The sequence below is a fragment of the Zootoca vivipara genome, chromosome 16, assembly GCF_965207765.1.
Source record: "Zootoca vivipara chromosome 16, rZooViv2.hap1.1, whole genome shotgun sequence".
Lineage (NCBI taxonomy): Eukaryota > Metazoa > Chordata > Lepidosauria > Squamata > Lacertidae > Zootoca > Zootoca vivipara.
The window spans coordinates 14,361,297-14,433,385 of record NC_142599.1 but is presented as its reverse complement, the minus strand read 5'-3'; the positions used below and the strand labels follow the sequence as shown (position 1 = coordinate 14,433,385).

At 44.4% G+C, this 72,089-nt stretch overlaps 1 protein-coding gene across 6 annotated transcripts; it reads right to left on the bottom strand.

Annotated features, from left to right (window-relative positions):
* Positions 1–14,528: 14,528 nt before the first annotated feature.
* Positions 14,529–64,850, bottom strand: DGCR2 (DiGeorge syndrome critical region gene 2). Of its 6 annotated transcripts, none has more exons than XM_035097862.3 (11): positions 64,454–64,808; positions 45,136–45,168; positions 34,495–34,617; positions 29,985–30,110; positions 28,753–28,963; positions 27,805–27,881; positions 25,567–25,743; positions 23,833–24,036; positions 16,882–17,034; positions 15,829–16,065; positions 14,529–15,051 (listed from the first exon to the last, which is right to left on the bottom strand). In XM_035097862.3, exons 1-11 carry the CDS (start codon positions 64,530–64,532, stop codon positions 14,810–14,812), a joined length of 1,662 nt encoding a protein of 553 aa, XP_034953753.1. In that variant the 5' UTR covers positions 64,533–64,808; the 3' UTR covers positions 14,529–14,809. The 6 variants fall into 6 exon arrangements, with proteins under 6 accessions (XP_034953753.1, XP_034953752.1, XP_034953755.1 ...); XM_035097861.3 differs by having other exon boundaries at positions 28,753–28,972; positions 64,454–64,674; XM_035097864.3 differs by lacking the exon at positions 45,136–45,168 and having other exon boundaries at positions 64,454–64,824.
* Between the last annotated feature and the right edge of the window lie 7,239 nt (positions 64,851–72,089).

Here is a 72,089-nt window from a genome sequence, read left to right as displayed (position 1 = left end):
TGGAAGTAAGAATGGATTTGGGACTGAGTTAAGAACTAAGAAAAAGAACAGCTAAAATGGAGTCGATCGTCTGAGAAAGGAATTTTCCAGTACCCATTGTTCCCTACACCCTGTTTATCTGCGGTTACGAGAGGTATGAAAACAAAACTTTCTCGAGCCTTCCAGGAGACTGTGCTGAACTACTTGCTGTCATGGGAAGATTTTTACAAGGAACGGCAACATCCCAACTCACCACCAGTTGAGATTGAAGTCCAAGTCCAGGACTTAGAGGTTAATTCAAATTTGGAGATTATTGACTCTGAGACTGTGGGTGATAAGAAACAATTTGAAGAGGACTTGGACTATGACAAATTTGTTTGGGATGAAGCAAAAGATGACCTCCAAAAGGGAGAAAAACAAGCAGAACAAGAAGATGAGAGACAAAGGGACTTAAAGTCTAATGGAATTGAAGATCCTGGAAGGGTTAAAATGTGGGTTTTTGTGGGATGGGAAGGACAGGGGCAGAGGGGGGCAAAGGTCTGGAGATGGATTTGGGAAAGAATGGGTGTGGGGTAAAAACTTTAGTTAAAAGGTATTGTTTTGGTCTCTGAAAGACGGTTTTCGAAATCTTGGCTTGACAATGGAAACGCTGAACCAATTGGGGGAAAAAGACTTGGGGAGAGGAAATGGAATGCAAAAAAGAAAGGGAAAAAAAGTTATGTTTCCTTAAGGGAGTATAAGAATGGTTGGGAAAGAACTTTTAAGTGATTGTAAATTATTACAGGTTAAGTGAGGTGTTTAGGCAGAAAGCTGCCCACCCTCCTCTTCTTATTCTGAGGCACTCAGTGGCAGGGGGTGCCCAGATGGGTGAGGAGGAAATGGAACCTTGGAAGTGCTGTTACCCTGCAGGTACCTCTGGTGGCAGGAGGGGACCTGTGGGGGGACAGCATGAAAAAGGAGGAGGATTGAGTTAATATTATAAGATTAAGATTTGAAACTGAGTTGGAAAATTCGCCACAAGTAATCAGTTTTTGTTGGAAAACCATGAGGAAGACCACCGAGGGAGTCGCAATTAAGATGTTAAAATAATAAGAACTGGGAAGTTTGAATTCTTCCCAATTTTTTTCTTGTTTTTTCTTTTGTTTTTTCTTTCTTTCTTTCTCTTTTAGGTTTGTTAATATGATTATGAAAGAGTTGGGGGATGCAGATCCCCATAACTCTTCCCTACCTGTTCTCTCAGTGGCAGGGGGGGATATGGGGGGAGGAGGGAGGGGGGAAGCAGAACTCAATTCATAATTGGACCCCTTTGATTCTTAAAGCACACGGGTCCTACTGGTGGCAGAAGTGGACCGGTGTGTGGAGGGAAAACGAAGGGACAGTGTTATACTGTATGTTTTGTTTTGTAAAATCAATAAAAAAAAAATTTTTTTTTAAAAAAAGAAACTAATTAAGCTTAAGTTTCAGGGCCCCTAATCCTGGAGGGCCCCCAGAAACAATTTCAGTCCATGTTGCTTTAAAAAAAATGGGTCTGGTAGACCCACAACTCAAATTGATAATTTTTATTTATTTATTTTGCTCTATGTATTTCAACATTCTCAGAGTTTGAGTCTCAGTGGCTCGTACATTGTGAAGGTTGCTGTAAACCCCGTTGAAGAAGATAGCAACAGTTACCCAGACCTCGTTGCTGGTTGCAAAGGGAGCCCCCACAACAGCTTCAGGGCCCCAAAAACGTAGATCTGCCATTGGACGGGATGCAGGCATCACAAAATCAAAACACAGAACAACAGCCTATAAAAACCAACCTTGAAATGTTATTCTTCTGATTCAGGATGCTGGACCAGAGGAGCCATTGGCCTAATCCAGATGTTGCAATGGGCTGTGGATCTGATCCAGCAATTGCTCTCTGGTGTTCTAATAATGTGATGCTCTTTGGGGGTGTAGAAAAACCCCTGGAGAGGTATTTTGGCAAACTTCCCAAAGAACCATATTCATCTGCATCAGAATGGTGAGCATCACACACACACACACACACACACAAAGCTCTGTGTTAACTGCAGAGGCAGGATGGAGCTGGCAGCTGCCTTTGAAGCCAGCGATTCATAGGACTGCTTTGCTCTGCCAGCTGGATTCCTGCAAGACAGCATGATGGTATCAGCCAGAGCAGCTCAGAGAAGCAGCAGACAGGATCCTGCTGAAGGAACTGTTTTGTCCTGGGATTTTAGATTTGTTTACAGGGCCGCTCATCATCTCAATTGATGAGTTCTTTTAAAAGAAAAAAAAGAAAGAGACTAGCAGGCTGCTTTTTAATTGTTTATTTGGAAAGATTTAACAGTGCCTCCCGATGAAACTGTTCTCAAGACGGATTGCGATCAACAGCAATACTTCAAATAGCCACCTCTACTGCTTTCAGGTAGGTAGCCGTGTGGGTCTGACGTAGTCAAAACAAAATATAAAAAAATCCTGTAATCTGTAATAAAACAGCTACTTTGAGATCAAAAAAGTAGCTGTTTTATTACAGAAAATTTTCAGAAACAGACTAGAAAGAGAAGTTGCTGAATTGCAACTCATTACCAAGCTTAAAACCATGGAGAGACCTGGTCTGAATAAGGACACTGGATTCTTATCTCATTATACATGATAAAGCTTTCTTTAGCACCTCACCCCCTTTTTCCTGCAAGACCAATTGCAGTCGTTAACAGTCATCAACAGGTTTACCACTCCTATCAGCCAATCACCCATTCCCACCACCCTTCTGAGTAATACCCCTCCCCACCCTCTGACTATACGTAAGGGTCTGGTGACTTCTGTTTCAGTGTATCTGAAGAAGTGTGCATGCACACAAAAGCTCATACCTATAACAAACTTAGTTGGTCTCTAAGGTGCTACTGGAAGGATTTTTAAAATTTTGTTTTCTCTACTGCTTTATATGCACAGTTCACCTACGGAACTCACTTCCACAGGAGGCTGCGATGCCCACCCGCTTGGATGGCTTTAAAAGAGGATGAGGAAAATTCACGGAGGATAAAGCTATCACTGGCTACTAGTCGTGATGGCTATGCTCTGCCTTCCATGGTCAGAGGCAACAATGCTTCTGAGTACCAACTGCTGGAAATTAAGGAGAGAGAGAGAGCGGTCCAGTGGTCAAATCCTGCTTGCTGGTTTCCCACAGGCATCTGGTCAGCCACCAGGAGAACAGGATACTGGACTAGGTGAGCCACTGGCCTGATGCAGCAGGCTCTTACATGAAAACCCCAAACCCACAAGACCCGGGTGCCCTAAGTGCAGAGACTGATGCAAGAGGCCAGAGAATGATTCCTTTCTGCTCTGCAGAAACTCAAGTCAGAGTAGTGCCAAGTGTACACACACACACACACACACAAGAAGTGAAAGCAAGCTCCCTGCTGCTGCTCCTTCTGTGGCCGATGGAATGGGGCCCAGCTGGTCGTCTCTGCAATGAACCCCCTCGCCGACGTTGCCAATAGATTATGAGACGAAAGGGTACAGGGGTAAAGCAATCCCCACTCAATTCCTTACGCCTCAAAATAAACCCCTCAATTCTGGGCTTCTCAGTAAAGAGAGTCTAATTCCAGCTTTCGTGGCCTGATCTCACAAACACCTCAGGGCTTTTTGAATGAACCACCTCTTGCCTACAGAACAGGGACTCCCTCAACTCAGATCCCCACTGTATCAGTCTGTCATACCACCCTGGCAAACTTGTGGCACTCTAGGTTTTCACCATACTGCCCTTCCTGTGTGACTCTAGGACACAAACTATCCCCTTTTCCTTAGGGAAGTTTTGCCCTTTTCTGAGTCTCCACCTCTGTGAGTTTTAATACACTGCTGGAATAACCAAGATACAGTACTCCTCTTTGGCACAAAAAGGTGAATTTTATTTTCTTGAGAACATAGGTTTTTCTTTTCTTAACGATGCATAAGTTTACAAGCTCAGTTACAGTTATACATTAACTCTGTTAGACTTCAACTTCAAGTTATCCTAAGCCTAACCTAAACCACCACTATCCTGGCCCCACACCCTTCTTCTTCCCTCTTCATCACCACACTCCCCCTCTTCCTCTTCCAACTGCCAAAATGGTTATTCCCTCCTTTTTTTAAACCCGCCTCAAAAAGATGCAGTCAGTTAAACTGGAGGTGGATTAACTCTTTCTAATCCAGGGTGTAATAAATCTTCCATCCTGGGGCTAATCTGTTACAGTCTCCTTGCCATGTTCTTCCAAAGGGACAAGGAAAGCAGCCACCTTAGCCTCTTGAACTGGATGGGGGGGGGGGGCCAGAGCGTGCAACACCACATCAACTCTGCAATCCCAGAGCAATTGGAGCTGAGCTTTCTTACAAGAAAGGTGGGGGAGGAAGCTCCTTGCTGCTGTTCTTTCTCTGGCTGGTGGCTGTGGCCAAGCTAATCTTCCTTTTGCTGCGATGCTCTTCCTGGAAGGCCAGTGGTAAACCTCTCAGCATCTTTTGCTGCTGTGGCTGATGGGGACCAGAGCCTGTTTCCTTTCTGCTCTGAATATCCAGGTCAGCTGATTGCATTTTTATTTAAATACTTCCATCTTGGACCTTTTTTTTCTGTTTCGTGCAAATGTGCCTTCTCTGAACCGCGTGTTAACAGAGCACTGTAACCCCCCAGCTTTTGCCAGACGGATGAAAAATCCTGAAACCCAGAACAGACTGGACAAAGATTGCAATTGGCTCTACAATCTGAGGCAGACCAGGCGATTTATGCCTCCACAAACATCCAAAATAAAAACAAATGTTTGTGATGGTGTGGAGAAAACAGCCCGGTCTGTGTGCAGAACTGCAGCATGTGAACATTTGGTATGGAGCCCATAGATCATGGCAGAGTTCTGCGTGAGAAAGCCGCAGTTCAAAACATGTTTTGAACTCGGGTCCGGTTTGCTGGCTTCCCAAAGGCATCTATCTGGTGGTGGACCATAGTGAGAACAGGATGCTGGACCAGATGGGCCATTAGCCTGATCCAGCCGGGCTCTCCTTACGTTTTTAGGCTGGCAAAGGTTGATTTACACATGCAAGGTATTTCTTATTAAACCAGTGAAACCTATGAGGGTTTTGGACTGTCCAGTTTACTGCAGCACAAATCCTGGAGACTGGTAGCCGCCAAGAGATGTCATATTTATTTAATGAAATGTATATACCACTTGGTGGTATATACCCGTTGGTGCTACAGCCAACGTTTGATTAAAGAACAATGCTGAATTATCAGTAAAAGGCTGTTAAAAATGGGTACTCAGAAATATCCAAAATATATTTTAAATTAATAAACTCAGAACCGATTCAAACACGTCAACGTTCTACATAGGTATAGCTATAGAAAAATGTTTTCAGCAGCAGCTGGAAAATAGATAGCAGAGGAACCTGTGTCAAGCAGCAGGGAGTTCCAAAGCGTAAAAGCACCATCACACTAAAATATTTATTATATTATTAATAGGAGTAATAATTAATTTATGCCCCACCCACTTTTACAGATGCAGAACAGGTATTCTGTGGCACCTGTAACAATGCCGGTTCTACATGTAACCAACTCTATGGGTTGTATTTAGCCAAGCTATACTCAAGAGTACACCCACCAAAATGAATGGCTCTAAGTCATCTCAATGGGTCTACTCTGAATAGGTTTAAAAAGAAACACAACCCTCTGTTTTCAGTCAAAATTGTTCCCTGCCCCCACATCACCAGAATACAATTTCAGGGTTATGTGATATTACTTATCCACTAAATATCTTCCGTTTTATCTAAGATATCTTTGCCCGGCTTTTAATGGATAAAGTTATTGCAACCATCTCTTATTTCATTGTGGCTTTTACTTCTGTTTTTAGCTGGCGGTGCAAAAAAAAATGTTCATCGATTTTAATGTCAATTGCTAGAGTCCGCGTCTTTTGTTAAGGTGGCCACATTGAAGGGTTTTTTTAAAAAATCTTCCTTAAAATAAAATAAAAATTGTGCTTTAGAGAAAAGCGAGGCAGGCGCTTATGTGCAACGATAAAAACCCAGAATGCAAATTATTCTGCAGCTAACTAACTAGTTCACAAGGGCTTTGAACATTGTTCAATTTAATTGCATGGCTTTTCTGCCATCTGCAAACCAGTATCATCCTAGTGTGCTTTAAGACATTGTGTCTGAATAGCTTTATGCTTTTAGTTGGGGATAGAGACAACTGTGCTTGCAGCTAGTGCCCTCTGCAGGAGAGGAAAAGGTATTGCAGGAACTCTCCATGGTAGCAAAATTGAACCAAACCACCAAATCTTTATGAAACACAGCAGAAAGAGGGAAATACCCAGGTGGTAACAATCCTGCTTCCCTCCAGACATAGTTCGTTATACGGCACAGGGGTTTTTTGGCAGTTGGGATGCAGGGGATCCAAGAATGGGTTTCTTTTTTTTTTAAATATATTTTTATTGAGGTTTTTTAACAGGCACAAAAATCCAAAAAGAAAAAAGAAAAGAAAAAAGGTATTTAAAAAAAAACAAGCACAAAAAAAAGAGAAAGAAAAAAAGGCTTCCCCGTCCCTCCCTACCCGGGTCCATTTCATATCTTATCTTTACAGCTTTCATATTATACAAAATAATATATTTCTCACAATATCTTATTTTTTAACTATTTCTTTAAATTTCCCTTAGCCTCTAGTTTCCCCCTAAAAAGAAATACCCCTTCCTACTTTCGAATTCTAATATACCCCTTCTCTTATTTATCTCACTTCCCACCCCCTCCCCACCCCTGGTAGCAGTTTCCCTTATTCCCCGACCAGCATCCTTATACTATCCAAATTCAAACCTTTTATCCATCCATTTAATCTATTTATGCACCTTTCTTACCCCACACCCTCTCTTAACCATTCCAGACCACCCTGATCTTCCTTCCTCCCATTCTGTTGTTTTAACATTTCATCCAGTCTCTCACTCTTGTCCTCATTTTCACTGTCCCCTATAGTTTCCAGTCTCTCTTCTGGCTTGCACCCCCTCTCTCTCACTGGGGGGGTACAAACCAAAATTTTCCCTCCTACGACATTTTGGCTGTCCTTGTGGGACATTTTGGCTGTCCTTTTCTGGGACAAGAATGGGTTTCAGCCCCATTTATAGGAAGCTTCAGAACAGACTTGCAACCCCATCTATGGACTATTCAGGACAACAGATGATCTCCCGGTCTCAGGAAGATTCAACTTTCCCATCACCTGCTACCCTTTTAGATACCAAGGATTGAACCTGGGATCTTTTAGGTGTGCAAAGCTCCACAGACTAGCTATTCATGGAGCCTTCTGCTTTTCCAAATGCCTTCTAAGAGTAAGCATGAATAGTTCAGTTTTTCTAACCCCCCTTTGATCAGTTAATCAGGGGCGAATCTTCACACCCTATTCATCTTGCTGCTGCTCCTGTCTGGTCCATATACCCTTTTGTCTCTGGTGATGCAAATGCTAAGAGCTCAGTTGGATCGGGCCCAAAGGTAAAAGGTAAAGCACCCCTGGACAGTTACGCCCAGTGAAAGGCGACTATGGGGCTGCGGCACTCATCTCGCTTTCAGGCCGAGGGAACCGGCATTTGTCCAGTCTGGGTCATGTGGCCAGCATGAATAAACTGCTTCTGGCGCAAGGGGAACACCATGACGGAAACCAGAGCGCACAGAAACGGCGTTTACCTTCACGCCGCAGCGGTACCTATTTATCTACTTGCAGTGGCGTGCTTTCAAACTGCTAGGTTGGCAGGAGCTGGGACAAAGCAAAGGGAGCTCACCCCGTCACAGGGATTCGAACCGCCAACCTTCTGATCGGCAAGCCCAAGAGGCTTGAGTGGTTTAGACCCCAGCGCCACCAAGGCTCACCTAGTCCAGCATCCCATCCTCACAGTGGCCAACCAGATGCTTGCAAGAAGCCTGCCAGGACACGAGTACAACGGCACGCTCCGCTCCTGCTGTTTCCGGCAACTGTTACTCAACAGCGGAAGTTGCTGCCATCCATCTTGCCTCGAGAGACAATGGAGTGTGCCTCTAGGGGTGAAGTCAAACTGCTGCACTAGCAGCACTGAAGCCACCTCCCCAGGGTGCATACCTGGGCAACGTGTCTGGCAGTCCTGAGCTGCCCAGACAAGGACCCCGCCCCCCCTTCCCTCAGCCTTTCTGATGTGATCCAAAGCAAAGCACAGCGATACATTTGGCACCAAGAGTTGCTGGGAGGAGGCGTACAAGGCACCATCCGTCTTAGGACTCCACTCTGGATGTGGGTAGGGCAGGCTTCCCCAAACTAAGGCCCGCGGGCCGGATGAGGCACCCAAGGCTCTTTTTTGCGGCCCCTGGCAACCCCCCACTGCCCGCTCTTAACGGCACGGCACGGCTGCCCACTTCCGGGTGGCTGGAGCGTTGGAAACAGCTGGTGCGCATGCGCAAGAGTCATTTCCAGTGCACTTCCGGGTCGGAAGAGGCCCGTGCGCATGCGCACAAGCTATTTCTGGCGCTCCTCCAACCCGGAGGTGCGGCGGAAATAGCGTGTGTGCGTGCGTATGGGCGCGCACTCCCCCTGTCCTCCGGCCCGCCGCGCAATCGGCGCAGCGGGCACCGGCCCAAAGCCAGGTAAGTTTGGGGACCTCTGGTGTAAGGGTTTACTGCTTAGCCTTTTCTTCTCCAACAAGGCAGCGTAGGTTGAGGATCAGTGTCGTCGTCCCCCCCCCCCAAAAAAGAGTGCCCTTTTTGTTGGGGATAATTCAGATGGAAATTCCCAGGTGTCGGAAAAGGTTATTTATGTATGCCACTACTGCGGCCTGTGTTTTGTTAGCCCAAAAATGGAAAAAGAGCGAAGTCCAGACTAAAGAAGATTGGCAATTTAAATGGATGGAATATGCAGAGCTTGCAGACTTAACATATAGAATAAGAGAACAAGAACATACGTTTAGAGAAGGCTGGAAAATGTTTATTGAATATACGGAGGAAAATTGTGTTTATTTGAAAACGTGGGCAGCATTAAGATAAATTCAACAGTGTAATTAAGTTTTGATGGATGTAATAATGGAATACTGAATGGTCCAGTTTATATAAGATACGGAGGGGTTTATGTTGAGCAAAATGAACGATGGAAAGAGAAGAAGGGAAGTCATTGATATCTTAAGCTTGTTTAAGTGAATGTTATAAACAAGCCTCATATGGCCCTCACTTGATGTAATAATCTCACTGCTGCTTTGGGAGGTTTGGGAGAGGTCAGTGGCCTGAAGGGATTGCAGGGTTCGCCATCGTGAATTTCATGATGGATGAAATGCAAGATAGATAAATAGATAGATCACTGTTATTCAACAGCATACACTCAGGGTTTGCAGCGCCTCACTAGAATCCTGGATTTGCATTCAGTCAGAGACAGGGAGAGAAGGTAGGTTTTATAACGGTGGTTTTAAAGAACAGCAGAGACGGACACACACAGAGGAGCCGTGAGGATGGGAGGCCTTAAAGGAACCAGGCAGGGGTGGGGTGTAAAGGGCTGGGGTGGGGTTGAAGCAAGCAGGAGCAGGAACCCCTGGCAAATATGATCTTTAAAAATATCCCACAACCACTATGAGAACCCAAAAAAGTTAGGGAGGTCCACTGCCTCCCTTTAGGGGAGAGAGAGGCGCACACACACACACAAACACAAACACAGAGACAGGGCCCTCTTTACAGAACACGATTTATTTGGCATTTGGATGAAATGTCTCTCACAGCATCTTGAGAAAAATAAAAGATTAGTGTCATCCCATCCCACCCTCTTTTTCTCCTAAAAAATAAAATAATAATAATAAATCAAAACATTGAAACTTTTAAAAAAAATGTCACAGGGACCGAACTATTACAGTATCAAATTTCTTTTCTACATAGTATTTTCATGGAATATCAAAATCTTTTTTTTAACGCGCACACGCACACACACACAACCACACAGCCACAGTTACATCCAATCACAAATAAACAACATGGGGTGGGGGATAGTCCTGCAGACACACAACCTTGGCTAAAGTGATTTTCTGAGCAGCTAATAAGCAGTGCCTCATTTGTCGCCTTGTACGCATGTCCCAAGCAAACAGCAAGCCTAGCATCCAGCCATCAGAAAAAGAAGCGTGACAATAAGAGAATCGAACACAGAAAGCTGCCTTGTGCTGCGTCAAATCATTGGTCCGTCTGGCTCACAAATGGTCTACACTGGGGGGAGGTGGAGAGGGGGGGAGGACCTGAGGACCTCCAGATGTTCATGGAGCCCAACTTCTGTTCATCCTGGGCAGCATGGCCAATGGGCAAGGGGAAGCGTAGCAAAATCTCAAGAGACCACAGGATTCCCACCTGCGGTCGACACTGGCTGGCAGCAGCTCTCCCGAGTCTTCCATAATGCAACCTGGGGGTGTCAGGGGTTGAGCAAAGCTTGGGTCTACTCAGAGTTAAGAGATCAGATCTCCCCCTTGGTGTTTCCCCATAATAAGAAGATGAGAGGGGCTGAAAATTAACCAGTGCAAACTGGCTCTTCATGCCTACGATGAGAAATCCCCTTAAAACTGGGGAACAGAATCAATCTCTGAACACAACTGCTGCTGCTGGTTTGCCTTCATTTCTTCACGTAAGCTGGGGTTTAATTTGGCCAAGGACACACAGTCTATTAAGCGCTCTTTCCTGCCTCTCTTCCCCATCTCCACAACAGCATGCCTCCCTGTTGAAATTGATGCTGTGAAGCAAAGTTTTCCGGGGAGGCTGCCTTCCCGGCTCGCTGTATTGGGAGCGGCATATCACAGGAACCCAACACAACCGTCCCTTTCAAACACAAGACCCACGCCTGGGGGTGGGAGGAGACATGAACTGGAAGTCAACCAAGCCTATGTCCAAACATGCAATGTTTGAAGAACGACGTCTAGCTCCCCAGAAACGATGAGAAGTTTCTTCCCTCCAGACCAAAGTAAGACTATTGTTTTGTGTACGTTGAATTGGGGGGGGGGAGAACACACCCACAAAAATACCTTCGTGCACAAACCGCACGCCCCTCACCCACCAAGAGAAAGGAAAAGAGGGTTTGCAAAGGGCAGCTCGTAAGCAGAGGGGTGTGCCATTTCAAGAGCCAAAACAAAAACAAAAAAGGCTTTGTTTTAATAAACAGAAATTCATAGCAGGGGCCTATTTGTATCAAATTAAGAGTTTGGCTTTTAAAAGGTTTGTTGTTGGTGGGTTTGTTTCTGCTCTTCATCCTGCACCACTCCCAAGCAATTGGTCAACATGGAACCTGTGGCTACAAGATTAACCGCTAAAGACATTTATGCTCTGATATCCGAGTTAAAGATCAATAGCCTCAATCAGGCATTTGTGGAAAGATATGCAGAACCTTTGCTGCTGACATCGGCTTTTTTAAAAAATGGGGCAAAACAGTATTAAAAATAGAGAAAAGAAAAGAAAAAACAATTGGGCTATGTGCAAGATGCAGAAGCCTGTAGTACTGGGGGGGGGGGGAGAGAGAAAGAGATGTACCCCAACACAAGAACTACTGATGAGCATTGCAGATTGGTTCTGCAGTTTACTACTACTGCATTAGGCCTTATAGAACTGCAGTTGGAAGGGACCCCCAAGAGTCATCTAGCCCAACCCCCTGCAATGCAGGAATAACAGCTAAAGAATCCCTGACAGACAGACAGCCATCCAACCTCTGTTTCAAAACCTCCAAAGGAGGGGAGTCCACCACCTCCCAAGGCAGTCTGCTCCACTGTCGGATCTCATCCTTAAAAAGTTCCTCCTAACGTTCTGCCGGAATCTCCTTTCCTGCCATTTGAATCCATCAGTTCGAGTCCTCCTCTCCGGAGCAGCAGAAAAACAAGCTCGCTCCATCTTCCATGTGTCAGCCCTTCAGATATCTGAAGGTGGCTCTCATATCACCCTCTCAGTCTTCTGCTAGTCTTTCTGGCAATGCCCCGAGAAGCAAAGCAGGAAGAAAATTAAAAGATCTCCACAGGCTGATAAAACAAATAAAGTCCGGCACTTGGGAAAGGGGCAGAAGCCTCCAAAGGGACACTCTAAATAGCTTTGTGTATTACCTTCCACCGACCCGCTGCAAAGCATGGGCAGTTCTTAGCAATAACAGCCTGAGGACTGGCTGCATGTGACGATCAGTTCAAATGCTTGGGTTAACCCAGCTGAGCTCTGCTAGTGAAGGACTACAGGGACTGGGCATCTTACTTCACTCTTAGGAGGAAGAGAACCGGTTCCTATCACATGCTGCTCTGCTTTGCTTATGATCGCAAGCTGCAGTACATGCAGGTATACTCAGCACCCTGAACACTCACTCTCACACACGTACAAAACTCAAGAAGCCAGTACACATACAATGTATAAAACTTATGAGTGTGCTAAAAACGCACAAAACCCGCTTTTATTTCTCATACTTCAGAAACGCTCAGCACCATCCAACTCAGAACATGTACCTGTGGCCACAGCAGTCCAGCTACACCTGGACTTGCAGCTGAGAGGCAGAAGGAGCTGCAAGTCCTATCAATAAAGGAAGACTCCCTCTTGTCCTGCACTACATCCTGGGCGGGTGGGTGGAGAAAATCCAGGAACCAGATTTTCCTCGGCTGCGAGGCAACTTCTGCAACCATTCGGAGGACATCACATTTGAAGCCGTCCCTTGCAGTGGCCATCAGGTCTGGCTCGGCCACCACACAGAGCGGCCAGCGTAGGGAGGAGGGGGGGGAACCCGTTCTGCCAACCTATCAATGCTTGTTACACAAAATCCTATCACAAGACGGGTTTCCTTGCAGTTTCACCCCCCTGGGGACAACTCCACAGACCACTGCTGTGTTCTGAAGGAGGGTAACTGTATGAGCCTATACTATGCCGCCAGAAGGACTGTGTCTGCAATGCTCCTCGAGGAAAGGAGATCCTCTTATCAATGATTATCTAACATGCTCGGACAGGACCGTGATTGCCGCGCTGCAAATTGTCTTCCATCGGCTTGTGCTGATTGTTTTCAAGGGCTCTTCGCAGCTGCCCTATACGGACTTGGGCAAATGGCTTGCCGAGTGGGTACCATCAGCTCCCGACCAGCAAGCAGCTCTCCAGGGATTCAGAGAGGGCTCGTTTTCCCCAGCCCTACACACACACACACACACACACACACACACACACACACACACACACACCATGTTCCTTTCCTGTCCCTCTAGGCTTCCTGCCTTTCATAAGGTAAGAGGAACACATCAATGAAAGATGGGAGATTACCACCTCCTCGCCTGGCCAGCCTCTCCAAAAGGAAACTAGCTAGCGACGAGAGGGGTCCTCTCGGCTCAATTCGGAAACTTCCTCGGTATTTACAAGCTCTCTGGAACGAAACACACCTTGCCTTTCAAACTGGAAACAAAACTTCTCAGGGGAACGCTCCTGTTTGGGAGTAACACCCCGAGCGTCATGACCTAAACTGTACAAAACGCATCTTCCGACTCAGGTTCGTTATTAATTCCAGCAGTGTTCACTCACGGCGGCTTTTGTCAAGCGCCAGGGACCAAGGGGGAAGGTGGCCACCTGCCTAGCGACTCTTTCAATCCCATTCCCACTTACGACAACAGTGGCTGGATGCAATATTCATTGCTGTGCTAAACCCCACCCTCACCCAAAAAACCTGCTATCGTTTTTAAATGATACTTTAAGGCTTCAACGATCAACCCCCCCAGTGGTGTAAAATTAACATCGATCCAAGTAATTCTAATGAAAACCCAGAATTAAAGAGTGGAGGGGGGGGGCGCAGAACCTGATGACAATGGACCAATTCATCGAAGTTTTATGGAGTTTCCGGCACCATTTCATTCCCCAAACCCAGAACCTTAAAAATGCACAATGCCTGTTAGGAGCCACTGTGTTTGCAGGTCACAGAGTTTAAAAGAGCCGCAGTACAAGACTTGCAGTTTCACAGAGAAGGAAGCAAGTTTTTTGCAAACCGTCCCCCCTTGCCCCTCCCCCCACATTTGGATCTCACTGTCGAGGAAACAGCCAAATATCCATCAAACCCATTTTTAAACCTCACAGTCCCTCCTCCAAGGCAGTGTTGAAAGGAACCTGACAATCAAAAGCTGCATGTCCACGTCTACCTGCCTCTCTTTTCTTTGGCTCATGTTTCTATCTGCCAGGAGGGTGATGGGTTTGCGGTTCTGCCTTCTGTTCAAAGGGACACCCAACAAGCAGCACCAAAATCCAATCTTCCGTGCTCAAGGAGGAAAGGTTTGAGTTGCGGCCGGGGAGCGTTTCAGGGCGACAAAAGAGATTCTCCAGCAGGCAGGCTCTCTGTAAACGCTTCTGAGTTTCCAAGCTCCTGTAGCCCCGTCCCCACAAAATTCAAGAAACGTCTCCATCCAATGTACAGCTCGTGGTTTCCTTTCCCGTGATTCACGAGGGAGGTGGAAAGAGGCCAAAAAGCTATCCGTGCTTTTCCTTCCTCCTTGCGAACAAAGAGCTGGGGTGTCGTCGTTCAAGAAAAATAAAAAAGAACATCCTCTGCATTCTTTCATTAGTGAGAAAGGTGCAGGTTCCATAATCCTTTTTTTAAAAAAAGAAAAGAAAAGAAAAATAAAATTTAAAGAGGGCAAGCCAACCAGGCTAGAAAATGACAGCAACAGCCAAGACGCACGATTTCCTAGAACATAAAAGTAGTGTCCTAAATAAGAGAAAAAGAAAGAAAGAGAAACAAGGAGCAGAGCTTATTTCTGAAGTTCGGTCCATTAGTGTCCGTCTGTACATCTGGTGTGCAAACAGTTGCTCAAAAATTTATTTCTGACCGGCAGTAAGATTTTTTTTTTTCTTCAATCCCCTCCCGCCCCCCAATTTTCCTTTATACAATGGTATTCAGAGAACAGTGACTGTGGAGGCTGCCTGAAAGTGTCTCTGCCGGCGGGCTTTCACTTAAGGGCGTGTCGGGAGGTACGAGGAGGGTGCTGCTGTCAACAGAGTCTTCCAGCTCTGCTGGAGAAGGACCGACCGAAGGAGGAAGAGATTCCTCTGTCAGCGGCGGAGATGCGTCGCTGTTTCCGAGGGACAGCTGGTTGCTCTGGCCTGTCTGGGAATGGATTCCACCTGGAAAATGGAAAAAAGCAAGGAGGATTCAACAAGTCAGAGGTGCCACTCTTGAGTACGCTTCCGAGCACAATTTGAAGTCTCAGAGCTGACCTTTGAACCTCCAAACGGGCTCAGCCCTATATACCTGAATCTCCACACCCAACACTCGGCCCGAACACAGAGGTCCAGCTCCGAGGGCTTTCTGGCAGTTCCCTCCCTGTGAGAAGTGACGTTACAGGGAAGCAGGCAAAGGGCCTTCTCTGTAGTGGCACCCGCCCTGTGGAATGCCCTCCCATCAGATGTCAAGGAGGTAAGTAATTATATCATCTTTAAAAGACATCTGAAGTCAGCCATGAATAGGGAAGTTTTCAATGTTTTGGGTTTTATTACGTTTCTGTATATGCTAGAAGCTGCCCAGAGTGGCTGAGAGATGGGAGTGATACAAATATTACTACATTATTATTATTATTATTATTATTATTATTATTATTATTATTAGCATAATCATCATCAGTTACTTGGACATGGCCACCACCAATTCTTTGGAGCAGAATTCCATTGGCCATGCTACCTGAAGCTGATGGGAATTGCAGTCCACATCCTTTGGAGAGTGCCATGTCCCTGGACTAAGCTGACCAACAGTGGTCCTCTAGGATTTCAGGAAATGCTGTCTCCCAACCCTAACCTGGAGATGCCATGAACTGAACCTGGCACCTTCCATGTGCAAAATGTGCTCTACTGGTATAGCATCCTGCAGGGCAACAATACTCGAAGGACAACATCCCAGTGATGTACCTGGGGGAGAACAAAGAATGCTGTCTGGGTTAATGGAAGCTTCGTACGGCGGAGGTGGGTCATCGGGATGCTGAATATCTGGGTATTTGTACGCCGTGTAGGGAGGAGGAGGGTCGTGGAAATGAAACGCCCCACCTTCCCCATCATCGGAAAGGTGGAGCGGCGTGAGTCCAGTCCCAAAGCCATCGGGGCCGTAATCGAAACCGGGCATCCTGCGACCCAAGTTGAAGTGGTGCACTATTGGGGGAGAGGGGAGTTAGGAGAAAAACACACACACACACAAAAAAAAAACCCAACCCGAAACGCCTTATTATTCCACCACTACCTCTCGTCAAGTAGGTCGTTCGTTCTGCAAAGGGTAAGCCTAATTTGAAACCCAAAAGCTCTGTGAACTGAAAGTGGAGACGCTAGTATATGTACTTTTCTTTGCTTGCTTGTTTTGAACACAAGGAAATTGTTAATAAAAACTAATTAATGCAAAAGGCTCGGTCCTGTTAAGGATGAACAAAGCATCGCAGGGAGTTACCAATGAGGAACTGACATGAGCCATTCAGAGACTCTGGGCCATATACATTGCTAGCCCTGACTAACTAGCCTAACTCTGAGTAAGGCTGCAAATTCTGCAATATCTAGAAGGCCAGAAAGTTTCCACACCTACACTGGGTCAAAGAGAAACATGTTTTTAAAAAACAGCAGCTGACAGTTGCACATAGGTGATTTATTATTGTTGTTAATTCAATTTCTTACCCACCCTTCACCGTAATGTCCAAGAATGAGTGAAAATATGGTCACAAGAGTAGGCTGCGTCTAGCGTGCCTTCTCTAACTTTCTTCTTTTATCTTCCGGTTTCTTATGGCAATAGTGGGAACCTCTGATATTGCTGGACTACTTACTAACACTGCAACAACACCCTAACCCTAACCGACCAGGGTTAAAAAGGTGCATATTCAGCATAGGACGGCAATGACTTAATGAAGGTGCCAGACGCACCCTTGTTGCAAAGGAGAACTCCGCAATTGGGTCTTCCAGATCAAGCAGAGCCAAAGGACTTACGGTTTGCTCCAATCAGAGACTCGATGCGCTCCCTGCGCCGCTGCCGTAGCCGATGGACCATGAAGAGGAGCAGGGACAAGATGAGGAAGGAGGAGATGCAGCTCACAATGAGGCGCATGCCACTCGCCATGGAGTCGAACAAGCTGTTGCCATCTGCATGGAGGAATCAAAAGTAGAGATCCGGTTACATTACGGCAAAAAATCAGTGGTGTGCGGTTCATTTCCAAACAAATTCTTTTTCTGGCCATTCAGCAGGAGGGACCAACCAAAAAAGAACTTCCTGGAAAACTGTGGAAGAGGAAGGGGAGATAAGAGCAAGAACGTGTCTAGATGTTCAGCCTCTGAGCCAAACTTGGCCTGCCGGGCCTCACCCATTGGTCCATGTGGCCGTTTTTCTGAAACCTCACCCACCTGAGGTCGCATGTGCCATCTGATGTTGGGCAGGCAAGAGAGGGGGACGCAGAAATCAGAACTGAGCTCCCCGCACAACTTTCTGCTGGACATCCTCTATCCCAGGCATCCCCAAACTTCGGCCCTCCAGATGTTTTGGACTACAATTCCCATCATCCCTGACCACTGGGTTCTGTTAGCTAGGGATCATGGGAGTTGTAGGCCAAAACATGTGGAGGGCCGCAGTTTGGGGATGCCTGCTCTATCCCAAAAGGCAACCTTGACATGTTGACAGGACAACCCCACCTGTCAATCGCCTGATGACACAATGGCGGGTGATTGACAGGTGGGTGGGGTGGGACCTGTAAAAGTTGGCCTGCTGGGATGGGGGAACATGAAAATCTGGCCCGCTGAGTCAAACAATTTCTTCACACAATTCTTGGTAGCCTGGGCCTGCAGGCTGCTTCTAATGAAGACTCCTCAAAATGGTGTTAATCCTCTTCCAAAAACATCTTTCAGCACCCCCAGTATGCTTTTAAAGCACCTCTCAGATTTAGGGTGCAGACGCAGAACTGAGTCCTCTCCGTGCATCTGGACAGGAGTCCTGAGATGCATGCTGGCTTTCCTAATGGAAGCTATGATCTGGGGGAATCAAACCTCTTGACTTGAGAGCCAGTGGGGTGTAGTGGTTAAAGAGTGTCGGGCTAAGACCTGGGAGACCAGAGGGTTGCTGTATGGGGATTAAATGAAGAGCGAGAGGACCACGTACACATCATGGTTGGTGGGACATAAATGCTATGCAATAAGTAAGCCAAGAATAGATGTAAGCTTTAACGACTGTGATTCCTCAAAATTAATAATCCACGTGAGAAAACACTTCCCAATAATTGCATCAGCTGAGAAGCCCTCTCTTCTGAGAAATGCACTGTCAGCTAAAAACGACTTTCTTTTTCATATTGCTCCTACTGCAAAACAAAATTAGCTAGTCTCTAATCTGTTTTCCAATACAAGCAAATCCACTTACCGGTAGATACAAAGCATTTGGAAAGCAAAAATGCAAGAAGTGTTAAAATCCTAAGTTTGCAACAAGACAAGGGGGAACAATTGTGAAACCACCAGCTGCCCATAAATTGGATTGGCATACGACCTGTTATTCTAGCATTACTGCTTCTTGTCATGAAGCGTACTGTAACCTGATTCAAGAGCCTCTCTTCTGAAGTTAACCAAGAAACAGGAAGAGTATGTCGTGCCTCATAACAAGGGGTGGTGGAAAAATAATTGAAAAGCTTAATATAAATGTATTTTGTTTCCAAATCCAACCAATTTACTAAAAGCAAAGTCATTTTCTGAGTTTAGATCCTTATTAAAGCCCAAACAGCACCACATATGTGCAGCTGTTTTAGACTGGCCTTCACAATGTGAATTTCTCTTTTGAAAGAAGAAGAAGAAGAAGAAGAAGAAGAAGAAGAAGAAGAAGAAGAAGAAGAAGAAGAAGAAGAAGAAGAAGAAGAAGAAGAAGAAGAAGAAGAAGAAGAAGAAGAAGAAGAAGAAGAAGAAGAAGAAGGGGAAGGGGAAGAAGAAGGGGAAGAAGAAGGGGAAGAAGAAGGGGAAGAAGAAGGGGAAGAAGAAGGGGGGAGGAGGAGGAGGAGGAGTTTGGATTTGATATCCCGCTTTATCACTACCCGAAGGAGTCTCAAAGCAGCTAACATTCTCCTTTCCCTTCCTCCCCCACAACAAACACTCTGTGAGGTGAGTGGGGCTGAGAGACTTCAGAGAAGTGTTACTAGCCCAAGGTCACCCAGCAGCTGCATGTGGAGGAGCGGAGACGCGAACCCGGTTCCCCAGATTACGAGTCTACCGCTCTTAGCCACTACACCACACTGGCTCCCAGCACCTGATGTTTTATATATGCTTTTAATTATGTTTTATAGATGCTTGCAGACTAGTTTTATTATATTTTTCGTATTGTTGGCTGCCTCAATATACTTTATTCATGTGCGGATTAAAAATATTTAATTGAATAAACGGCAGGGGTGAGGTGCATGAACAGTCTCCAGGGAACCACATTTGCAAAAGCACTGGGGGGGGGGGGAGAGGCTTCAGCATCCTCAGTAAGAATAGAATATTGACCAATTGTTAAATCAGGACGAAGAGGGAATGAAATGGAGCACTCTGGGGAAGTGTGGCCGGCTGAAAAGAGTATAAACAGCAAACAACAGTTTCAGGTCCAGTTTCACTACTGCCGGGTTATCACCCTACTGTTCAGACAAGACAGCATCCGGGACTTTTCACAAACTGTAGCTTGTGGGCAGGGGGCTTGCCCACAAACAGAGGCAGGTGTGGGGAAACCTTTGGCCCTCCAGATGCTGTTGAACTGCTACCTCCAGCATCCCTGGCCACTGGCCATGCTTGCTGGGGCTGATGACAGCTGCAGGCCGACAGCATCCGGGACAGCCAAAGGCTCCCGCACACCTGAACTAAGCACTGAAAGAACCGGGCATCTGGCCCCCTCACAGGCACAATAATGCAACAATGCGTAATAATACTGCTCACATTTCGGGTCACCTTGCCTAAAAAGCAACCTGCCACAAGCGTTAAGCATAAGGGCAGGAACTTTAGAAATAATCGAGAACAACCTGCCACGTGCGTTCCAAGAATCCAAATACATTTCACAACAGCCAAGAGCCGATTCATTTCCCAGGCAATCCCAAACTGTAGAAGTCCAAATAGGTTCATGTCACCAGGGTTTGGGAGAGGGGCGTCTCTCCAGTTTGGTCAAAAACTATTCCCTCTTTGGCTGAGGGAGGGGGGAAATACAGAGTTTCCAATTCTTAGGCAAGGAAATTTCAACCAACCAAGTGTTTCCGTCAATTTCAAGGTAACAAGACGAAACAGCAGCAGCAGCACCATCTGCTGGCTACTTGCGGCACTGATGGGCATTTCAAGTAATGATGGCATCACATATAACAGAAAAGTGAACAGTGGGTGGTGGTTGTTTTTGCAATGCATGAGAGATACCCACACCTGGATGCCCAAGGTAAATATGTTCCCAGGACACCTCCCTGGCTTAACCCAATTCAGCAGGCTCCTTAGCACATTTGCGACTTTCCAGTGATGCAAATATCCTCCCGTTTCCTTAAAAGAAACAAGGTTGACTCAGACTGGTCCAAGACCTTGGTTATAATGCAGCAGCTCTTATACAAAGAGTAGGAAGCTAGATCCGACTGGTGAGTGAGATCCTTAGCTTTTCATATCCCTCACTGGCCAAGTTTGACAGGTAAGCAAGTTTGCCTGCCTGCCAGTCGCCTGCAAATGCCCTTTTGGCCCCATCACCTTTCTACCTGCCCACACCCAGCAGTGCAAGCGGGCATGGCTTGGCCAAAATGGCCCGGTGGGCCAAAAGAGGGGAGGCCTGCAGGCTGAAGGTTCCCCAACTTGTTCTTAAAACTACAAGGCTGAACTGCCAGGGAGGGGAGGGCATCACAATGTTTGTGGGCAGGCCAAGATTCTGAGGCAGAAGGAGTTTTCATCCACCAGAACCAGGGTCAATGGAACAAAATATCTCATTGACAGGGAATCCTGGCTGAGCCACATGGGATTCGTTATGCTGTTATAATGATCACTGTCTGGACACGATTTTAAGAAGAAGCCAAGTATAGGGTTGCCAGACTCAATAGAGGACAGTACTTCTGTGCCTTTAATTGCCCTGCTCTTTTTTGAGTCTGGAAACCTTAAAGAGAAACCAGCAGACCCTTTGTTTAATTTCCAAGCAAAGGGTCTGCTGGTTTCTCTTTAAGGTTTCCAGACTCAAAAGAGAGCAGGGCAATTAAAGGCACAGAAGTCCTGTCCTCTATTGAGTCTGGCAAGCCTAGTCAAGTATCCCCATCACTCCCACTCTAGTACCAACTCGCAAGAGGTGAGTGGCAACAGGATTGCAGCCAGAACAGAGCGACCAGGAAATAAGAGCATGTCTAGAGACCACTGAAGCACACATGTTCACTAGCCGCAGAATGTTGAGAATCATTTGGAAGACGAAAGGGGGAAGAGAGGTGGATTGGGAAACACGAGCTTCTTACAGCTGGTGATATCCCGAAGGACTGCACGGCTGGCAGCCAGGTACCTCAACCTGGAGCACTCCTTCGTAAGTGGTGAGGCTATACTGCAACGTTTTGCTGCAGAACTGGCCTCTCCTCCCTGCCCACTTTCCAATACCAGTGTTGGGCAGGTACCCTAATTCACAAATACTCACACGCAAGAAGGCAATGCTGAATGCCCCTTATGCAAAGCGACAGCTAATGATTGTATTTCTGGTCCTGGCTTCTAGTCAGACCACAGCTTTCCAGATGTAATGCAAGGGGAAACTGCGGCTTGATAAACCACAGAAGATTCAAGTTACAGTGTGCAAGGGAAGGGAGGAGGGGAGGAGGCATGAAGCTGTGAGGCTTGAAGAGCTCCCTTGTTGCATTTGAACAGAGGCAAACTGAAATTTGCAGCAGAGCTGGAAGAAACACGCATGGCTACTAACACATTAAGGGTCTTTTTCTGCCCCAACACTCATACATTTTTTTTAAAAAAAGATTCCAGGTAGGAACATAAAAAGAGCCTGCTGGAAGCCCCAATAGGAAGCATATAGGGAGGATGTGAGGGCAGAAGTCCTCTCCACACCTGCTGTTTCCAAAAGCTGGCATTCGGACCGTTTCTGTCTGTGGAGGCAGCAACTTATCTTTGTTGCAGAAATCAAACCACAGGACATCATTTGTTTCCTGCCTGATGCTTCTCTTTCTTCCAGGTACCTGGGAGAGGCTCCTGACACGAGTGCCAGAGAGTCCTCAGAACATGGTACAAAGCATGTATTTCTAAAGGAAACGTCAAAAGTACAGAGGCTAACTTCCTTCAAAGATAGTGGAATATTACAAAAAGCTCATGGCAGTATTTCAGCATGTTACTGAAACAGCTGCTCAACCCTTTAGATTCAGCTTACGTAGCAGGTGCTTTGCTTTACTGACACGGTCCAAGGGTCCACAGGTTAGAACATTTCTGCACAACTTTCCTTGGCACCCAGAGCCAATGATACATATGGTGGCAGCCAAAATAATATAAAGTATATTTGATCCCCAATCTTCCAGCCATGACCAGAGGTTCCACTGATCCCTCTCGTGTAGCTTGGCCATCTATTACCGTGTTTCTCCGGATATGCGCGGTGTGTCGGGGGAGGCAGGCGGCGGGAGCTCTTCTCCCCCCGCCGCCTCTCGCCACGCTCAGCTTACGCTCTTTTGGGTCACCTCTGCCAATGGGCCTTAGCTCCAGATGGTCTCTAGGGAGGTGACCCTGCTTTCCTTTCCTGAGGTTGCATCTGGGTTCCCTTCTTGGGCCAGGTGAGAGGTTTCTAGCACGTCAACTTTGTCTCTTCCTGGAGCTGAATTTTCAACAACAGGGGGCTGGCTGGAAGCTTTAAGGATAAACTACTATTTCAGTAACATGTTGAAATATTGCTTTCAGCTTTTCTGTAATATTCCACTATGTTTGAGGAAGTCAGTCCTGCAATTTGGTTTCCACGACACCTTCCACCGAGCAAGAAATTATTCAGGTTTTCCTAATGAACATGTATTAAGCATTAGCATCATGGGGCGGGGAGTACATTGCTTCTCAAAAAGGTAAGCTTTTCACAGAGTGATGGAGAAACATATCCAAGGACAACAATTGTGGCAGAGGAGAAGAAAGGTCAAGTTAATATGTTGGTTTGAAAAAGGAAGAACTCTTTATGTATGCGACCACGGCTGCACGGATGTTACTGACCCAGAGATGGAAAGAAGACAAACTCCCGACCAGAGAAGAATGGCAGATTAAGTTAATAGATTATGCCAAAATGGCAAAAAATGACCAGAAGAATCAGAAATCAGGAAGATCAAAATTTTAATAAGGAATGTGGGAAATTTGTAATTTATCTTAAAAACCATTGTAAACAGCTAAAATTGTTAGTAGGATTGGAATAACACTTGTAGTTTAATGGTGGACTTTGGAAATACAGTCATACCTCGGTTTAAGTACGCCTTGGTTTGAGTACTTTCAGTTTAAGTACTCCGCAGACCCGTCTGGAACGGATTAATCCACTTTCCATTACTTTCAATGGGAAAGTTCGCTTCAGGTTAAGTATGCTTCAGGTTAAGTACAGACTTCCAGAACCAATACACTCATACTTCGGGTTAAGTACGCTTCAGGTTGAGTACTCCGCGGACCCATCTGGAACGGATTAAACCACTTTCCATTACTTTCAATGGGAAAGTTCGCTTCAGGTTAAGTACGCTTCAGGTTAAGTACAGACTTCCAGAACCAACTGTGTACTTAAACCGAGGTACCACTGTAATGGAAATGTAAAAGATTTGGATTATTATAAAAGATGCAGGAGGAAAGGACTAACATCAGGACCCACAAAGGGGAGGAGGGGGAAGTCCAGAAGATTATTTGGAATCTTGTTTTTATGGTGCATGTTGGATATACGATGGTAAAACTTTAATCTGAAAAACCAAATAAATAAACTTTAAAAAAAGAAGCAGCTCTTACCAGGATCTAAACAAGTAAACTTGCAGCACTCCTTGGGGTCTTTCCGATACTGCTGGCAGCCCTGAGGCCGCTCACATAGGGCCGCCACGCACATCTCTGGCTCACCATTGTGGCACGTGCAACTCAGGCAGGGGTCATCTCCTTTTGGGGTGAAATAGTAGCCTTCATCGACAATGTTGTCTTTTATATCTACACAGGTTTGACCTGAAACAGGAGAGGCATACACACACGTTAGCTCCCACCTTCCCTCCCAGTAAGATGCACCTCGCTTTCCTCGACAGAGGGCAGAGCAGTGTGGGTCTGTGCAGAAGCTAGCCTACTGTATAAAGGATCAAGTCTGCATGCCTCCTTTGGCTAGCTTTTGTCTTGGCCCTGCCCACAACTGGCATGTCGCCTCCACCAACCCCACCGGAAGGCTGCCCAGGAAGAAATACTGGGCTGAAAAAGGTTGCCCACCCTGACAAAAATCTTTAAAGGCAAAGAAACAGGTGTGAGGCTTTTAATACCAATCAGGATAGATAAAAACCAATGGTTACACTATAGTCCAAAGGGTATTTATCAGGAAATAAGGATTTGTTTCAAGTTTTTCATGTGTGCTATAACTCAGTCTGTGCTGTTGTTTTTTTAAAAAAATTGTTTAACCACATCAGTTAACAAACATGGAAACATGTGCTATAATGTTATTGTTTTAGTTAAATAAATTGTTCACATTCTTATTATGGAAATGTTGATTTCTCTTTCCAATAAAGTACTGCAGAAAAGTTGTCTAAATATGAACAGTTAACTTATTAAACCTCACAGTAATTTCATAATTATCTGTCTATGTATTTTGAATAGTACAGTATAACCAAATCAGTGATTTTTTGATATAACTGTAAAAACTGTTGGGAAATTCCATTCCACCTTTAGTGCAGACATGGAACTGTTGCGTGACACATGTCTGTTTACATACCAGCACAGATTGCTGGGAACTTCCATTTCGAGACTCTTTCTGAGGAGACGAAGGAGAGACGACATGTTTTCTTTGCCCTGATTTATGCTTAATAAATGTGCTTGTTATTCTGCTTTCACAAGCCTCCTCACGCTGCTTCTGTTTGCGCAGCTCAGACTTTTGAAGTCTGGGTCACTGGTTTACGTCACACCAGAGATCGGGAGATTGTCCAGCATGTCAGCTGGAAGGGCATGATCCAGCTGGAGGCTAGCCAGCTGGCCTCTCGACCCCCTCTAGATAGAGCAGAGGATGGTTTCGATTACTCTGAAAATTTATTATTCCAAAAAAGAAACCTTCATCTGGTTGTAAATATTAAGATTATACCGGCAACAACAAGTCTTTCTGTAAAAAAATGATTTAAATCAAGACTTACTGACTAGTGATTTAAATTGTGATTTGAATCAATTTGATTTAAATCAAATCCACACTGATACCAAATGCTTTTCCAGGCATTTCAGCCGCAGCCTTTTGTAAAGCGGGGGAAATGCAGTTCTTGCCCCTGCCATTGCAACTACCCACAACAGCTCCTACCATGCCAAATGCCATTACAGAGCAGTGGTAAGAAATACAGCTGTCGTCCAAAGAGCAGGGTGACCTGATCCTGGTCCGTACCACAATACAGTTCGCTCTGTGGCCTGGGCCTCTCTGTCCCCTGCTGCAGTGCAAGTTAGCATCCCTGCGGCTCTTTTCCTGTTCCTGCGTGCTTATAAGAGCTTGTGTGTAACCCAGAACGGATGACTCACTTCTTTTGCAGAGGAATGAGGACTTCTCATAGCAGTTTTCAGCATACCAGCTGTGAAAACCGCGGTGCCGCAGGGTCGGGAAGTGGGAACATTGGAACTGGGCGCAAAGGATGTTTTCGTTTTCCGACACAGACGTACTGAAGGTAGGGTTGGGGGGCAAAAATACTTCTGATGAACCTGAAATGACAAAGTGCATCATAACTAGAAGTAAGTTGTTGCTGCAGAACCCTGTGGACAAATTCGGCTTTGCTGCCTCTTAGAACATTTTAAAGGAGAAAGTCATTCATGCGATGTACCAATGCTTTACTCTCTATGCTTGGGTAGCTTGCTACGTTATAGGTTTTAGAGATGTCAAAAGGCTAATTTCAGGCTATTGTAGCTATCCAATAATTCAGGGGCCTAATGTTAAAAAATGGTGTTGCAAACATAGACTTTATTCTCAGAAGTGTACAAAATCAGGCTCCTGCACAGAGAGTCCTTGCTCTTTAAATTCAAACAGCATACACCTTTTTAAAAAATTGCATTTCTTTCCAAAGAAGGCCAAAGCAGGTTAAGGGAAGTATAAATCCAGTGGATTAGCATACAAAGAGGGACATATATCTGCACCCTTGTGATCTTCCACTGGTTAGTGGAGTCAGTTTCATTCTAGCATACTTTTGCCCTGGAGGGCAGTTTGTGGTTTTCTTTTTTTTTTTTTTTTAAAGGCATTTTATGTCCTGTATCCATCGCTCCTGTATTTGTATCAAGCATTATTTTAGGATGATATTGTGTTTTCAAAACTGTCAGAAGGCACCCCGAGTAACCCTTAAATGGGAACGCAGTAACTCTTGCATAAATAAAATAAGTTGGCTGAATACTGTGCAACCTCCAAGACTTCGTTTACAAAGCTGGAGTACAGGAAAGTGAACCTTTAAAGAAGGATATACACTGATATAGAATCATAAAATTGTAGTTGGAAGGGACCCCAAGGGTCATCATCCAACCCCCACAAAATGCAGGAACCACAGCTAAAGAATCCCTGACAGGTGGTTGTCTGTTTAAAAACCTCCAATGAAGGAGAGTCCATCACCTCCCAAGGGAGTCCATTCCACTGTCAAACAGCTCTTCCCATCAGAAAAGTATTCCCAATGTTTAGTGAGAATCTCCTTTCTTGTAGTTTGAATCCATCGGTTCCGATTCCTAGATGCCAGAACTTCTGACTAGTAGCAGCTTTGATTTGTCATGTGTTAGGATGGACAGGTGAGCATTTTCTTTCATTCAAACATGCCACATAATTGTCAACTGTCGAGCAATCCCTTTTGCTTTTTGCTCCTTTTATAAATTAGCATTTAAACAACCAAACAAAAGCCAATTGCTTTCAGCAGCTCTGCCGCCAGATGGCAGTATTATTATTGCTAGCTTTGGGAGGAAAGCAGGATTGCCCAAAAACATTATGCCAGCCTTTGAGTTAAACAAGGGCATTAAATACTTGATCAGATTTCCTTATCACTGCATTGACGCTTAGACCACCAACAGTAAAATACAAAGTTGTATTAAAGGTAAAGGGACCCCTGATCATTAGGTCCAGTTGTGACCGACTATGGGGTTGTGGTGCTCATCTCACGTTATTGGCCAAGGGAGCCGGCGTACAGCTTCCAGGTCATGTGGCGAACCAGAGCAGCACACGGATACGCCGCTTACCTTCCCGCTGGAGCAGTACCTATTTATCTACTTGCACTTTGACGTGCTTTCGAACTGCTAGGTTGGCAGGAGCTGGGACCGAGCAATGGGAGCTCACCCCGTCGCGGGGTGTTGTATTAGGTCCCCAAAATCCAAAGAGACTGGCCAAAATAATATATTCTTGAGGCTATGTTTGGAGAGGAGGACTGGGTGATGCAGAAAGGCACTCTAGAACTGTGAAAACTTCTGTAAGATGTGCTTAGCAGCAAAAATCCACTTGGCACCTTCACTGACAACTTTACAAGACCATGTAAAGACTTAGCTGTTTTCACAGACCTTTTGCTAGAGGGAGAGGGTGTTGTTTTGCTACTAGTGTGCTGCCCAAACTTCCTATGGCTATTATGGGGATTGTTGTTCTGGATAGTATATTAAATGTGTTCTACCTTTGGGCAACAAGCAACTAGCAAGCCATCATTAATAACATTAACAACAGCAACAGCAACACAAACACATGCTTTAGATGGCATCAATTCTTAGCCAAGCGGCACAAGAGCTCATCTCTCATTTATTGGGTCTTACCTTTGTAAGCAACCTCCCAGTGACCTTCTAGAGAATGATTTCGGTTCGTGATGACATACTGGTATCCAACCCAGAACCTACGATCAGAAATGCGTAAGCATTGTAAACTCGAGGGAGGAAAAAAACAAATTATGCAAAAAAGGAAAATCCTAAAAGGTAAGCTGAAAAGCTCCTAAGCATGGTTAATAAGCTCTTCTCTTTCCTGAGGTTTCCTATTTAGACAAGCTGAAAGCTGACTGTCGCTAACATGAACAATCCTTGCAAAGGCTAAGGAACACCAGAGCCATGCTAATGTTGCTGTGAATCTCAGTTAAACCTTCAAATCCAGTATTTTGCAATGCTATATCTCTTCAGATAATATCCATCACATGGACTGGGAAGAGTGACTAAAACCCCGTTAGTGTTATGCATTTAAAGCAGTTATCACATCACTTATAACAGTCATGGCTTCCCCCAAAGAATCCTGGAGACTGTAGTTTGTCCAACCCCTGCCATCCCCACCCCATTAACTCCCTAGAGCTTCCCCTTCCATGAAACTACTCAGCTCATTTTCCACCTTCCCAACCCCACTCCTTCACGCAAATCCAGGACTGTGATTTGGTGCTACAAATCCTGCAATACAGACTGTGTGATGACAGCCTTATATTTTTTTGTATATAGGAAGATCAAATATATATTGCAAACACACACACACATCCTAGTTTGTTTTGTTTTAAAGAATGCAATGTATATAAAGCAACAAGAATTAAAATGGTACACCCATCCAATCCCCCACCCCCGGTCAATGAGCATCTAGATTTCTCGATACCTGCATTAAGGCATGGATTCCATACTAGTTTGCATCTTCACATAGCGTAATGTAACATGTCCTATATCCTTAACATATCCACCCATAATCGCCCATGTGTTGCCAGTGGGAATTCAGTTCTACCGTGCATGCTCACTCACCTACTCTGGTCTTTCCTCCCAAAAGCTTTATCTTGCGAGTCCCACTCCTGCTGCAAGATAAACTTGAGCTCCTGGTCAGTTGTAAAAGTGGCCAGAGATCCATTCACCCTCTGACAGGTCTGGACGGCGTCCCAGTAGTTCTCGCCACTTAAGTACACTCTGTAGCAGCTAGCCGTGCCCTCATAGTGATGCCATTCTGACGGGCACTTCCCTAGGAAACATAAAGGAGAGAAGGGAAACGATCCCCCCCAGTTAGGACCTCAACCTGATTCATCACTTCTGAAAACATTAGCATCAGCCCAGTCCTCATTGGGTGGAAAGCCCACATGTCTAGGCAGGGCAGACTTCAGACAGGGACTCGGGTGGTTAATAGTCTCTCTGAACACAATTTTTCTCATGCAACTGATGTATCTCCTGCCTTTGTACAGAACACTGGAATCGAGCCACAAAAAAATTAGAAGCTTCAAGAAAGAAACACCCACATCTCCCCATGCAGGCAAGCAAGAGACATCATGACAGTTCAAGAATACAATCCAGCCAGGGCATATGCCTGATTATCATCTTCCAGAGCAATTACTCTACTCCCAACTTTAAAATGGTAAGCATTATGTTGGTGGTTAACAAAAGAGGTTCAAAGACTCTCTCAAGGCAATCTTAAAAAAAATGTAGAACAAACACAGACAACTGGAAAACACTGGCCTGCAAGCGCTCCAATTGGAGAACAACTTTTACCAAAGGTGTCATGGGTTTTGAAGACGCTTGAACTCAGGACGAAAGGGAGAAATGTGCTAAGAGGGAGGCATGCTTGGCAAACCCTCACTATGATCAACTCTCACCCGGAAACCTATGTCCCCACTGTGGAAAGACGTGTGGATCCAGAATTGGTCTCCACAGTCACTTACAGACTCACTGTTCATGGAAGACAATCTTGCACGGCTACGAGGGATCGCCAAAGAGTATAGAGGTGTTGTGGCCTGGGGAGAATCCCCAAAGCCAGAAAGAGCTGCCTGGCTAGAGGTTCCCCATTCCTGTGTTATACTTTATTCTACATGTTCAGAGAATCTGATCACAAAAACAGCTCAGACTAAATCACCAAGGGACATTAGGGAGCTTTAATATAAGATACTTTGCACACACATGGAAGCACTTTTAAGAAGCATGTGCCTAGACCTGCAGCCGGCAGCTGGCAACTTAGGGGGAATTTCAACCCTGCTTCCAAGTCTGCAACTTACTGCTGAACCGCACTGGCTGTGCCACATTGACGGTGTGGAAGCGGGTCGTGTCCCCTCCTCTTCCGCGATTGTGCCTGGAATCCGCATTATCCTTCCCATGGTAAGTGCGCTGGTCCCCAGTGAAATCTAAAAGTGAGACATGGCCCATTCTTAGTGACACTTGTGAGAACCATTAGCTTTTTCCCCCATTCAGCTGCTGAAAGGAAAATATCATCATAAATCCTTCCCAACATTCAAACGGGCAAAGACCGCTCCAAGTGGGCACAGGCAAATAGAAGATTCTTAGGCTACAAAGAACAGACCAACATTTCCTAAAAGAAAGCAGAAAGAGTGTTAGAGCAGCTGTGGGGAACCCATGATCCTCTGTTGTCCTCCCAACAGCCTTGCCACAACACAAGATTGGCTACCTCATAATTTAGGCTACTGTAATTACTTACTAAGGGTTGGACTAGATGACTCTTTACGTCCCTTCCAGCACTACAATTCTACAGTTCTATTATTTTAACTACACTGCTCGACTCTGGCTTGCTCTTACAACAATACACTTCTCGCACGGTGCAAAGAGAAATATGCAGAAATATTGTGTTTCCATGCGCTCTGGCTTCCATCACAATGTCTGGTTGTGCCAGAAGCGGTCTAGTCATGCTGGCCACATGACCCGGAAAAGCTGTCTGTGGACAAACACCGGCTCTCACGGCCTGAAAGCAACATGAGCACCACACCCCAAAGTCGAATTTGACTGGACTTAGCCATCCAGGGGTCCATTACCTTTACCATACTCAAAACAGACCCACTGAAAGTAGCAGAGTTGACCAACCTAGGTCCATTTCAGTGGCTCTACTCAAATTTAGTAGGATGCAACCCGTTTCGTTGAGCACAAAAAGGCTTGCAGGATTAACAGTTCAAAGAATCAATTGTAGTGTTGGGAGGGACAACAAGGGTCATCTAGTCAAATCCTCTGCGATAACAGAAATCTTTTGTGGAATGTCAGGCTCCAGTCCCATGCTCTACTGACTGAGCCATCCCTAACAATTATTCAGTATGTGTCTGCCCAAAAATGTAAAGCATTAAGAAACAGGGTGGTTAAGACATGGTTGTGCAGAGTTGTTTACATTCACTGTGTGGAATTACAGCTCTGCTGTTCTCCTCTGAAAGTTCTTTGGCCAGGAGGGGAAAAGGGATCACACTTCGAAGAGTTCATGGAACAGTCAGCAAAAGCTGGAGTCACAGCTCTTTGACCTCTTGCATGGACGCAAAATCTGCAAATGTTTTGTCAGCCGTACAACACATTCACTCACTTGGTGCACTTGCCCTTTGCCCCCTACAGCAGAAAAGAAATTGATAATAGGGCTGTCAGAAAAATGTGAAATTGCGAAAGAAGGGGTCATGGAGGGGAGCTTAAGACTGCCAGGAAAGTGAAAGACAACTCATCTATCTCTGCTTAAGTTTCCACAGAGAGACAGCATTTTAAAGAACTTCACTGGAGGCCCAGTTCCGTGTCCCTGCCTTCTGAAACAAAGCGAGTGGCTGCCAGGGAGAGGAGTTTCTCACTAGGAAAGAGCCAAAGTGCCTTAAAACGTTTATTGGAAACTAGTACACAGTAACTGCACAAGATTGTATTGAGCTATAACATTTCCATTGTGGTGCTACTTTTTCCAAAACAAAAAACAAAAACAGCCATTAAACCTCTGCAAAGTATTCAGAGCCACCAAGACTGAATGTCTGGGGGGAAAGCATTTGATTTGGCACCGAATAAATAAATAAGGGAAGGAAGAAACAATTGCCATTTACTGTGTTCATAAAGTTGGACAAGAAACTTAAACAGCCACAGCAATAACACACAGGGCTCTAGGTGTTGGGACACTGATACTACTGCTGTTTGAACTGGTAAAATCTGCCGATTTCCAAAAAAGACCCAGCAGGACAGTATTTCATGTGACTAAGACTTACAGCAAAAGAAAAGGAGCTGTGAATACATGCTATGCAAATCCTCCCAGTAATTTCGAGCACACAGGCAAGTTAGTGGCAGCCAGTGACTTCATCCCCTTTTTGAGCAAAAGATCAAAGATACAAAACTGCTGAGCTACAGATGCTCCTAGTTATTTGGGTTTGATGTTAAGAAAAAGAAAATGTTTTGAGTGTCGGGGGTTTAAGTTAAGCTGGATTTTAACAGAATTTGGTTGTTAAAAATAAAATTTGTACAGTTAGCAGAAGGGGTCTCTCTTTTTTGCCAGTTTTGTGCGTGTGCGTGTGTGTGCGTGACAGTGATATAAAGCTGGCAAATAATGCCATGTGGGTTAAGCTCCCTCCACTAGAATAGAGGAAATAATGCATGGGTAAGCAAACTAAGGCCCGTGGCCCAGATCCGTCCCGAACGCCTTCTAAATCAGCATGTTTTTACGTGAGTAGAGTGTGTGCTTTTATTTAAAATGCATATCTGGATTCTTTGTGGGGGCATAGGAATTCATTCATTATTATTTTCCAAAATATAGTCCGGCCCCTCACAAAGTCTGAAGGACAGTGGACTGGCCCACTACTGAAAAAGTTTGCTGACCCCTGAAGTAATGACTCCCACCAAGACACATTTAAGACCCACCCACCCCCACCCCAATTTGTGGAAATGTAATGGGTGTAACTGTCTTGATATTTTTGATCTCTACAGTACAGACATTATGGCTTTACAGCCCCTTAGATTACATACCTGACATCTAGGGTTAGAAACTAAGATATACAGTGGTACCTCGACTTACGAACAACTTGACAACCAAATTTTTCAACTTACGAATGTCGGTGGTTTTAGATAGGGATTTTTTGACTTACGAATTTTTAGATAGGGTTGCTTCGACTTAAGAATTTTTCCGTTTCCAATGCATTCCTGTGAGAAATCGCGTTTCCAATGGCATTTTTCGACTTACGAAGGTGCCTTGGGAACAGATTAAATTCGTAAGTCGAGGCACCACTGTATAAGCTAGGCGCCAAACTCTCAGCTTCTCTACCCAATGCAAGCTGCCTTCCTACCATCACATAACAGAATCTCCCTATTCCTGGCCTGCTGTGCTCAGATTTGCTTATGTAGGCATACACATAGCAGAGTTGTTTTAAATCAAGATGCCTAGAAACAGCTGCTATGTTACGAATTAGTACTGTCAAGACAAGCAGAGTTCTCCATCTGTACTGAACACAAATGGTGAAGACAGGAAAATAGCTGGCACTGTCTGCAGATGATAAAAAAGTATCTCTCTTATGTAATCCTGCCAGGCACTTTAGTATACTGATCTCCACGCTGCATATTCTCTCTCTTCCAAGGATTCTGAATTTCCAACTTCAGTAGAAGCCAGCTTCAAAAAATAATGATGCATCTACACATGTTAAGAGACTTCACACTTGATATTAAACCTGACTCATCCAAAGGTGTTTCTGTGTGAAATCTGAAAAGCATGCCATTCAAAAATGAGTTTTGACTCCAGCTTTTTCAGAAGTGTACAGACTAACTGGATAGAAGGCCCCCATAAACGGGCACCAATGTGTTCAGGCAGACCCTGAAATACAGCCCACAAATAGCAGTAAAGGGGAAAATTAAACTACAGCCTCTGAGAAGAAATGAAGTTGCAATAGGAATTCTCACGACAAAATTTCCTAACCAGAATTTGCTTGCAAAAAATACAGTAAGTGCCATAAAGCTTTCCTGGTGGTGTGGTACATTATTATTATTATTATTATTATTATTATTATTATTATTAACCTACCCTTCACCCTAATGTTCTAGGGAAGGTTACAAGATTAAAACACAACATTAAAACAACCTTAAAACATCTTACAGTCACAAAGTGGGTCCTGAAAATACATGCCCAGAGTGTCAGAAGTAAAGAGGTGCATCTTCAGCATTCACCAAAAGCTCCATAGAGAAGATGCCGGGCACACCTCTGTGGGGAGTCACAGCTCAGAGGCCGCAACAGAGAACTGGCCTCTCCTGGGCCAGTGAACATCTTGAGGACAGAGGAACTGCCAAGAGGGTCTCTTTCTGCTGATCTCAGCAGCCAAGAGGATTGTAGTGAAGGAGGCAAGTCTTTCAGCTATTTGGGGCCTAAGTCATTTAGGGCTTTAAACACTAACAGAAGCACCTTAAATTGGCCCAGAAAAGAACTGGCAACCAGTGCCACTGTTTTACAACAAGGGTTATATGAGATCTAAACGAAACCCCAGCCTGTAATCTGGCTGCTGCATTTTGGAGCAACTGAAGTTTTCAAGTCATCTTTAAGGGCCGCCCCACATACAAGCAATCAGTGAAAGCCGGTGAATTAGGGCACTGCCCCACCAACCTGAGCCTGTCCTCAGCCACCAAGCTTCTTACTCATCCCCATCATCTTTATTCAATATCCCACTTTTCCTGACCCTGGCTCTGCTCCCCTTACTGTTGGGTCTCCCTGCCTCTCCCACCCCCAACCAGTACTAATGATCATCAACCATCACTGCATACAATTCTTTCTTCTTCTTCTTTAGGTGCACTTACTTGGGCAGTCAACTTCATCACTCTCATCCTCACAGGTGGGCCATCCATCACACTGCCAGTTCAAAGGGATGCACTGGATGGAGCCACTGCGACAAGCGAATTGCCCTGGGATGCAGCGCAGTTCTGCAAAACACAAGGAGGAGGAAGCTGAAGGTTTCAAATGAAAACAATTACTTAAAATAACAGATCTACTATGAAACTTCAGGCTAATATCCCCACAGTACAACTACAAAAAGTTTAACCCCTTACAACTGTTTTCTAGGGTGCAAATAGTGGTCAAGACTTGATATACAATGACCAGAAGGATGTTTTACCAGGTGGTGGTTGTTTTTAATATAGCTGAAAAGCAGGTATGGCTTCACTGAAATAAATTAATACTCTGGAGACCTATGGCTGATGTACACCAAGGTCTGGTTTGCATGTAACGCTAAGCCAGGGTTTAATGGCTTAGTGTTATGTGTAAACCCAGCAATTTATAAACTATGATAAAAGTTCACTCATTAACCAAGGTGTACAGCTTGTTTATAAACCTTACTGTTAACCACAAGCTTAGTAGTACATTTGAACCCAGACCTCCTCCTCCTCAACTATAGCTCACTTCAATAAAATATAAATATATATATTTTTTTTAAAAAAAAAAACTATAGCTGAACTGTAGTTGCTCAAAAACTGCAGAGCCCTGAGTGAACTCTTTACTTGCAACAAGGTCTTACTTATTTTCTGCAGGTATTCTTGGAATTACAGCCCACAAAAGCTACCTTACCAGTGTGACTGAAAGCGTCTGTTCAAATTACCCATTTTGCAAGTGTCTTCTAATCAGAAGACACACCTTTAGCAGGGCATGTGGGGTGATCACAAAGCTTGCCAGCTTTCATAGTATGGATTTTTCAGGCAAGGTGACAGGAGGCTATATATCAGGGTATAGAATAGCTGAGTTATGCAAATCAAGTGCACACTCTTTCACACTAAGACAAGTGCCTGCATAGAGCAGAGTGTTAACAAGTCAAATGTTAGCAGCAATCAAGAGGGCGGATCCTGCTTATCAGTCTGGATCAAAAGTTACGCAAGCCTAGCAGTTCATCTAGGAAAGCTGTAGCTCATTGACAGGGAAATTGTTTTGCATGCAGAAGATCTCAGGATTCAGTCCCTGGCATCTCCTGGTAGGACTCACTGTGGACAATACTGAGCTAGATGGAATGAGTTGCATAAGGCAGCTTCCTATGAACTGATCCAACAAAGTGGGTTTGTGCTGTCTCCAGCCTCATGGAAAAGATCCATTGGACAGGTTTTAAAAACTGTCTGTGCTCAGTGCACAATCTTAGGGAGCATTTGGATCTCTACAAGGTAGCATGAGCATTGCTGAATGCTGTCTCTCCCACACATACTCAACACTAGGTTCTCTGCACACCTTGCAGGGCAGATCTACCTGTCAAACCCCATTCCAGAATGCAATCTTCTGGAGTGGGGAATTCTCTAAAGCAAGAGTTGGGGGGGCCGCTGTGGTCCTCCACCCAATGTTTTGAACTACGGCTTCAATCAGCCAGTCCTCACGGCCTATGGTCAGCAAGTTGAAGTTGTAGTTTGGCAACATTCTGCAGGCCACAAGTTCCCCACCCCTAAATAAATCAAGTGAGAGAAAGGAAATGTTGGCATTGCCAAGAAAATAAAGTAATTTCTATCGTACTATGAGGCCGGGGGGGGGGGGGGGAAGGCTCCAGATTTCTGGAAAGGAAGTGGCAGTCAGCATCATTTGTGAAAGATTTCAGTTACAAATACCCTTAAAACCAATGAGCCATTCCTGGAAAAAATTATATAAACCTGCCCTTAGTATCAAATTTCCCATATATTTTAGCCATTGCTAGACGTCTCTCCTTGCCAAATATTCTGAGACAAAAGCAGGTAGAATGGCTCCATAAAAATATAGAGCAGCTATAAATTCCTGAAATTGAAAATGCTGCAAATATATATATTTAAATATCAAGGTTAATTCAAGCTTAGAGTCCTCTTATTGAATTATCAAAAAGCTCTCAGTGTCTACTATGAACCTGAACCTGTGAGGACAGCAGAGAAAGGGATGCCGTAGCAGACAGACTTTTGTGACCATTCAATTGGCAGACAGTCATTAACCTTGACAAGATCACCTTTGCAGCACAGCAGGAAAAGTCCATCTCATTACAGTTCAAATCAGTTAAGGCTTGCAGCAAGAATCTACCAGTACTTTGACTCTTTAAAACATTAAATGTTATTCTCCTCTGAAGTGAACTAGGTGTTTCCTAAATTGGCATTAATCAAAGGCAGAATTAGCCTGACACTCTGGAAATGTTCGAGCTTAAGGAGTCCTTGCTTTTAATGCATGCAATCCTATGTTTACAAGTTAAAGCAGAATTTTAAAAAAACCCTGTTTTAACACACACTAGTTATTTTTACTGTTGCATAACTGTAGTTAAAAACTGATTTACAAAAGTTGCTTTGCTTCAAGGTCGCATGCAAAAAGACAGGTCAAACTCACTGAGGAGGCAACGAGAACAGAGGGTACCCACACATAAAATAGGTAATAAGAGAAATAAATAGTTTCATGATAGCGTGAAAGGCTCTCTGTTAAGGAGCAGGAAAGCAGCTCAAGTAAGAGGGTGGGAATAAAAATAGGCCTTCCTTGCCTGACACACCGCCTACTTGGGATGAACATTGAGGTCACAAAGACAGCTAAGAACTCAGACCTGCCAGACTGCTATAGACAACAATGCAAAGTTACAACACAGCCAGAACAGCTCTGACTCATTTGCGGGTGCATGCTTGTTTTGTTTTCATATTATCATAATTATCATAGTCTAAGACGGCTAGGTGGCATCTTGTACGCCTCCTGCAGCCAAGCTGGTACCAAATGTATTGCTCTACTTTCCTTTGGACCACACCAGCGAGGCCTAGAGGGGAAGCTTGTTGTCTGGGCAGCCCAAGACCTCCAGACACACTGCCCAGGTTTGTCCCCCGGGAAGGTTGCTTCAGCAAAAGCAAAAAAGGAGGCAACAGTTATGAGTTACAGGTCTTTGCAGCCCCAGCAGGCCCTGTGATTCTCCAGTTCCCTGAGGAACACTCCACTGTCTCTCAAGACAGACAAATGCCAGCAAAAGCAAAAGAAACACAGCACAATTGGGCAAAGCTAAAAGTCATACCCATCCAGAAGTAAAGGAAAGCTGGAATGCCAAACTCAGAGTTAGGGTTCTGTATAAATACCACACTTCACAAGATGACGGAAAGATGGCTGCTATATAGATTATCACCAGAACTCAAGAACACTAAATCCATGATCAAACTCCCATCATCACCATCTTGTGGGTTAAAGGGGCGGGACCTTCTAAACCAGGCATCCCCAGACTGCGGCCCTCCAGATGTTTTGGCCTACAACTCCCATGATCCCTAGCTAACAGGACCAGTGGTCAGGGAAGATGGGAATTGTAGTCCAAAACATCTGGAGGGCCAAAGTTTGAGGATGCCTGTTCTAAACTAGGGCATCTTAGTACTTGGGTTTATAGGATCTGTGGTCACTCATCTCCATGTTTGTAACTTAGGGTGCTAACAGTACAGAAACTTGAAATTCAAACTATAAGTGTCTTGTGTCAAACAAGAATGGTGCGTGCATGTTTAAACCTTCTGTTTAACATCATGTGTGAACCAGGCTAGTGTCTAAAACCATCTCTGTTCTCCATAGCCCAGGGGTCAGCAAACGTTTTCAGCAGGGGGCTGGTCTACTGTCCCTCAGACCTTGGGGGGGGGGCAGACTATATTTTGAAAAAAAATAATGAACAAATTCCTATGCCCCACAAATAACCCAGAGATGCATTTTAAATAAAAGGACACATTCTACTCATGTATAAACACACTGATTCCCGGACCATCCACGGGCCAGATTTAGAAGGTGATTGGGCCGGATCCGGCCCCCAGGCCTTAGTTTGCCTACCCATGCCATAGCCTTAACTTCTGCTCCCTGCTACTCCTTCATTTGTCTGACAAATGTAAATGAAAGGGCTTGTCGGTTTTTTGCACAATTGTTGTACAATGGCTACCTACTAGTAGACACTTTATATATAATAACTATTGTTATTTAAGTCATCTCTCTCTCAAAGAAATACATAAATGTGGTCAGGGGCCCTGTTGACTGACAGCTCAGTGGTACAGCAAGTTGCTCTAAATACAGGAAGGCCCCAAGTTTAATCCCCAGCATCTCCAGTTAAAAGGATCTCAGGAAGGAGGAGTACCAGGAGAGATACTCTGCTTGAGACAATGAAAGTCACCATCAGAGTAGATAGATTATTAGATGAACTCATTGTGTAATTCATTAAAAGGTAAACCTCCTTATGTGCCATTCTCAAAATGATTTTACTGCATTTATTAACCACCCTGTGTGCTCTGGGAGTCATTCAAGAAGAGGGGTGGGGGAATAAAACAAAAATCCTAAAACACAAAGAACACAGCACTAAACCAGCTAAAAGGGGCCTAATAAACCTAAGCAGCAATATACAACTTTTAGTCATTTCCAAGAGTAAATTCAGAGGCTAAACTATGAGATTTTAAAGGTCTGGGAGAATTAAAATGGCTTTTTTTGCCAACAAAAGGTCACCGACAAAGGCACCAGGAGAACCTCTCTGAGAAGAGCATTCCATTAAACAGGGTGCCACTGCTAAGAAGGCGCTTTATAGCAAACTGCCATTCGTTGTTCCGCCCATAGCCTAGGTTTAAGCTGCCATTCATATCTCTGTTTCTAACACTGCTCAGTTGGTGAGGGTACTCAACACAGAGCCACCGTAGATTAGCTCATAGAACAGACAGGTACATATGGGAAGAGGCGGTCCTTCAGATATTGTGGCCCCATGTCAATGAAGAGCCTCAAAAGTCAAAAACAGCACTTCGAACTGGGCCCAGAAAGGAACAGGTAGCCGGTGAAGATAATGGGAGTTCTAGCAAAACTTCAATGGGGCATCTACATTTTGCATTCTAGATTTTGAACTAACTACCAAAATACAAAACAGATATGATGCACCAGCACATTTGAGAATGGTACACAAACTTTATTTTAAAGTGCAGTTTGTCCTGGAGAAATACTGTATATTCCTGAGTATAAGACTACTTTTTAACCCAGGAAAATCTTATCAAAAGTCGGGGGTCATCTTATACGCCGGGTCGTATTTCTTATACGGCGAGTATATCCCAAACTCTATATTTTAACTGGAAAAGTTGGGGGTCGTCTTATACGCCGGAATATACGGTACTCAGAAGCAGAGTCCGGTTTCAGCTGTCAGTTTGATGCACTTCTCCAAGGAAAGCAATTTAAGCATGGGTGTGCAGCCCTCCATAGAAGCACATGCATGGACTCTGTACGTACTCTGGAATTCACGCCCAATTGAAAAGCATAAAGTGGAATATGTCCCAAAGACTTGTTGCAGCAACACCAAATAAATGCACAAAATGCTGTGTCACTTAATCATCCCAGGACTTCAGATCAAGAAGCCAGCTCACATTTTTAGGATAAAGCAGCAGCTCTCTTTTTCAGGGCTGCTGCATCTCAGGACTGGCCATATAATCTTATTCACATATTAAATCTCTCCCTTTTAGCATGTAGAGCAAAGAACAAACATTTACATGATGTGATTGCCGGCATACCACAAACACCTCATTACATTCAGCAGCGATTGGTTTGGGGTTTCTAGCACAGAAGTCCTGATCCACAACTCAAGAGTAGACAACAACATTCATGTCCATCTCTTCACATCTGAGAAATCTCGTGAAGAATCCCAAACGTGAAAAACAGTCACCACCTTTCCACTCAAATGGTGAAAAAGAACTTTCCAAGCACAGCTTGTAATCCAGGAGCAACCAGACAAAACAGACCAAAGCTGTTACCACCGACAACAGAGACAAATGTAAGGTCCCACACTTAGGCGGGAAGAACCAGCTGCACAAATATAAGATGGGGGACACCATGTGAAAAGGATCGAGGGGTCTTAGTAGACCACAAGCTTAACATTAGTCAACAGTGTGATGCAGCATGAACTGAAGTATAGTGTCTTGATCAAGAGAGGTAACAGTCCCACTCTATTCTGCCTTGGTCAGACCACACCTGGAATACTGTGTCTAGTTCCGGGTGGCACAATTCAAGGATATTGACAAGCTGGAACGTGTGTAAAGGAGGGCAACCAAGATGATCAAGGGTCTGGAAACCATAAGGTAAACCCTTATGAGGAACAGAAGAGGTAGTTGGGCATGTTTAGCTTGGAAATGAAGAGACTGAGAATATCTAAAAGGCTGAGAATATCTAAAAGGCTGTCACATGGAAGATGGAGCAAGCTTGCTTTCTCCTGCTCTTGAGGGTAGGACCCAAACCAATGGATTCGAGTTACAAGAAAGGAGATTCATACTAAACATCAGGAAAAACTTTCTGACAGTAAGAGAGGTTCAGCAGTGGAACAGACTTCCTTGAAAGGTTGTGGACTCTCCTTCCCTGGAAGTTTTTAAGCAAAGGTTGGATGGCCATCTGTCATGTATGATCTAGTTGAGATTCCTGCACTGCAGCAGACTGGACTAGATCAGTGGTTCCCAACAGGTGGTCCGGGGACCCCCAGGGGTCCGCAAGCTATGCCAGAGGGGTCCTCAAGATCCTATTAGAATAAAGAATATATATAATATATTTCGTATGATAACAGATTTTTTGTTTTGGCCGCTTCCTGCATGAGCAGAGTCTAGCGCAGAACTAGAATTAGATAGAGGCAGTAGTTCTGCTGTATGCCGCAAGGACTACAAGAAACTTGGAGATAAGGCAATGAAAAAGATCCTTCCATTTGCAACCACATATCGGTGTGAGCAAGCATTTTCTTCCATGTGTTTCGTGAAAAACAAATATAGGAATCGGCTCGACATGCGGTCGGATTTCAGAGTGAAAGTTTCAAGTTTGGAACCTAATATTTCAGAAATAATGGACTCAAAGGACAGATTTAACTCATCTCATTAAGAACTGAAAATTAAAACTAACTGTATACTGATGGAGTACTCTGTTGTAACTGTAAAAAACGTATAAATATAAAATATAAAAAGACTCTTAATTTGGCTCCCACTTTTTAATTTTAGGATTAGGAATTAATGGGGGTCCTTGTCACAATAGCGGCTCGATGAGGGGTCCTCGAGAAAATTTTGTTGGGAACCCCTGGACTAGATGATCCCTTCCAGCTCTACAATTCTATGATTCTTTGAGACATCCCTAGATCCCAACCACTTGACCACTGTTATCTTCAGCTTTGCAGTTACCACTTTCAGTCTGTGCGTGCCTCTACTGCTTGAGATCAAAACATGCACTGCAATGCAGCCACTGCAGAACCAACGGGAGATTAAAAGGAAAGCAGAGAGCTGGCTGCTTCAAGCAAGCCCTCCAGCATTTCACAGATGAGAACTAGGATAGGCTTTTATCACTACAATCATCATGCCAGAAAGGACTCCTAGGACCCTGTCCCCTCGCCCCTATTGCTCACTCCCAGTGGTGTACCACACTTCCTTTATGTTCACACTGATAAAACTCTGGAATGAGTTCTACCAATTTTGAAGCTGGGTGAGCGCATGTTCTTATGCCAGAAAATGTAGGACATTAACAGTTAGCAGCTGCAGTATGAGAAACTGCAGCAGGCTGTAGACCAGGGGTTGTCAAATTTTTTGGACCAGTGGGCACATTTTGAATTTTGAGCAAGTGCTGCAGATTGCCGAGGGGGCATGGCGAAATACAACACAGCTGCCTCCCATGGGGAGCGGAGGCATGGCATAACACAAAATTAGACAATACAGCCATGGTGAAACTTTTCCCATAACTGTATGTTCATACTATAAAAGGAAAGGCTTAGCCAAATCAGGGGTCAGCAAACTTTTTCAGACCTTGTGGGGGGGGCGGACTATAGTTTGAATTTTTTAAAAAAACGAATTCCTATGCCCCACAAATAACCCAGAGATGCATTTTAAATAAAAGGACACATTCTACTCATGTAAAAACATGCTGATTACCAGACCATCCGCGGGCCGGATTTAGAAGGCGATTGGGCCTTAGTTTGGGAACCCCTGGCTTAGCCTATTGTATTTCCACCTGCCATGCAGCCACTAAAGGCACAAGAAGAAGAGAAGAAGAGTTTGGACTTGATATCCCGCTTTATCACTACCCGAAGGAGTCTCAAAGCGGCTAACATTTTCCTTTCCCTTCCTCCCCCACAACAAACACTCTGTGAGGTGAGTGAGGCTGAGACTTCAGAGAAGTGTGACTAACCCAAGGTCACCCAGCAGCTGCATGTGGGGGAACGGGGAAGCGAACCCGGTTCACCAGATTACGAGTCCACCGCTCTTAACCACTACACCACACTGGCTCTGTTCCCTCCCCCATGTCGACACTAGATCAAAGGCTGGGCTGTCCCATTAAAAACATATAGATTTCAAAGCAGCGTTCCAAATTAGGCAAGTCAGTGTCAGGCGCATTTTGCACCTGGCTATTGGTCCCTGTCTCCACCATCTGGAGGTGCATGCCTGGGGATCCTTGGATCTTGACTGTTTTCACACACTATCAACACATGCTATAGAATTCTACAGTGGTACCTTTGGTTACGAACTTAATTCGTTCCGGAGGTCCGTTCTTAAGCTGAAACCGTTCCTATCCTGAGGCACGCTTTCGCTAATGGGGCCTCCCGCTGCCGCAGCGCTGCCAGCATGCGACTTCCATTCACATCCTGGGGCAAAGTTTGCAACCAGGAGCAGCTACTTCCGGGTTAGTGGAGCTCGTAACATGAAGCGTTCGTAACCAGAAGCGTTCATAACCAGAGGTACCACTGTATCAGTTATATTTTATCTGCACAATCAGAATGAATTTCAGGAATAATAATAATAATTTATTATTTATACCCCGCCCATCTGGCTGGGTCTCCCCAGCCACTCTGGGCGGCTTCCAACAGAATATTAAAATACAATAGTCTATTAAACATTAAAAGCGTCCCTAAACAGGGCTGCCTTCAGATGTCTTCTAAAAGGAACCAAAAAGTTGCACTGAAAAATGCGACTTTTGAGTTGTCTGGTCCACAAATGGCAACTAGGCATTCTGTTTTGGCAACAGTAACCCTGATTTAAGGAGCCATTTGGCACCTAGCTTATTTATCTGAGTTTCTGACACTGATAGTGCTCATGCTCATGCGCTTACTTGAATGAAGGACACAGGGCAAGTTGAAGTGTAAGCATTAGCTGAACCACTTCAAATTTTCCAAGCAAATCCTTCAGCAGAGGAAAAGCTTCCAAATCCTAATAGCATGACTACTAAGCAACCATATTAAGTTAAAACTACTGGACAAGTCTGAGGGAGTTAGTATAACCATGAAAGCTTCTCACATCTTTGGGCTGGATTTCCAACGGCTACCATGTCATATTTGGCAACTGATGGGATGAGCCCGAGGCGTATGGATTCATAGCAGAGGCTTTTCAGCAGCCCTCACGTTGGCAGGTTGTTTTTTTTAATGAAAGACATCTTGACAGTAAAGCAAGCTGTGTCAAGCAAAATGTCAAGCCTGCATTGTGCAATTCAAGTGCTTGCTTAAAAGAGTTTGAGACAGATTCAAGTTCTTCCAACTTAAAAAACAAAAAACAAAACTAACCAAAGTAACAGAAATGGCAAATGAGAAGTTCTTCAAAGAGTTTACTGCACCAAATTTAATGAAATGCATCAAGGCTTTCAAGATTTCCTTTAAGAAAAAGATATGACACATGGAAATAAAATGGCTGGGGTGCAAATACCTATGAGATGCCTTCAGGGCACTCAGCAGAATGATCAGGGGAGCCCTTTCCACAAAGTCCACTCATCCCTGCACCACAAGTGTCACTCCTGAAGTTTAGAGAATCTTTTTAAGCAGGTGTGTGGAAACCTTTGGGCCTACAGATGCTGCTGGCCACAACTCCCATCATCCCTGGCCACTGGCTATGCTTGCTGAGGCTTATGGGAGTTGTAATTCAGCAACATCTACACCTGCTTTGGATCAACCGCCTCAATAACGTAAGAGTCCTGCTTGATCATCATTTATAAAGGCACCTAAAAAAAATTAAGCAGTGTGGCAGGAAGTACAACACAAAACAGTCCCTGCCCGCAGGCTTGCATTGTAATAGACACAATACAACAGCAGGAGAGGAATAGAGAGGGAAACAAGCAAATGCAGACCAAACTTCTCCTCCTAGTCTACCATCCTGCTGGCCACAGTAGCCAATCAGGCGTATCTGAGAACCCCACCAACTAGCATTCGGAGTTCTATTGCCCCTGAAGCTGGAGGTTTCATTTAGCTATCATGGTCAACAGCTGTAATCAGACCCACCTTCCAGGTATTTGCCTGTTCGTCTTTTAGAGCTACCTATTCTACTCTGCTGTTCCATCAGCTAATTACATATTGCATAAAATACTTTATCCTGAATCTACTGTACCTATTTAGTTTATTAGTGGATCCTGTGTCCTACTGCTAGAATGTAATATGCAGAACACACTGGGCATCAAAAAGAAAAGCATGGCACAAAATTATTAAATTCAAAAGCTGTAAACACCATTTGGTTACGTTATGTGACCCTGTCAATAATCCGTCCACATCGAACACTCACCTGAAAGAAGTCTTGCCAGAGCTAGTCTTGCACCTGCAGGTTGAAATGTAAAAGAAAACTTATAAAAGAATAGGAGACTTAAATGTACCAATATCAGAGAGGTCAACTGCCCCTTAAAAAATGAAATATGGATGGAGGCATGAAACTAATCTATTTCAACAAGGTACACATATCTGCTAAAGCATTGAGTCAAATGTCTTTCATGAGCACAATGCAGACCTTCCAAAGGAAAGGTCATGTTGGAAAGAGGGGGTGGGCATATTCAACTAACCACCACCACACAGCTCAGCAATGCACTCTGACAATTACCTACATTAGTACATTACAGGTACTAGCCTCATTCACACATCGCTGTAAGCCACCTTTAATAGTTTACCACGAGCAGACCAATTTCGCTCACTCGGCTCCTTCCCGCAACTGGGGAGAGATCCACAATTCCTGGCTTATTGTTATGTCTCATCAGTGTATGCTTTGCCCAGACAAACCCCGATCAGTAAGCCAAGAGCAAACCATGTTCCCAAGTCAGACAAAATGCTCAATCAGGGATTATTATTTGTTTTCCCCCACATGCTAGTGAGCAGCAGCAAATTGGGGGAGAGCAGCATATTCACACTAGGCCATTAACCATGGTTTACAGTGATGTGCAAACTGGGCTATTGTTTTAGCAACATTTCAAGTCCCACATCAGTGCCAGTGTTAGAAACTCAAGATGTATAAGCTAGGCACCAGATACCACCTTAAACCTAAGTCATGGTCACCATCACGGAATGTCTGTTCGCCAGGGGGTTGGACTAGATGACCCTTGCGGGTCCAATGCTACAGTTCCTCGATTCTATGATCGTGTGATCTCAACTATATTGTTTGACTGTAGCTTGCTCTTACAATTCACTTGTCCCAGTATGCAAGAAGGAGAAACACACATCATGGAAATGGAAATGGTATTATCTATGGACTAAGGCAGAGGTTTTTAAGCTATGGTTGCAAACCTGGTGCCCAACAGTCTCCACATGGTTGCAATTGGACCTGTGCCAGTAGCCAAACGCGCCTGGTGAATTTTGAACACTGATCAGTGCTACATGTTGGGCACCATTGGGTCTATATCTGAATGTACCCTTTTGCCCAGCATGCCTTTGAAAAGAATACTGTATTGGAGGGGTCATGTTCTCAAATAAACAAGCAAACACCTGGTCGGTTCCAGGTCAAGTGGTGGTGTAACACAGTGAGAGCATCCTGCTTCCCAGGATAACATCAGGGAAACCTCAGCAACATTTGGAGGAAACCGCTTTTCCCAACTGGAATTCAGAAGTATATTGCCTTTTATGTTCCAACATGGCCAATAGCCATTGTTCTCCAGTGCAGCTTTCCCCCAACCAATAAACTCACTAAATGTAATCTACTTTTTTCAGCCCTCACATCTGCATCACAGGGATAATATTGTTCTATCTTAAATAGCTGTTGCAAGGACCGCTGAGAAACACTTGGAACATTTGGAGTCCACAATATGCGCACACCTTAAATATGCTTACATGCTAACAAGTGGCACCGAAAAAAACAGATCCAAGTTTCTACATCCTGGCAGGTTACACTTCAAGCAGTTTAAATTAAAGGCAGACAGTCCATGTCTTATTGCACCCTTTTCATCTGCTCTTAAGTGCGCATGATGAAACTCAAAACATATTATTTGAAAAATTAAGGCTATGCTGGTAATCCTTCTGACAGTATAAAGTAGTATTTTCAAAGAAATTTAAGAGGAATGCAATGTGGCACGAATGGTGATCGAATCATGTGGAGGCAACATTGGTGACCAAACATTGTCAGCTAAGGTCCCTTCTAATAAGCGCCCTTCAGCACACTTATCTCCGGCTCTTTAGCACAGGTTTTCCAAACCTTTTGAGTTCACCGACCCCTTGATGAGCTTATAAAGTTATCATTGACCCCAACACAAATTTTTTGGAAAGGACAATGACATCAAGAAAGATCATCAATCACCAATCCATTACTAAGAATCATTAAGATACGGATAATACTTTTGTACTGTGGAAGCATCTTATTATTAAACACGGAGGTTTCACATTGGCAAGAGATGTGTACTCTGTACACGCCCCTTTATTTCTGAGGCCCATAGCCCCTCATTATATATTTTTCGCCCCTCATTTTTCATGGGTGCCCTTTCCACCCGTAATAATTTCATTCACTCCCTGTAACAGCCCAACCACTGAGGGGAGGAGGTCAATATTGACCGCTCTGGTTGAGAGACAGGAATCAGAAATATTCTGCCAGTCTTGTGCCCGGCACTATCCCCCAAAATAGTGCTGTTTAGAGGAAAGGCAAGTGAAAAGCAGCATGATGAAAGCATATAAAATCATGTGTTGTATGGAGAAAGTGAGGAAAAAGCACTTTTTCCCATAACACTGGAACGTGTGGACATGAAGCTGCATGTTGGAAGATTTAGGAGAGACAAAAGGAAGTACTTCTTCACACAGCTTATGGTTAAACAAGTTCATGGAGGATAATTCTACCTCCACTGTCAGAAGCTAGCTTTTGGATACCAGTTGCTGGTATCTGCAAGTGAGGAAAGTTGATGTTGCGCTCGGGTCCTGCTTTGCTGTTTGCCAAAAATTGGCAAACGACCTGAATCAGTTTTATAGCAGCTTCGAAAGTCAAGCATTATCAACTACAGTAGTGCCATTCAGTCGGCGCCAGAGGCACCAACAACCACCTCAACCTGTTCTGAAGTCACTCCGCTGGTGATCTTGAAATGGTGTTCTGCATACTTTGTATAAAGTACTTTTCCAATGCAATATAGCCGAAACAAAATTCCAAGTATGTTAGTACTTGGCCAATAAATTATTATTCTATTTTATTTTATTTTATTCTATTCCATAGACACCTGGCTGGCCACTGTGAGAACAGGATGCTAGACTAGATGGGCCACTGGCCTGATCCAGCAGCCTCTTTTTAGATTTTAAACAACCAACGCACCCACATCAGCTGGAAATCCTGAAATAGGGCTTATTTCGTGAGGGCAGTTTGAGGAGCGCAGCCCCGAGCAATTTGAAGAGCTGCAAATGAACTTGGGTCTGCCCCAGCTTCACCTTTATCCTTGCAAGTCTCTCGTTCCCAAACTGAGCATTTGCAATTTTGCCCTTTGTTCAGAAGAGGCCAGATGCTGTGCCAGTAAGATCAACACAATAAGCTAAAGAAATGTGTCATTTTGGCTGAACATCAGGATTGGCAAGGACATTTTTTTAAGTGGGTGAACCGAATCCCTGGTTCTAAATTCCTCGGGCCTCCCCCTCTGCTGAAGATGTGGTGCCTTTGAAAACAAAGAGACCTTTTTTCAAATGCTGAAAAGAGGGGTATATTATCCAAGCACCTCATGTTCTTCCAAAATATGAAGGAAAGCAAGAAAACCCAAATGCCTAAACAGAGCTGCAGATTACACAATGCAGAAATCTGGCTCAAATACTTCTCTTCCTTCCAAAATATTGGTGCAGTTCAGTAAATGAGCTACTTGCTTTGCATTGCAGAAGAACTATTACCTCATGATGGCAAGTAAACAAGGAAAAAGTCCTAAGCAAAGTGCTAGCACAAGAAAAAGTCAAATGAGCGCAAACTACTAATGCTACCTATGAAGGACTCAGAATTAGTTTGGCTTCAAAGCTATTGGTTTTACACCTATGTAAAATGGATCAATCAACTAAATTAAATACAGTGGGATTTCTCTGAGAAGCAGCCCTATTATTAAACATATTCTAATAATATGATTGTGCTGATGTTCAGAATACGTATATATGTGCAGTACAAATTCAGGCTCATGGAGGCTCCAGTGGTACATATGCCCTGCCTCAATATAATACATTGGATGGAAGTGGTCACACCAGACAAATTAGATATTCGGTAGTATTAACTTCCACCCATTTCTGAACTGTAACTCCAAAATCAGCTGAATGGACCATCCTGCCTTGTCACTAATGCAGACGCGTTGCTCATAAGAAAATGAAACACATACACAGATATATACTAACGCTAAGCAGGCGCTGTGCCTCTTATTGCTCAGATGACCAACCCTCTGCCATCCCTCCCCCAATACACCGTGGTACAACCTGTGCAGTCTTCTGTTTTGCTCCCCTCCCTCATCCTAACATCATGCAGATCCAGGATTGTGATGCAGTGCTATAAATCCTCCAACAGGGGCTGCATGATGACAGCCTTACATTTATATACAGTATGTATGTGTGTGTGTGTGTGTGTGTGTGTGTGTGTGTGTGTGTGTGTGTGTATGAATATATTTGGACTCTGTGATATTAAAGAGCATAATAGCCTGAAGTATAGATGGCATGTTACCCATTGGATCACATCTTTGCTTTGAATGAGCCTAGGATATTTGGTATGTTTAATGGCTTACTGGTCTACTTAAGTTTATACCTTATTTAATAAATATTCATATTGGTATTTTAAAACAGTTGTGTGTACAATGCTCTCCTACATTGCTTTATCAATGAAAGTAGTAAACACTAGCACAGGACCATTTGTAGACACAACCACTGAGCCTAATGAACTATCCTTTGCAGATATGATAAGAATTAATTTACATGCACTGATATAAACATTGCCAAAATAACATTCCACCACTGAAAGTCTCCTACTATTCAAAATAGACTAGCTCAGCCACCCCCAACTTGGTGACCTCCAGATGTTTTGGACTTCAGTTCCCATCAGTCTTGGTCAGCACAGCTAGGCAGGTAGGCAGGTGATAGAAATTACAGCCCAAAGCACCAGGAGAGTACCAGGTTGCGAGTGCCTCAGTTAGATTATGCACATTTGCCGTAACGTGAATAAAACCGCATACATTTTATTGGCTTTTTTCATTAATTAAATAAATGGGAGTTGCTGACCCTTAAAAACTGTTGATGCTCAGCGGAAATCAAGGAGCTTCAGCTTCACTTGCAGACTCAGCGCTGGGGGAATGGGGAACGGGAAAAATAATATGCATGATCTCAGCCTAGTTTTCTTGCTCTTGCAGGCTATCCAAGATTGGGGAAACCCAGATTCCAATTAAAAAAAGAAGCAGCAGCAAAATATGCACAGAGGAAGCTTAGGTCCGGCATTCATCATCCCCAGTCTCAGCTGAGGAGTGGGGAACCCCAGGTCCAGGGTGCAAATGTGGCCTCCAGACCTATGCGGCCCTCAGAACTCTCCCGAGGCCACATCCCTCGCTACCCTGCTTTGCCACTGAATGTTTTTGCCAGGCTGGAATACCTTGAACTCTTGATCATATGCCTCTTGCTTGCCTATATGGAGGATGGAGAGTGGTGCATGAATGATTATGCAGAAACCACCTACCGTGCAGACATCAATTGTACATTCTTTGCTCCACCCATTTCCCCCTCTAGCCATGCCCAGCACTGGCATGTGGCCCCAAGGTTGCCCATATGGGAACGCAGATCCCAAGCTGAAAAAGTTTCCCACCTCTGCTCTACCGGATAATACTACTTCGTAGCCAAATGTGCTTGGCACTAGGAGTGAGACCAGCTCCGTTATAGACTAAAAGATGCAAAAAGGATGCTGTGTGCCTTCTTCTATCACTACTTGAGAGAATGAGAGGAAATGATGCCAAGTTAAGACGTGCCCCCTGGGCCAATCAAGATTCGCAGTGTGGGTGGTCAGGACAAAGCTGCCCAGGCAGCCATCCAAGTCTGCTCAAGCAGGGCCCGTTTCGCACTTTGAACACAACAGCCAATACACTCAGGACCACTTCACAGGGAGCAGCTCTTTGACATCTATGACGAATCATTTAATTACATTTGCACAGAGCCTCTCACAATGCGGCTTAGGCTCGCTGCAATCCTTCACTGGCATTTGCTTAGATGTTTCTTAGGAAGCGGGTTTATACTGAATCAGACCACTTGCCTGTCTAACTCACTTGTCTTCAGCTGCTGGGCCACGGCCTGATCCAAGTTGGATTGCAACAGGAACACTACCCCCATGCAAAATACATGGGGAGAGCCATATTCGAAATTCCCCAAGCACGTTTTGCGACTGGTGTGGGTCCAATTGCGACCATATTTTAAAGAACAAATCTCCAAGCAGTTTACATTAAAACATCAAATAATACAACCCAGAATAAAACAAATTCAAGCTTCAAGGAAAATGTTTCAGATCCTTCTCTAAGTGACCTTTCGCTTTCCCAAGTCGTCAACCTAGCATCCAGATATCTCCACACAGTTGCCATTGGACCCATGCCAGTCTCAAAACATGCCTGACACCTGGCTAATTTTGAACACATTTATTTCCCATTGTTTGCTCCAAGGAATACATGGTTCAATTAATCCCTACAACGACCCTGTGAGGTAGGTTAAGAGGATGCAACTGGCCCAAGATCAAACAGTGAGCTTCATGACTAAGTGCGCATTTGAATGCTGATCTCCCAGGTCCTGGTCTGACACTCTAACCAATACACCACCCTGCCTTCCTAGAGTACTTCTGCTATGGGGCAGCTATATAAATCAAGTAGGTAAATAAATATGAAGAAAGCAGCATGTCACTTAGAGAAAGATCTGAAATATTTTCCTTGAAGCTTGAATTTGCTTTATTCTGGATTCACAAATTCTCATCTTTTGCCACATCTTTTGCTGGTTGGGTACTGCTATACTGTCACGTCATGTCAGGCAATGGGATAAAGTTTAATAAGATTTTAATGTACAAAAAATGGGGCAACAGAAGCAAAAAATGTTGCCAAAAATAGTATTAAATGTTCTTTTCCTTTCACGTCAGGATTCAGCACCAGCTACTGGATCCTAAAAATATTATGTAATTAGCTGACAAAAAATTCTTCCTGTCCCTAGTCGATGAGCTACTTTTAGTAGACGGCTATGTGGTTTCTCCAGAAAATAAAGAATTGAATCAGGAACTTTTCCAGTGCACTAAATCTCATTTGGCATGTTGAATTATTATGTGTACTTTAATTAACTATACCAACTACCCCACTTTAGAAAGAGGCAAGGCTGCATTCATAATCAGTAATGAACAACAGCAAACCTTATATCACCTGTACCTCATCGTTGTCCACCTTCATCTGGGCACAAGCGGGTGAAATTAGCAGCTTCGGTTTCTGGTTAGTGTACACCATGTTTTGTCGATGCATCCAAATGCTTCCCTGCAAACAGCGACTTGGGATCTTTGTTTCTGGGTGAACTATGGCTTGAGCAAGTCAAGGTTTACACATCTGGATGCATCACCAAACTATGGTTTGCTGCTAACCAGATCCAGGAGGAAGGAGCATGTGAGTCCAAACCTCCAAACCAGTTTAGAATAATGTCTGTATGGGTCAGATAATTAGTACATATGATTCCTAGGGGAAGTCACCTGGAATTATGATAGTTACCATTTTGAAACAGCCCAATTTGACTGATGTTGCAACCATCCATTAGGTTGTTGTATGGCTACAAGCATTCTTCAAATAAGTGAAAGCAGCCTGTTTTGGAAAGTCACTTTATTCAAATAGGCCAAATTCAAATAAGCAGTTTAAAATAATTCTTTTAAAATCAACAATACTGGATGGTAGAAGACAAGTTTAGATAATTTAAAAGGATGAGGAAGAAAGCCACTACTGTGAGTGGCAGTTCCTAGTTGAGTGTGTCTGCAAGAATCCACATATAGCGGTGCCTCGCAAGACGAAATTAATTCGTTCCGGGAGTCGCTTCATCTTGCGATAGTTTCGTCTTGCGAAGCGCGGTTTGTCGCAGCAAAAAAAAAAACACCAAAAAATTCGTCTTGCGAAGCACGGCCATAGAAAACTTCATCTTGCGAATCACCAAAAACATCGCAAAACGCTTTCGTCTTGCGAGTTTTTAGTTGCGTGAGGCATTCGTCTTGCGAGGTACCACTGTATTTGCTGCCAGCTCTCCAGAAGCAAATGCCCCGTAACCTCTGGCACCCCGCAGATTCTACCCCACGGGTCTCATCTGCTTTAAAAAATGTAGAAAATATAAGAAACAGCAGTAGAAAATCATATTGATGCTTCAACATCTAAATTTATGACACAAATGACAGGCAGCCCTTACCATCTCCCAATCCTTCTGGGCATCCCATAACCTGCAAGAGGTTGGTTGCAACCGCACATAAGAGATGGCCAATAAAACAAGTCAGTGCTTGTGGTGCCCCTGCATATCTTACACCATACAACTCCATTAAATGGGAATCAAAGTATATCCTGGTTAATGAGAAAACAAGATTCAAATCAATTTTTAATTATACCAGCAGTAGTAAGCCTCGTGGCTAATGTTGATTAGCCGAGGCATAAGATTTTAACAATGTTAAATTTCCTTCAGGTAACCTTGATTATTCCATGTTGTGGGGAGAAGCTATTAAGAAACTTTGGTTAAGAGCCTGCTAAAAATGCCCAGTGACCCTACATAACAGTCTGCTGGTCTTGCTGACTGTTGATAAGATTAATATTCTAAAAAGCTAGCCTGTGTTAAAATCCTCACTGAACAGGTTTCTGAAAAATATTAAAGCATTACAATTGCCCTGAGCTACAATAACCTGAATCAAAGTTCTACACAATCCAACTGCATTGCAGGGGGTAGAATTAGATGACCCTCAGGATTCCTTCCAACATTGAAATTCTATGATGAAAGATGACTTGCCGTGATCATTTCAGGCTTTCAATCATACTTTTGAGTGTTCTCAAGCCATATTACTCTTACAACTAGAACCTTCAACAAGGAACAGTAGGCTTCTCTCTTATAAAAACTAGGTAAAGCCAATGTCAATTAGCATAAGAAATGGAGGTCATCCTGAAAATACACCAATAAAATTCTTGTGGCACCTTTAAAGACTAGAATATACACTGTGGCATGTTTTCATAGACCAGAGATCACTGGATCAGATACAGGAAAATTGCAAAGCTCTCTTAAATAAAGAGAGACCACTGTTCTATGTACTGCTCAATACTGCCTCCTCCACACTGATTGTCAACAGCTTTCCAAAGCTTCAGGAAGAAGAAGCGAGGGATTGACCCTGCACCTTCTTGAGCTGGCAGAGACCAACAGACACGGATAAAACCATATTCTAAAGAGCAAGGCTAAAAGGCTGCAAAATACACAAGAGTCATTTGGGGCCTAGCTTATATATTTGCGTTTCTAACACTACACCAGATTGGCAAGGGCAGGACTGGTCAGTTTCTCTGCTGCTATCACACATGTAAGCAGTGATGTTTGAGTGCTTATATTTAAAACTATGTAATAAAATGATGTCATGGTGAACAATGGTTGGCCTTGATCCCACACAGGAGCAAGGTGTGCATGCAAGCTTAGACATGCAAACACTAGACAAACACACAGCTGGTAATATTGGTTTTTATAGCATCTTAGGGGAAGGGCTGTCGATTCAGTGGTGGAGCACATGCTTTTTTGTGTATAAGGTCACAGGTTCACGCCCTGGCATCTCATAAGAACCTGAGAGGAGCCTGCCGGATCAGGCCAATGGCCCATCTAGTCCAGCATTCTGTTCTCACAATGACTATAACCAGGTGGCTGTGGGAAACCTGCAAGCACAAGAGCACGCTCACCTCCTGCCATTTCCAACAACTGGCATTCAGAAGCATTACTGCCTCTGACCATGGAGGCAGAGGGCAACCAGTGTTACAGGGGTCCCCAAACTAAGGCCAGGGGGCCGGATGCGGCCCAATCACCTTCTAAATCCGGCCCGCGGATGGTCTGGGAATCAGCATGTTTTTACATAAGTAGAATGTGTCCTTTTATTTATAATGCATCTCTGGGTTATTTGTGGGGCCTGCCTGGTGTTTTTACATGAGTAGAATATGTCCTTTTATTTAAAATACATCTCTGGGTTATTTGTGGGGCATAGGAATTCGTTCATATTTTTTTCAAAATATAGTCCGCCCCCCCCCCCACAAGGTCTGAGGGACAGTGGACCACCTCCCTCCTGAAAATGTTTGCTAACCCCTGGTTAAGAAACTTGGATATATAAGCTGGGCACCAAATGACTCTTTAAACCAGGGTTACAGTCAGAACAGAATGTCTAGTTGCCATTTGGGGTTCAGACTGCTCAAAAGTCGCATTTTTTAACACAATTCTTTGGTTCCTGAAATTCGCTCCGATTGTGTAGATATAATGGATAGAAAACCACAGGATGTGTTGCAAATGTGTGAAAACTGACAAGTTCCAAGGATCCCCAGGCATGCACCTCCGTATGATAGAGACATCAGGCACCATCCTGGTGCCTGGGCAGGGTGGATTTGATTTAAATCAAACTGATTTAAATCACGATTTAAATCACTAGTCAGTAAGGCTTGATTTAAATCATAGTTGATTTAAATCATAAAGACTAATTCTTGCTGGTATAACTTTAATATGCAAGTAGATGAAGATTTTTAGAATAACAACTTTTCATATTAGTTTTTTTATCCCCAGTTTAATAGGTTAATCATTCATATTTGGACAACTTTACTGTTGTACTTAGGAAGGAGAAAAATAATCATTACCTTAATAATAACAATTTAAATAGATTTATTCAACTGAAACAATAACATTTCAGCAAATGTTATTTGCTTAAACAAACATCCATGTTTGTTAACTAATTTGGCTAAACAAAAACAAAATTCATATATTTTAAGAAACTTAGACTGTCAGCCCAGCCTACACATGAAAAACTTAAATACTGTCCACTCCAAACAATCAGAAAAATATTGTTTCTATTCTATTCACTGAACTTCTTGAAACTAAGCACTGAAGGGGTTGCTTCTGTATTCATAGGTTTGTAGAACAATAGGATTAAGGTCTTTTTCTCAACTCTGTTCATGTTATAACATTTTTGCTGTGAAGAAGAGGCATGTGATCTCTGTTGAGTCAAATTCAGTTTTGAGAACTGCAAAAGTAAACCAAGCACCTGTGATAATATCTTGTAGGCAGAGAAACTGCCCAATAATCTTACAAAAACCTCTGGAAGAGCATGACATTGTGAATGGATTAATGGAATTTATTTACCCCCAAAATTAAACATATACAACCTTATACTACAAAATTAAAAATCTAATCTTTATTTCATGATGGAATAACCTTTGGATGGTAATATGTTTTCCTCAAAAAGCATTTTATTTAAAAAAATCCGATTTAAATAAAAAAATCCGATTTTTTTATTTTATTTTTTAAAAAATCATTGATTTTTATCCACCCTGTGCCTGGGCATCTTCACTTGGTCGCAAGTAGCTGATAGCCAGGTGCAAAATGTGCATGGCAGATTTTGAGCACAGAGGGTAGCCATTGTGATTAGTAGCTGGGGGGGAGGGAGGAGAGAACTACTGTCTGAAATTCTGAACCACTAGTGCCAGTCCATGTAGGCAATGCTGAGCTAGACAATGGCTTGCCTCAATTAAAGGCAGCTTCCTACAGGGATGCAGGTGGCGCTGTGGGTTAAACCACAGAGCCTAGGGCTTGCTGATCAGAAGGTCGGCGGTTCTAATCCCTGCGAAGGGGTGAGCTCCCGTTGCTTGGTCCCAGCTCCTACCAACCTAGCAGTTCAAAAGCACGTCAAAGTGCAAGTAGATAAATAGGTACAGCTACAGCGGGAAGGTAAACGGTGTTTCTGTGTGCTGCTTTGGTTCACCAGAAGCGGCTTTGTCATGCTGGCCACATGACCTAGAAGCTGTACGCCGGCTCCCTCAGCCAATAATGCGAGATGAGCGCGCAACCCAAGAGTCGGTCACGACTGGACCTAATGGTCAGGGGTCCCTTTACCTTTCCTACAGGGATAAGGAGAAAAGGGAACCTGGATTAAGTCTGCATATCCAAAGCAAGCAAGCAGCACTGTTGACACTGCCAATTCCAAGCATGAGTGATGTGCACACAGCTCCATTTGTATAAAAGGAACTCCTACAACTAAACGGTAGCTGCTGAATGTGGGGATCCCACATTCGTAGCCATCGGGTCAAATGGAGACCCATGCACGTGAGTCTGTTCTGTACATCTGGTACCTTTGCATGACAGGGGAGAATAAGAAGGGCACCAATCCCAGGGGGAGTAAATATAAGCATATAGCAATATGGGAACGAGACTAGCACAGATTTAACGAAAGACTAAAAGGGATTACTTGACTGGCAGAAACAAAGTCACAGGATACCAGTTCAGGCCTAAGCCTCATGCTGCATAGTGATTATTACATTCAGAAAGATTTGAGAACAGTATTACGCACTACATAGTAGCCATAATGGGAACATAAAGCAAGACAGAAACCTTAATAATATAGTCCTTTAATTAAAAAAAATTCACTCTAGAAAAATTATTCTCTAGAAAATCCCAAAAGAAATCTGAATTTAAGGGGGAGGATGTGTTCTAATTACATGGTCTTCTGTAATTGCCCCTTGGTTTTCCAAATATTTTGGAATACAGCTTACTTCTAAGCACCTTTGTAGCACTTTCCTGCATCTTCGGCCTCATTACACCAAGCGAGTGAAGCACTGCTGCTTCTCTAATTATATAGTTTTAAATGTTATCTCAAAGGCACTTCCTGAAGGAAGTACTAGGAGCAAGACAAACAGTCTTGATCTATCCCTTAGGGCTGGTAAGCTCCAAGCTGCAGGTCGCTGAAATGGAGTCACGTCGCTGGGAACAGTTCAGCAAAGCTCAACTAGCTGGGCAGAAGGTCAGTATTTTAAAAATTATGGTATGTTTGTAGCAGTGAAGTCTCAACTTGCACACAGCGCATGAGCTAAGAAGGAAGAACAGAGAAAGGTGGGAGATGCCCCCCCCTGCTATTATCCTCATCATCGTCTGTTTATTAGTATGCCACTTTTCCACAATGGTGCACAAAGTGGCTCACAACATACCAAATGAACCATAATAAACGTAACAATTAAAATACATATTAAGAAAAATTAGAAACAATAATAATGTCAGCAGGTACAGAAAATAAATCCATACGGAAACAGTACAAATAAGCCAACACAATAAAACAGCTCAAAACTGAACGGGGGAGAGAATAATCTCCAATAAAGAAATAAAATGGCAGCACACAAAATTGGGAACGGGGGGGGGGGGCATTGCTATTCCCAAAGGACATTCCACAGAAGCTCACCACAATTAACTTGCACACATTGTGGTAGCCTTACCTCCCAGCTCTCACCTGGGTCTCCCTCTCTCAATCACTTCCCAATTTCTCACCTCCCTACTGTTATCAAATATATGAGCACAAAAGAGGCAGTGTGAGAGAAAGTGCCCCTGTTCACAGTGTTCGAAACTCCCACTGTTCCAGGCGCATTTTGCAACAGGGAATTTCATTAGTGCGAGCAGTTTCTGAGATCTGGAAGCAGTACTGCACCTAAGATTTCAGATTAAAACTGCATAGTGGAAGGAAAGGGCCTTTTTCTGCGTCCCCACTTCCAGCTACTCTCTGAAGACTGGAGAAGAGTCCCTCTTAAGAATATTAGGGGGGTGGGCAGGGGAAGGACTAGACCATGTGAAAAATGAAGATAATATTTTAGCTGAGGTTCATTCATTTTCAGCATGTATTCTTGTAATAAAGCAGGCCTAAACTTTCGGTTGTTGCACCCATAACCTAGGTTTAAGGTACCATTTAGCTCCTAGCTATCATAGCTCAGTTTCTAACACTGCCTGCTCACTATTTCTAAATCACCTTCTAGTGATCTCTTATTGCTTCTCACCTCTACCTCAGCAGATCTGCTTCCCCTTCCTTGGCTCACAGGTAAATTCCACATGTGTAAGTAATGCAAAGTCAAGAATCTTGGCTTAAACTATACTATACCATGCACACAGTGTTAGAAACTGGGCCGTGCACAGTATGGTTTGCTAAGTCAAGGTTCTTCTCATACCATGACCTGCAACACAGCCAAAGAGTAGCTGCTGACTTCCTTCTCCCAGCCACTGAGCAACAACAGAACAGGAAACCAAAGCTCTTACCAAGCAGCTCCTGCTCTTCCTCAAAAGCCTGTGCTTTTGAGAGGAACTTGGCTGCATCTGTGTTTAGCAAATAAAAAGCATTGGGGGGGGGGGCTGGAATGGACATTTTTTGATGGAGGGAAAGAAGAGGGTACATTCTGTACCTGGGGCTGTAAATACATATCAGGGCTCAGCTCAGGAATAGAATTCTGGATGGAATGAAAAAGGACAATTTAAGCAGGCAAGCCGGGAGAGATTTATTTTTTTAGATGCGGGGAGAAAATGTCCTCTTGAAAGGAGCTGCTAGTAAGGGGGTGGATGTGAAATAGCAGATTTTGGGAGTCATGCAAGCAAATGAGGAGTAAAACTTACTGTAATTTCAAGGTACTGAAGCTCAGGCCTATATGGAACATAGGAAGCTGAGTCAAACTGCAGGTATGTCAAGCTCAGTATTGTCTACACTGACTGGCAGCAGCACTTCAGGGGTTTTAGGCAGGGTTCCCTCCCAACACTATCTGGAGATGCCACTGTGGATTGAACTTGAGGCCTTCTGCATGCAAATTCAAGGCTTTGCCACTGGCCCTTGGCCATGCGTATGGAAACTTAAACGTTGCCATGGCATTCCCGGGAGAAACATGCTGATGTACAACCGCAACCTCATTGTTCTGGGGTTCAGGGTGAGATCCCACAAACTGCTGCCATACCTGCTCAAGAGGGCATGTTAATTATGATTACCCTACCCTTGACTCCCTTGTTAACAGTTAGTTCCTGTATGGCAGACCCTCCAAGGAGTCCTGTCCTCCTCATCTCGCTTCTCTGTGGGAAGCAGCATCCTAAAAGGTGCACATGGTTTCAAGGAAAAAAGGATGTGAGCAATCAGCTGGCGACAGATAAGAAAGTGGTGCATGGAAGACAACACCACCCACCACGAGTAATTCTGTGGTGTTAGGTAACTGAATGGGGCATCTGCACCCCGGTCCTTGTTGAGCCACCGCTAGCCAAGAGTTCTGGGCTAGAAGAATTAATGGGCTGACTCAGTGTGGTTGAATCAGCTATGCTGAAAACCAAAAACTTGCAAAGCACACACAAGGGAGGCCAGCACACCTTGTGGCAGGGAACAAAAGAAAATAAACTAGAATAATTGCAAACCTTGGTTTGGAGCACAATGAAAAGGGAGGCTTGCACTAGTGTGATTTGCTTGGAGCCTGACTTAAGCAAGGGCCACAAACGTGTGAGAAAATGGACCACAGTATAACCCAGTAGGGAAAACTCAATCATTACACTACAGTGATACCTGAATGGGCATAGACGACTCTCTTGATTCTGCAAAATGACACTGAAGTCATTCATGAACAAGTCAGCTGCAAATCAACAACTGGGTAACAATCAAGTTTTGAAGAGGCTGGACAATTTGTTTTTGAACAGCATGATGTGGCATTAATACAGGAGTCCTGCCTTCAATGTGACAGCAGAGCAACACAACCCACTTTATACAGTGGCCAGATGCAGTATTTTTGCCATGTTGTGGAACTAAAGGCTTTAAATTAGGGATAGGGAATGCACGGACCTCTAGATTTTATCATTGGACTCCAGCAGCCCTATGTAGCATAGCCAATGGACAGCATCTAAAGGACGATAGGTTCTCCTTCCCTGCTTTAAACAGAACCATACAGAGAACACATACCAACCCCTCAACTTCATAATATGGAGGACCTTAGCTTTTTTAGTTTGCCATTTTAAGTGCAGGCTATGAGCTTTCATCAGTAACAAAAAAGGTGTTACAGGTAGGTAGCCGTGTTGGTCTGACATAGTCGAAACAAACAAAAAAAAATTCCTTCCAGTAGCACCTTAGAGACCAACTAAGTTTGTCATAGGTATGAGCTTTCGTGTGCATGCACACTTCTTTATTTTAATAGGAAAAATAAAGGCACTCTTTATTTTAATAGGAAACAAAAAGCCACCAAGTTAAGATACCACTGACCAAGCAATGTAAAAAGAAATTCCTTCAGAAATTTAAAAGCCCTAGGTCTCTGTGATATGGCTATACAATAAAGCTGATGCAGTATCTACAATCAAACACCAAGAACGATTTGCAGGAACATGCTCTTGAAAGCACAAGATCCTCAGATCAGAGGAAAAGGTCTCAATCTGTACAGCTACCCAAGCTGATAACAAGTACTTTAAAGGAGGCGTGGGGAAGAGAGAACCACTTATAACAGAATCTGTTTATTAGGAAGCACCAAAGCAGCAGAGAAAATAATAAATTACAGAACACGCATGAAAGAAGTCTTTGCTTTGCTGCTGCTTCCTTTAGGTATTGTCATGCTTAAAAGGCAACAAACTTCATTAATTCAGACCGACACATTCCATTTCATTTCACTGGTTATATTTAAATAACAATTTTATCACCATTAAAATCACTCACACATACTAATTAAGGACCCAGGCCATGATCCAGCAAAGATATATGCTGCACATGGATAAACCCGAGAGCAGGCAAAAGTTGCTTTTGAGTTTTCACCTCTCCTACTGCTGAAGAGGCAAACCAACTGCCTATTTACAAACCAGCTTGCCTCTTCAGCAGCAAGAATGGTTCTCCCTCATATACGTGCAGTTTTGCTAGTTCAAAGTTCCACTTTCCACATGCAGATATAATCCCAATTGTAGGATAGAAAGGATGTAGGAGACAATTTTAAGAAACTATTGCTCCAAGCAACAAAAGCTCCACTTGTCAGCTCAGTGTATTTTACAGCCAAATTTGAAACTTAACTTAAAAACAAAAAGAGAGCAAAGAACACACTATGAAGAACTTGCGGCAACAAGCCTCTACCAAAGCAAACCACCTAAAGACTGGTGCGTGTTCTAAAGGTTTTTAATGTTGTGATTAAATCTTAAATGTTATGCTCCATAATGCTATAGTCATAGTGCACCAGCAGTTAAGCAAACAAGCCACAACTAGGCTCCAGTTCAGGTTCTCAGCAATATTCTTATTTATAAGAGCAAGTGCAGAAATCCCCAGTTAAAGTCTGCATGCAGTGAGATTATATAACATGGCAAAACCATTTTCATGAAGATTAACTTTTTAAAAAGTTCAAGTTCTGAAAAGACTATATAATCTGGAGTTCCTCCCAACCACACACATACAATGACCGCTTATGTAACTCTAGCCACATTACTTTGAAAATGCTAAATCATATCCTCTGCGGATTGTTTCCCGATAAGGATTCCTTCCAAATAAATGTAACTTAGCAAGAAGCAAAGGCCCGCCATTAATTTCATCCATACATTATAATTTTCTCCACAGCTAAGTGAAATTTTTTTTGGGGGGGGGCTTAACAGCCGCATTTTCTGAGAGCTACGTAGAATGCCAAATTGCACTACAGAAAAATGAAACAGAACAACGGAAACAGGTCCCATCAGTCAATTAAAACTCCACCACAAGACAAAGCCCTCTGTTCTCAATGCACTCACCATTATTCCTTTGCCAAGTAGCTTCTGTATACAGTGACAGGTAGACAAAGCAGGCCTTTTTCCTACCCAAGGGTGATTATCCAACATTCTCCTTTAGAGTAGACCCATTGAAATTAATGAACTTCAGCCTGCTAATTTCAATGTGTCTACTCCAAGTATGGCCAGAGTTAGATATCCTCCTCCTGACTTACCTGCAGAACTACACTTCTAGATTTTGGCTTGCATTACAAACTGCAGACAAATCTTGGGGGGAACAAGTACTGAAAGGGAAAATCTGTGGAAAGCATCCTGCTTTTCCCTCAGACCCGCAACAGGTGAAGTACTGAAAGGGGTCCTAGATACTGCCACCCCCATCAGCCAGGTCCAATGGAAGTTTCCAAAGTGGAGATCACCTTCTGTTCAGCAGGGCTTAGTAAGAAAAGGACATTGCAACTAGGACAGGATTATTTTGTACTATCATTCAGCACTACAACATGCCACTGGGAAACCATTTTTTCTTTCCCCATCTTGCACATATGCCCCAAATGCACTGATCAGGGGTTTCCTCACATCATTTCACCCATTTCCTCCCCAAGCCCCTGAAACTCCATTAATTTCCATTTCCTTCCATACAGGTGACTATTTTCTTCTTCCTCTTTTTACTTTAGGCTGTGCCATCATTTCTCTCTTCCCAACCTGCTTGTTTCTTGTTTTGATTTTAATGCCAGTGTAAACCACAGGAGTCATCAACTTCTCCCAACCCCATCATTTCTTGGTGCCATATACTAAGCTCCCTCTGAGATTTTTGGACCCCTTCCTGATCTCAGTGCATCACAATTCCTGACTAGATCTGAATTCCATATCTTACAACCGATTTCGGCTATACAAATGCGCACACACCTCATTCTAGGTGGTAACACATCTCCGGATCCTACTGCCCCTTATCCTCTCAGATCTCAAGTATTGACTGCAAAGGCCTATGAGATACACTATCACCCCAGATACATTCTTGGGGAACCACCAGGGGTTCCCTACTGTCACCACTCCAATGAGGGAGGGGGAATCCCATCCCCCTCTCCACTAACACAAGACCTGAGAACTCAGTCTGCACAGACAGATCCGCAAAGACAACCCACACCCTAAACACCCCATAACTTATAAAACCACACAGGTGCTATGCATGGAAAACACCTGGGAAGAGGTGCTCCTTTTTGAACTCCCAAACTCCAGTGCAAGAAGGTGGAAGGCCCCGAGGTTGCACACCAGAGCCACACACACCCCAACTGGAGGTGGGGCGACAGCCCCCCACCCTTAGGCAGAGCTCTCTCTCCACCTCCATCTCCCATTTAAAAAGCCAAACCCTCAAGACAACCTCCTTATCCCAGTATCCAAAATCCCCACCTCTCTTGTAGATTTATAAAATGTGCAAGTGCTGGTAGGGAAACCACCTGGGGGCTCCTTGGCAACCCCCAAACTCCTGTGCAAGGAGGCTTGAAGTCTCTTCCTAAAGTGTCTTCCCAGATCTCCCCCCCCCACCTACAAGTGGGACCCCTCCCCTTATTTATAAAATGATGAGGTGCTGGTAGGGAAGCCACCTGGGGGATCCTTAGCAACATTCAAACTCCTGAGCAAGGAGGCTTGAAATCTCCCCTTAAGGTCCCATCCCAGATCCCCCCCCACCTACAAGTGGGACCCCTCCCCTTATTTATAAAATGCAATGGTGCAGATAGGGAAGCCACCTGGGGGATCCTTAGCAACATCCAAACTCCTGCGCAAGGGGGCTTGAAGTCTCTCCCTAAGGGCTCATCCCAGAGCCCCGCCACCACCTGCAAATGGGGGGGCCCACCACCCCTTTAACCCTTGCGTGCGCGCGCGCACTTCCCCCCTCAAAGCCCCCTCCCCGAGCCCCCCCCCCCGCTTCCCCACATGTCCCTTCCCGGCCCCCGTACCTGGCCGCAACGGCTCGGTGATGCTAAGTACCAGGAGGAAGAGGAGAAGGAAGGTGCCGCTGTCTGCCTTGGGCACCATTTATCCTCCGTTCATCCTCCCCCAGCGCAGCAACGTAAACCCCCCCGCGGGAGGGGGGCGGTGAGGGGAAAGGAAAAATAAAAACAAAAGGCGCCGGAGGCGGTGGCGGCCTCCGCTTCTCCGTCACAGCCCCGGGAGCCAAGCGGGAGGCGGGGAGGGGGAGGAATTCAGCAGGCTCGCCAAGGCGCGGGGGCCGTTCAGCCCGCGTAGCTTGGCTGACTGGCTATCGCTGCACGCACAAGATGGCTGCCGCGTCTCCCCTGCTCCTCCTGAGGCACCGCCCCCTCTCCCTCCTTCGCCGCCGCGCGCCCCGCAGCCAACAGGGGGCGGGGCCTCGGAGGCGGAGCGATCTGCATAGGCGCGTGGGGTAATGAGGAGCGCGGAGTTCTCGCTGTGAAGGAGCCTCAGGAGGCTGAGGGGAGAGAGGCGAGGAGACTCCGCCCATACGCACGGACGCATGCGTAATCCAGCGAGCGCGCCTCCCTGAGTTTGCAAAGCATATGTAATGCGCCGTTGAGTTGAATGGGGATTAATCCCTTCCAGGTATGCTGGGGTGGGGTTGTTTGGACCACTTATAAACACCACCTCCAAATCCTCGAAAGAGTCCAACAATGGTATCTCCGGAAAAAATTACACATCACTTGGGAAGACAGAAATTGTATTAAAGTAATTGGGTTGGATTTGTAATAATTTGGAAATTTAATAAAAATAATTGAAGTGCAGAGTGTATGAGGACCGGGACATCCGCAGGGAAACCAAAATGCTCCTTTACAAAGATATTGTAGAGTACTGTACTACCAACCTTACTGTATGCTTGTGAAACATGGACCACTTATAATAAACGTCATATCCAACTCCTCGAAAGATTCCATCAATGGTGTCTCCGAAGAAAATTACACATCACTTGGGAAGACAGGCGAACTAATGCCAGTGTACTGGAAGAAGCAAAGATCACCAGTTTCGAAGCAATGATTCTTCAACATCAACTTCCTTGGACTGGGCATGTTGTGTGGATGCCTTATATAATGTTATATTTATTTATTTTAACTGAAAAAGAAAGAATTTTTTTTTATTTTAAAAAAGTGATGTGTATATGACTATCCCCCCCTCCTCATTTAATCCCACAACTACCCTGTGAGGTACATTAGGCTGAGAGACAGTCAAGGTCACCCAATGAGCTTCATGGCTGTGTGGGGATTTGAACTCGTCTCCTAGCTCCTAGTCTGGCAATCTAACCACTGCACTTCACTGACGTCAGGCAGGTGCCTTTCACTGCACTCTGCTTAGAGCACCTGCCGAATAACATTTTTGTGTAGACAGGCCTACCCATACACAGTATCTTGAATGTTGGCGTGTGCCTTTATAGTTTATTGTTGATTTCAATCATTCTTAAATAATTTTAACTGGCTGTTTTTGACAGTTTTTACTGATAATTTTATTGTTTTATTCTTTTGGTAAATGCTTTCAGGCTTTTTACAATCAAGCAGCATGAAATAAAAAAAGATGGTCTGGTACAGTGATTAGAGCAGGGGTGGGGCACCTGTTCCAGCCTGAGGGCCGCATTCTGTTGTAGGCAACCTCCCGGGGGGCCACATAGTTAAGCTTTGGAACTCAATCCCGCATGATGTAGCGTCTGCCACCAATTCGGAGGGCTTTATAAGAGGGTTAGACAGATTTATGGAGGAAAAGGCTATCAGCGGCTAGATCAGGGGTCCCCAATCTAAGGCCCCGGGGGGGCGGATGCAGCCCAATCGCCTTCTAAATCTGGACCGTGGATGGTCCGGGAATCAACATTTTTTACATGAGTAGAATGTGTTCTTTTATTTAAAATGCATCTCTGGGTTATTTGTGGTGCCTGCCTGGTGTTTTTACATGAGTAGAATGTGTCCTTTTATTTAAAATGCATCTCTGGGTTTTTGGGGGGGCATAGGAATTCATTCATATATTTTTTCAACATATAGTCCGGCCCCCCACAATGTCTGAGGGACAGTGGACCGGCCCCCTGCTGAAAAAGTTTGCTGACCCCAGGGCTAGATGCCACGATGGCTATGCTCTGCCTCCATAGTTGGAAGCTGTAATGCTTCTTTAATACCAGTTTCTGGAAACTCTGGGAAGAGGTAAGTGATTTTAAACTGAGTATGAGCAAGAGGCAAAGTACCAGGAGTGAGAGGTGGTGAAATTTTACAAACACGTGCTCACAACAACCAAGGGTTTCACAGAGCCCCAGGGCCCTTCCAGGTGGCGTGTTTTATTTGTTGAGCATTCACCCTGAATTGTTGGGGGGGGGCAGTTAGACAATGGTGCGTCAAAGCAAGCGTTACTCCATACTTTTCAAGGCATTTCCCCATTTCTTTATTGCAAAAAGTCTGATCTTTGGGGAAGTGGGTTTTATCTCCCAGTCAAACATCGTATTGTTATTTATTATTATGTATTGAATTTCTATTGTGCCCAGGGCAGCAAGCCTACTGCAAAACAAAGCAAAAACAATACAAAACAAATTACAATTTAAACATGGCATCAGAGCCATTCTAAAACGCGATTACATTTTCCAGTTGTTGTTTTCTGTAACTCATAGCTGGATTCCTTGCTCTTCCCACCGGGGGGGGGGGGAGAATTGTCCATTGCTTGTTTCCATATGATTGATATAAATTGAGCCAGATTTTGTACAGTTTCCCATACGTAATGCTGTGAAAACGGCTCCCGGCTCTTAAAATATATGGGTTGCGTCCAATGACAGCCCTACTCAGAGTAGACCCACTGCCATTATAGGAAATAGAACCATCACTGAGTATAATGTAGTTCGATAAAACCCTATATCTATATATGCCCTGGGGCAGCCTGGATGTACATAGGAAGCTGTCTCATAAAGACTCAAAGATCTAGCCTTGTATTGTCTTCGCCAACCAGCAGTCTCTAGGATTTCAGCTCCAGCTGCAGCGCCAGATTTAGGGCAGTGCAAAATATCAACAATCTGATTGTTCTCTTTTGAAGGAAATTACATTAAAATGATGTATAGATGGTATATTACACCAGTAAAAATGGCAAAAATGTACAAAACCGGGTTGAACATATGTTGGAAATGTAAAGAAAAAGAAGGTACTTTATATCACATGTGGTGGGAATGTAGAGAAGTAAAAAAAAAAATTGGGAGATGATAAACAATGAATTGAAAAAAATGTTTTAAAGGGCATTTGTAAAAAAAAAAAAAAACCAGAAGCTTTTCTTTTAGGGATTCTATGACAAGACCTGCCAAGGAAAACAAAGAGTTTATTTATGTATGCTACAACAGTGGCAAGAGTCTTGTTAGCACAAGGATGGAAGAATGAGGAAGTCCCAACGAAAGAACCATGGCAAGAAAAATTGCTGAGCTATGCAGAACTGGCAAAGTTAACATATAAATTATGAGAGAAGGACAACCGTGACTTTAAGGGAGAATGAGAGCTTTTCACAAACTATTTAAAAAGACAACAAAAGGATTTGGACTCCTTGGCAGGTTTTGAATAAACATCCACAGTTTATTAGTAGAACATAGGAAGATAGAGCAATGATATGTACAATTTTATAACATGCAGAGAATAACGTGTGTAAACAAATCAGAGGGGGGAACTGAGGGAAGTCTCTAGAGGGTGGGAGAGGGAGGGAGGGGAGGGCATATTGATAATGTGCTTTGTTAAATTTGTTCAATAAAAATATCTTTTTTAAAAAAAAAAAACCTCTATATTTACACAGGTATCTACTAGAAGATCCATGAAAAAGCAACTGATTCAAAATAATTATGGTGAAAATAATAAATATTTAGGGGAGGGCTGCCCAAAAATTTTCCTTGTTCAGGGAACCATATTACCAAAGTTCTCCCCCCCCCCACCTGTGAATGCCAGGGATTGAACCTGGGACCTTCTGCATGCAAAGCAGATGTTCTACTGCTGAGCAACATCCTTTCTGCTACAAGCAGTTCCTAAAAATGGTGGTAATTCCACTGCTGCCAATGAAACAGCATGAGGTCCAAAAGATGTGCCCCAGAATCCTTTGCAGTGCCTAATCCTTGCACACCTTGCACACATGTCGCAGAAATGGAAGGACCCTTGGGATCATCTAGTCCAACCCCCAGCAATGTAGAAATATGCAGCTGCCCCTTTGAGGGACCGAACATGCAACCTTGGCGTCCTCATCACCTAGCCCACTGAGCTATCCAGATGATGAATGCTCAATAAACAAACAATCTCCTTTATCACACAGCACAAAGTTAACTCTGGAATCTGCTCCCACTGGAAGTTGTGGGATGGATGGCTGGAGCAGTCAAGTACAACATTTTCCTGTTACAGTGGTGCCTCGCTTAACGAATGCCCTGCTTAACGAAATTTCCGCTTAACGAAAGGATTTTTCAAACGGAGGTTACCTCACTAGACGAATGCATTTTACGAAAAATTTGTCTAGCGAATCGCGGTTTCCCATAGGAATGCATTGAAATTCAATTAATGCGTTCCTGTGGGCAAACAAAAATTCAAAAAAAAATTCAATGCATTCCTATGGGATTCGCTAGATGAATTTTTCGCTATAAGAAAAGACCCGTGGAACGAATTAATTTCGTCTAGCGAGGCACCACTGTACCTAGAATACGGTAAAAAGGTCAATGACCCCTGGACGGTTAAGTCCAGTCAAAGGCGACTATGGGGTTGCGATGCTCATCTCGCTTTCAGGCCGAGCGAGCCGGCGTTTGTCCGCAGACAGCTTCCCAGGTCATGTGACCAGCAGGACTAAACCACTTCTGGCACAACGGGACACCGTGACGGAAACCAGAGCACACGGAAACGCCGTTTACCTTCCTGCCACAGTGGTACCTTGGCCTGAAAGCCATCTTCTCTGTCAGAAGCAATATGACCCGAAAGCTGAAGGAGGGGAGAGGGCTCTTGTGCTTGGGTACAGCGTTGGGGCTTCCCACAGGCACCTGGCTGGCCCCCACGAGAACAAGGATATTGGACGGGATGAACCACAGGCCTGATCCAGCAGAACTCCTCTTATGTTCTTATGAGAGAGAAACAGAGTCAGAGAGAGAAAGAAAGAGAGAGAGATGTTCTCCCAGTTTGCATTGCCTGCCCTTTGAATCAAACGTCTAAGTCGCAGGTGTCAGGCCCACATCCCCAGCGCTGCCTGCCAGCGCCGAGGCAAATGGCGGTGAGGTCGACAAAGCGGTTGTTTGCGGTTTGCATTTCGCAGAGACGTGGCTGAGACACCTGGCCATCCTGTGGTTTCTGCAGATCTTCCTACAATGCGGTGAAAGGGTGCTTTGATGGTGTTTCCTGCTCGGCAGGGGGTTGGACTGGATGGCCCTTGTGGTCTCTTCCAACTCTATGATTCTATGATTACCTGGTTATGGGCAAAAAGCCAGCAGAGGAGACCAGGTGGGGGGACGTGTTCGGAGGTGAGAATTTGTTTTAACGGTTTGCTCACATCAGATAAGATAGATTGGGACGGCATTGCAATTATCAACACACATCTCCATGTGTTGCCTTTCGGCTGGTTCTCCTATTTTCTGTGTGCAAGTACGTTGCTCTTTCCCAGCTCCTGACAACCTAGCAGTTCAAAAGCATCCCAGTGCAAGTAGATAAACAGGTACCGCTGAGGTGGGAAGGTAAAGGGCGTTTCCGTGTGCTCTGGTTTCCGTCACAGTGTTCCGTTGCGCCAGAAGCGGTTTAGTCCTTCTGGCCACATGACCCGGAAATCTGTCTGTGGACAAACGCTGGTTCCCTCGGCCTGGAAGCGAGACGGGCGCCGCAACCCCATAGTCGCCTTTGACTGGACGTAACCATCCAGGGGTCCTTTACCTTTACGTAGGCAAATGATTTTGGCATGCCCTAATATCTTCATTCAGAGCGGCTTTCCTTGAAGTTCCATCATATGTAACAGAATTCGCACAGCATTCTCTTGAAACTGTGTTTTCAGTATCAACCTTGCAGCGTGCAGAACTCCTCCTCGTCGTTCCACCCAAGCACATTCTCCAGAGTGGTCCTAGGAGTCAATCCTCGGTGGCTGACTCAGAAGAAGAAGAAGAGTTTGGATTTGATATCCCGCTTTATCACTACCCAAAGGAGTCTCAAAGCGGCTAATGATCTCCTTTTCCCTTCCTCCCCCACAACAAACACTCTGTGAGGTGAGTGGGGCTGAGAGACTTCAAAGAAGTGTGACTAGCCCCAGCAGCTGCATGTGGAGGAGTGGAGACACGAACCCAGTTCCCCAGATTACGAGTCTACTGCTCTTAACCACTACACCACACTGGCTCACCTCCTTTCACGTTGATAGGCTCCAATCAGCACAAAGGGTGAGGAAGCTTCCCTTTTATGCTGACTGGGCAGCTGTAGGGCACTGCCGACAGGGACCCTGCTGAGGCCCCGTTGTAAAAATAGTAGAGACTCCAAGTGTCCCTATTTTCCAGGGACAGTCCCAGATTTACAGAAGCCCTCTCGGTTTCTGATTTGATCCCGGAATGTCCCACTTTTCCTTAGGCTTAGGGCGCCCCTGTTTTCACTGGAGAAATGTTGGAAGGTATGGAGTTATGCAACCCCTGAGCCAAGGAGATAAGTAACTAGACTACATTTGGAAGACCTCTGAAGGCAGTCCTGTATAGGAAATGTTTATTTAGTGTTTAATGTTTTATTTTGTTTTTATATATGTTGGAAGGCACCTAGAGTGGCTGGGGCAACCTCATCAGAAGAAGAGAAGAAGAAGAGTTTGGATTTGATATCCCGCTTTATCACTACCCAAAGGAGTCTCAAAGCGGCTAACATTCTCCTTTCCCTTCCTCCCCCACAACAAACACTCTGTGAGGTGGGTGGGGCTGAGAGACTTCAGAGAAGTGTGACTAGCCCAAGGTCACCCAGCAGCTGCATGTGAAGGAGCGGAGACGCGAACCCGGTTCACCAGATTACAAGTCTATCGCTCTCAACCACTACACCACACTGGCTCTTGGGAGTGTGATGGGAGGGTTGTAAATATTATTACTATTATTATTATTTATTATTAAATAGGATGTCCCTATTTTCACCAAAGAAATGTTGGTGGGTATGAAATAGCAACAGGTCTTTGAGGCTCCCCCCCCAAAAAAAAACACACACACACCAGGCACTGGGCCAAACCCTGATCTAGAGACCCTGGGGACCGACTTTAGCCAACTCTACTGACTCACAGTGACAAAACATTGCCAAGGCATTCCAAAAAATGCTGCAATACCTCAAGGACTGCCTCTTTCCATATGAACCTAACCAGACCCTGAAATCATCTTCTGAGGCCCTTTTTTGTGTGCCACCTCCTCAAGAGGTCCAGAGGGTGGCAACATGAGAAAGAGCCTTCTCTGCAGTGGCTCTCCCCAGGGAAGTTCGCTTGGTGCCTTCATTATACACCTTTAGGCACCAGGCAAAGGCGTTCCTTTTTAACCAGGCCTTTGACTGATCTGTTTGACGTCCTAGGCCAGGCACCCAAACTTCGGCCCTCCAGATGTTTTGGACTACAATTCCCATCATCCCTCACCACTGGTCCTCTTAGCTAGGGATCATGGGAGTTGTA

Coding starts and splice junctions, on each gene's coding strand:
- DGCR2 (XM_035097861.3), bottom strand. CDS start 64,532: ATGGTGCCCAAGGCAGACAGCGGCACCTTCCTTCTCCTCTTCCTCCTG. Junction 24,037..25,566: donor CTCATTCCTCTGCAAAAGAA/GTGAGTCATCCG, acceptor CTCCTGTTTCAG/GTCAAACCTGTGTAGATATA. Junction 15,052..15,828: donor CATTCTTTGTTCTCCCCCAG/GTACATCACTGG, acceptor TCCATTTTCCAG/GTGGAATCCATTCCCAGACA.